A 72089-nucleotide genomic window follows, 5' to 3' on the forward strand; every position below is an offset into this window, starting at 1 on the left:
GTCCATTAATCCGAACACAGATAATCCAAAAATCCCAATAATCCGACTTGTTGAAGATGGCTGACAAAAACTCCAAAAGTAAAAATCAAAATTAAAAAATTCAAACTTGGCGGCAAATGCGCCAGTGCCGAGCGGTGCGGTCATGGAAGTTTCATGGAAGGAAGGTTCTGTATACTTTGATAAACTGGTGCATTTCGTTGAACAAAATTATCATTATAGTGGGGCTGAGGTGATCAATATCCATATCTTGTGAAATGAGTTCAAGAAACGTGCCCAGGCTGTCAGGTAGGCTAATATCCGTGACTGGATGAAGTGCATGAACAACCAGGCAGATATATCCACTAGTGACGATCCGAGACCAGCTACCCACACTCCAAAGAAGGCACCTCAAGGAATCCTACAAGAAGCAGGTAGTCCTGAGCTGATGCTTGAGGACAGTGAGTGAAAGTGACAAAGTGAAATATTTTGTACCCTACATTAAAGGAATTTTGCACTAATACATATTAAGTTTTTGTGCTTTTATAATAAGTGCATATTATTTTTAACCCCTTAGGGGCGGGCAACTTACCAGTTATACCACCGTGTGGAGTGGCATGTTTTCGGAAAAATAAAGTATCAAGAAATAAGCCTAAACATGCATAAATCGATGAAAATGGATGAAAAACGAAGGCAAGAGGTGTTACATGCGCGGTAATACGTCTCTGCTCGCTGTGGGAGGAGGAGGGTAGGTGAGGGAGGAGAGCAGGCAGGCAGCTTTTCAACAGGTGCCCCTGCGGCGAGGCTAGCAAACTATTCACTCATGTGCTTTTTCTTCACCACTGAACACTTTATTTATCATTTATGCTTTCTTTACACTATTCATTGTCCTCAGAATCTTATGCATGTGTTTTCTATTTTACTTGAACACTTATAACAATGTAACTTACATACGTATATATTATTTTGCTTGAACAAATATAGCACTACAACTTAAATATACATATATGTATTATATTTTACTTGTTTCAAGGCTTGGGAGAGTAGAGGGCAGGACAATAGGTGACAAGGATGCCTCATCACCCAATTTCACCAATAAATTAAGACCGAAAATGGCTGGCCGTTACGTAACGTCACCCGCCTCCTCACGCACGGACATTACGTAACGTCACCAGCCTGTTAAGGGTTAACCCTGGACTTACTCTCTCTAAGTGGATTTACCTGCCTACAATTGCTGTGTTCAACACTATGCATTACTGGTGAGTTAACAACCCATAACATCTCTTAATTAACCAGTTATAATGGTTGTCTTCAGTAATACATTATTAAGTAAAAAACAATTGTGTAATATATAAAGTACTGAGACAGCCCGATTATCCAGACTATATGGTGTGAAGGGTGCCCGAATAGTCTGAAAGCATGATTAATCTGGCAGAAACAAAACATAAGTACTGTTAGATTGATTTATTAACCAATAAATGTACAATTTAAGCAGCAGAAAGGGCTACCAATTCAGTTCATATTCCTAAAGCTTGTTTCTGTATTTTTCTATTTTCAGTTTATGAAAAAAATTCCTCCCTGTTATTATCACCACGTTCTTTAACCTGCTGCGTCCCGTTGACGTAGATATACGTCCACATGTTTTGTCACTGTTGGTCCTGTTGACATATATAAACGTGCATCAATTGCAAGATCCCTAATTTGCACAATTTTAAATTTTCGTGCATGATTTTTGGTTCATATACACAGGACACCTTCCTCTACAAGATGCCAGGCAGGGACAATGCCTTACCCTGCATGACCTCCCCCCCTCACATGCCATTGTCTCAGCAATTCACCTATTACCAGTGACCTAGCCAGTAAAGATATGTCGTTCCATAGTACGAAATTCAGGGCCAGAGTGATTCCCCAATCAATGACAATGTGGAGGACAAAGGAGTTAAGTAAACCATTATTTTTTATTTTCAAGAAATCCTTAAGTCAAGGTAAACTACCTGATATTTGGAAGAAAGCAAATATTGTCCCCTTATTCAAGAAAAGGAATAGACATAATCCACTCATCTACCGACCAGTATCACTGACCAGTGTTGTAAGCTAGGTATTAGAAAAGCTTATAAGAAAAGCTTGGGTAAATCAGCTTGAAGAACACAATATGATAACAGAAAGACAGTTTGGTTTCAGAAAAGGAAAATCATGTGGTACTAATCTGTTGAGCTACTATGACAGAGTAACAGACACAATACAGGAAAGAGAAGGATGAGTGGACAGTATCTGTTTAGATTTCAAGAAAGCATTTGACAGAGTACCACACCAAAGACTTTTATGGAAACTGTACCATCAAGGAGGATTTCGAGGCAAACTGTTTTCTTGGATGCAAGATTTTCTCATAAAAAGAGAAATGAGAACAGTACTAAGGGGAAACTACTCATCATGGAAAGAAGTGACTAGTGGAGTACCACAGGGCTCAGTGCTGGCACCGATCATGTTATTAGTGTATATAAATGATATAGACAGTAACACTGGAAATGAAAGCCATTTAAATATGTTTGCAGATGATGCAACAATACAAAGAAGAATTACTAACATAGACTTTTGTAAAGAGCTACAAGAAGAATTAAATAAACTTCATGAATGGAGTAATACAAGGCAAATGGAATTCAATGTGGACAAGTGTCATGTAATCAAGTTTGGTAAAAGTGGAAAAAGACCTGATTGGGATTATACGTTAGGAAATAAAACCCTACACACATCAGAAAGAGAGAAGGACCTAGGTGTGATTATCAATAACAGAGTATCTCCGGCTGACCACATCAGTGAGAAGGTACGGAACATGTATACACTGCTTGCAAATATGAGAATAGCATTCATATACATAAATGAAGACATGCTAAGAAGGATAATAACATCATTCATCAGACCAACCCTGGAGTATGCATTAGTAGTCTGGAGTCATCTCAAAAAACACATAGACAAGATTGAAAAAGTTCAAAGGGACGCTACAAGATGGATACCAAGCTTAAGGGATCTAAGCTACGATGAAAGACTAAATAAACTGAATCTACCAACACTACAGGAGAGAAGGAAAAGAGGTGACATGATAATGCTATATAAATGCATACCAGGGAAGGAGAAAATAGACATAAATGATTACTAAACATATGGGGAAGCATCAGCAAGAGGACACTGCAAAAAAATGCATAAGAAAGGTGGTATAGACGTGAGGAAATTCAGTTTCCCAAACAGAGCAATTGATCAGTGGAACGCACTATCGAATGAAATAGTGTGTGACAAAACAATTCACAAATTTAAGGATATGTACGATAAATATGGTTTAAGACACGGGACAGCACGAGCTTGACTCATTCCTGTAAAGATAGAATTAGGTAAGAAGAATTAGGTAGGTAAGAACACACACACGCACACACACACGAGAGAGAGAGAGAGAGAGAGAGAGGCGAGACATTACAACGCTCCGCATCTGGCCAATCGCAGCTACAAATGGCCATACCTAAAAAGTATCTGTATAAAAGTGAAGCTCTGTACTAAGTCCAACTAAATAGTGTTCTAATATAAAAGAGAAAGTTTAAGTAAAAGTGTTATTCCAATAACAGAATACAACAAAGTAGTGCAGATACGCCAGGCAAGGAAATCAGCTGTTTAGTGTTTACTGTTTGATCTGCGACGTACAGGAATGCAAAACTAAGTAAAATCTTTCTTTTAGTACCACAAGATGACCACCATCTTTAGCAAAGCAAATCTGGAAGGAGTTAAAAGGGATAAAGGTCGAAAGCAGGATGATGATTTCTACCAGGAACTGGTGGAAGTGGAGATGCATAATAAGCTGGTAGAACGAGTGTAGAGATTAGAGAAGGCATTTCAGAGTGATATAGATGAAATTAAGAAGCACTTGCGCATGCAGGAGGAAAATGAAAAGGTTCTTGTGTTAACAAGAAAGACACAACAATAGTTGAACTTTCAGCTGAGGTGGGTACACTTAGAAGGAAGGTTAGTGAAATGGGAAGCACAGTTGTAAACCATGAGAGTAATATGATAGAGTTCGGAAATGATATAGAGACAATAAGGCAGGCAAGCACTCTGACAGATCATAGGTGTGATACTGAGAAGATAACCCTGGTGAATGAAGCAATGCAAAGCTACAAATATGATGTGGAAACCACGTATGCTAAATTGGTGAAAGTAAAGAAAGACTTAGAAACAAGTGTCGAAGAATCTACCAATCTATCTATTGCCAGACGCCTCAATCCCGTACAGGGTGGCCACAAAAAATTTGCCTCCACGTCGCCCTGTCCCCCTCCATTTCACTGCCCTGTCCCCAACTCACACCCCCCCTCTCTCATATATCTCTCCACCCCATCCTTCCACCTCATCCTCGGCCTCCCCCTCCCTCTCCCAAATCCACCTCACTCACATACACTCTCCTCGTCAGTCTCTCACTCTCCATCCTCTCCACATGGCCAAACCACCTCAGTGTGTTCCTCCTAACGCTTCCTATCACATCCACATCCACACCACAAATGAGGATTTGTCAGCCTGTCTCTCCATGTGACTCCACAGGGTCGAAGAAAAGAGCATTAAAAAGGAAGTGAAGAAAATAATCCAAAACAATCCAAAATTGGTCAAAGATTCAGCAGACATCACCAAGTCTATAGGAATCACTGGTATAGAGGAGGAAGAATTAAAAAGAAAAAGCAACAAGATACCGGTACTAAGAGACAAAAAGGAGATGGCAAATGTACTGTAATGACCATATTAATCGAAGTAGTAGAGGAAATCTGTAGTAAAGACAGAGGAACACAAAAGGGTGTGGGAGTATGAGAGAAATAAATCAAGACCCCTGAAGGTAACCTGCCAGAGTGTAAACACTGTGGAGGAAATACTGAAAATTGCAAACAACCTTATAGAGAAAGAGGACTTAAAAAATGTATGGATAAAAAGATGCCTATCTCAAGAGGAACTGGGATTACTAAAAGAGACGAGGGAGGAGGCAAAAACAATGAATGAGGGAAAATCAGAGGAAGAGACGAACACATTTTTTTTACAAAGTAATTGGATTGCAGGTACGAAAGTGGTACATAAACAGGAGGGAATAAAAAGGAGGAAGGTAGGAGACCCATGTATGAGGAGTATGTAAACAAGATGACTAAGTTGATGTACTCTAATGTAGATGGAATGGTATCTAAATTACTCGAGGTGGATGATCATATGAAAGAATAGGAACCACATATTCTTTGCCTAACTGAAACAAAATTAATCATCAAGGATATCAAACGATACCCTAAACCTAAAGGAATACATTATATGGAGATGAGATAGAAGCTTAAAAAAAAAGAAAGAGGAATGATAATATTCACAAAGAAAAATCTGCAAGTCAAAGAAACAGAACTAGATATACCCTCAGGTAGAACTGATTGCAGCAGAGATTTGTACATCTGAAAGGAAAGTAATTGTGACAAATTTATACATGCCACCCAGATCAAACATTTGGGAAAAAGGTGAATATGAAGACCTGGCAGAGAGTACAATTCAAAGTTTAAGAGCATAACTATATAGAATGGAGGAGAAATCTGAAGGATTTATACTATCTGGAGGTTTCTATACAAATATAAATTGGAATACTGTAGATATAAAAAGCAAGGAAAGCTGTTGGGACCAAAAGCTCCTGGACTACGTGCAGGAGTTTTTCCTAACGCAAAATGTAAAACACCAGAAAAAGAGGACTTGATGTACCATTAGTAATTAATCTTATATTTACTAGGTAAGAAAATGATATAATATTATATATCACCCTCCATTCGGCAAAAGCGACCATGCAATATTAAAGTGCAACTTCAGGATTAATATGACTTAGTTACAATAATGAAAACTGCAAAAAGAGACTTAACTGCAAAAGGGGTAACTATCATGACCAAAAGAAATACTTCTTAGAAATAGATTGGGAAAAAGAGCTTAGAGGACAAGATATGAATGTTAGATACAGAAAATTCTGTGAACTTAATGAAATAGGAGTCCAAATTACATCCCTCGACACAAAGAAACAGAAATGAAAATTAAAAAAATAATTGATTTAATAATGAAAAATCAGAAGAAAAAAAAGAGACGTTGTGGAATAGATACTGAAGACACAATAGTGAGAGGGCATATAACAACTATAAACAGGCAAGAAACGAATACACAAAAATAAGGAGAGAAGCCCCAAAACAGTTTGAGGACATCGTAAACAAAAGTCGTGATCAACCGAAGCTATTTTACAGCTACATCCGAAGCAAAACTAAAGTAAAAGATAAAATACAATCCATTACGGATCATGGGATGCTTCCTACACGAGAGAGAGATATCTGTGAAGCACTAAATAAGAATTTCCAATCAGTTTTAACAGAAGAAAATAATTTTGAGAGGGATTATATGGAACATGCATGCCCAAGCGTATCAGATATACAAATATCAGAAAACGAAATACAGGAGGAGTTAAGTACATAAGACAAAGGAAAAGCAAGTGGTCCGGACGAAATTTCATGTTGGGTGCTAAATGAATGTGCAAAGAAGTTAAGTAGACTATAATCTTTAATATGCAAGGAATCCCTGGGTCAAGGTAAACTACCTGATATTTGGAAGAGAGCAAACATTGTTCCCTTATTCAAGATAGAGAATAGACATTATCCACTAAACTACTGACAAGTTTCACTAACCAGTGTTGTAAGATACTGGAAAGGCTGATTAAAAAAAAAAAAAAGCTTGGGTAAACCATCTAGAAGAACACAATATAACAGAAAGGCAATTTGGTTTTAGAAAGGGAAAATCATGTCTTACTAATCAATTAAGCTACTAGGACAGAGTTGCAGAAACATTATAGAAAAGGATGGGTGGACCGTATCTATCTAGATATCAAGAAAGCATTTGACAGAGTACCGCACCAAAGACTTCTATGGAAACTGTACCATCAAGGAGGAATCCAAGGCAAACTGTACTGTTGAAGGCAAGATTTTCTCAGAAAAGGGGAAATGAGAACAGTACTAAGGGGAAATTACTCATCATGGAGGGAAATGATTAGCGGAGTTCCACAGGGCTCAGTGCTGGCACCATTTATGTTTTTAGTGCATAATGACACAGATAGTAATTGTGGGAATGAAAGCTATTTCAGTATGTTTGCTGATGATGCAAAAATACAAATGAGAATAACTAACACAGACTTTTGTAAAGAGCTACAAGAAGAATTAAATAAACTTCATGAACGGAATAATACATGGCAAATGGAATTCAAGGTGGACAAGTGTCATGTAATCAAGTTTGGTAAAATTGGGAAATGACCTGATTGGGATTATAAGTTAGGAAGTAAAACCCTATACATATCAGGAAGAGAGAAAGATTTAAGTGTGACTATCACTAACAAACTATCTCCGACTGACCACATAAGAGAGATGGTACGGAATATGTACACCCTGCTTGCAAATATGAGAGTAGCATTCACATGCATAAATGAAGACATGCTGAGAAAGATAATAACATCTTTCATCAGACTAACCCTGGAGTATGCATCAGTAGTTTGGAATCCTTGTCTCAAGAAACACATAGATAAGATTGAAAAAGTTCAAAGGGCCACTATAAGATGGGTACCAAGCTTAAGGGATCTAAGTTATGAAGAAAGACTAGAAAAACTGAATCTTCCAACATTACAGGAGAGAAGTGAAAGAGGAGACATGATTATGCTAAATAAATGCATATCAGGGAAGGAGAAAATAAACATAAATGAATATATAACGGAAAGGGAAGCATCAGCTAGAGGACACTGCAAAAAAAAATATAAAAAGAGAGGTGATAAAGACGTAAGAAAATTCAGTTTCTCAAATAGAGCAACTGATCAATGGGATGCAGTACCGAATGAAACAGTGTGTTCCACAACAATTCATAAATTTAAGACGTATGATGAAAATAGTTTTAGACACAGGACAGTACGAGGATGACTTATCCCCCTAAAGATACAATTAGGTAAGAACACACACACTCACACACACACACACACACAGACACATATATATATATATATATATATATATATATATATATATATATATATATATATAGACACACACACACACACACACACATATATATATAGATAGATAGACAGATAGATAGATATACATACATACAGTAAAAGTCCATTAATCCGAACACAGATAATCCAAAAATCCCAATAATCCGACTTGTTGAAGATGGCTGACAAAAACTCCGAAAGTAAAAATCAAAATTAAAAAATTCAAACTTGGCGGCAAATGCGCCAGTGCCGAGCGGTGCGGTCATGGAAGTTTCATGGAAGGAAGCTTCTGTATACTTTGACAAACTGGTGCATTTCGTTGAACAAAATTATCATTATAGTGGGGCTGAGGTGATCAATATCCATATCTTGTGAAATGAGTTCAAGAAACGTGCCCAGGCTGTCAGGTAGGCTGATATCCGTGACTGGATGAAGTGCATGAACAACCAGGCAGATATATCCACTAGTGACGATCCGAGACCAGCTACCCACACTCCAAAGAAGGCACCTCAAGGAATCCTACAAGAAGCAGGTAGTCCTAAGCTGATGCTTGAGGACAGTGAGTGAAAGTGACAAAGTGAAATATTTTGTACCCTACATTAAAGGAATTTTGCACTAATACATATTAAGTTTTTGTGCTTTTATAAGTGCATATTATTTTTAACCCCTTAGGGGCGGGCAACTTACCAGTTATACCACCGTGTGGAGTGGCATGTTTTCGGAAAAATAAAGTATCAAGGAATAAGCCTAAACATGCATAAATCGATGAAAATGGATGAAAAACGAAGGCAAGAGGTGTTACATGCGCGGTAATACGTCTCTGCTCGCTGTGGGAGGAGGAGGGTAGGTGAGGGAGGAGAGCGGGCAGGCAGCTTTTCAACAGGTGCGCCTGCGGCGAGGCTAGCAAACTATTCACTCATTTGATTTTTGTTCACCACTGAACACTTTATTTATCATTTATGCTTTCTTTACACTATTCATTGTCCTCAGAATCTTATGCATGTGTTTTCTATTTTACCTGAACACTTATAACAATGTAACTTACATACGTATATATTATTTTGCTTGAACAAATATAGCACTACAACTTATATATACATATATGTATTATATTTTACTTGTTTCAAGGCTTGGGAGAGTAGAGGGCAGGACAATAGGTGACAAGGATGCCTCATCACCCAATTTCACCAATAAATTAAGACCGAAAATGGCTGGCCGTTACGTAACGTCACCCGCCTCCTCACGCACGGACATTACGTAACGTCACCAGCCTGTTAGGGGTTAACCCTGGACTTACTCTCTCTAAGTGGATTTACCTGCCTACAATTGCTGTGTTCAACACTATGCATTACTGGTGAGTTAACAACCCATAACATCTCTTAATTAACCAGTTATAATGGTTGTCTTCAGTAATACATTATTAAGTAAAAAAAAATTGTGTAATATATAAAGTACTGAGACAGCCCGATTATCCAGACTATATGGTGTGAAGGGTGCCCGAATAGTCTGAAAGCATGATTAATCTGGCAGAAACAAAACATAAGTACTGTTAGATTGATTTATTAACCAATAAATGTACAATTTAAGCAGCAGAAAGGGCTACCAATTCAGTTCATATTCCTAAAGCTTGTTTCTGTATTTTTCTATTTTTAGTTTATGAAAAAAATTCCTCCCTGTTATTATCACCACGTTCTTTAACCTGCTGCGTCCCGTTCACGTAGATATACGTCCACATGTTTTGTCACTGTTGGTCCTGTTGACATATATAAACGTGCATCAATTGCAAGATCCCTAATTTGCACAATTTTAAATTTTCGTGCATGATTTTTGGTTCATATACAGAGGACACCTTCCTCTACAAGATGCCAGGCAGGAACAATGCCTTACCCTGCATGACCTCCCCCCCCTCACATGCCATTGTCTCAGCAATTCACCTGTTACCAGTGACCTGGCCAGTAAAGATATGTCGTTCCATAGTACGAAATTCAGGGCCAGAGTGATTCCCCAATCAATGACAATGTGGAGGACAAAGTTTACCTAGCATTAGAGGAATAAATAGTCAGAAATGATGATCATGTAATGTCACCAAAAAAAGGTCAGGTATGTTGATATGTTTGGTGGGTGAAACAATGCTTATATTGCCTATATTACTGTGTGAAAACCAATATGCTTTTGTACATATAAATTCATACCAAATAAATAATAAATACTGTTTATGAGAGGTGTGGAATAGTTTCCCTCCAATAGAACTCGTTTTCTTTGGAGCCAGTCTTATAGAAAACCCATTAAGGTAAGGAGGACTTGTACCTGTATTGAGTATTTTAAACCTCAGGTGAGTGATTTCTCTATGAATTTTCGATGTTTCTCACCAAAAGCTGAAGTTTGAGCCAAAAAAAATTAATTTCAAAAATTGGTTGGGATTGGGGGGAGTTAGAGGTGGAAAATCAGTTGGGACGGGGAGGGTTAAGCCATACATACAATTGTTTTCAGCGCAATGGAAGAAACTCAACATACTCAAAGGTGGATTTCGTTTCCCAATTTCCCAACTGGCGGTTAGGGTAGGTTAAATTATTAGGTATAGTTAAGCTTGGTTAGGCCACTTTTAGTTAAACATTTAGGTTCAAACAGTCCCTTCTGCCATTACGTTAACGAATGAAACTAGTTGTCACAGCTGAACAGCTAAAAACAACAGGGAAACAGATTTAACATGAAATGTTTATTTACCTACCCAGAAATAAACAGAAAAATATAACACACCATCAGGAAGAACTGATTTGGCACGGTGCTTCTACTGTTTAAAGTAAAGCGTATGTTTACACCCTTCAATGGGTGAGCTCAGAAATTTGTGTGCCCTCGTCGCCAGCCTCGGGACAATTTTTTAAAAGTTCTAAATTCAATTTCTTTTTCTTACAGATGGGAAAAGACTCGTCTGGTGCACCTGGCTTCCCCCCCCCCAGCCCATCTTGTGATTTGCTATGATTCGTGAATTTAAAAATTAGGGCACATGTTACAAACATTTAAACATTTGGGCGAAAACTTCTGAGTTGAAGTGACTGCCTGACTGCGTGGGATGGTAGAGTAGGGTCGTGTAAACATACCAGTGACCTTTGTTCCCTTCCCATAATTGTTCGCAGTTTTCTATGGCTCGCCCTAACTCATTGTCGCTGACACCGGTTCAGTAAAGCATTGTTTAAGGCTGGCAGTTATGAAGGGGTTAATGAAATACATTATTGTTTGTATTAATACTCTCTCTTTCACACATACTCCTTTTATGGGCTTCACACATGAGATAACTGATACTGAGTACTCCCCATATCCGAATACCCTTTGGCCCATTTAGTTCGGATGTGGAAGAGATTTCTGTACTCTATATGGCATGGCCTTATTAATGCAGTTTTGCAAGTTTGGCGTAGAAATACTAAGTCTATTCCTCAATGTCATCTATCTTTCCAGCATGTAATCCGGGATATATAGATAAATCTATCTATACAGTATACATAATTATGTATTCATATATGTATATATTCATATTTTGGAATCTGCATCACATGCTTGGTGTCTCTTCTCAGTCGCAAGAAGAAGCAACATATATATGTTGATATGAGACCTACAGTATATAGCTCTGCTTGAGTGCTTATATAAAAGCAAACGTTTTAAAATACAGTAAGCCCCCGAGTTTGGCGATCCAATTAGTCTGGCGAAACTACCGCCAAATGCGAATTTCGCCAAACGCGAGTTCTTTTTACCATATAAATTGCCTATCAAGTGCCTCAATCAGTCTTTGGTCATTGCCAAAGTCCCCCTTTTGACCCCTAAAACACCATCTTTCGAGCTGAAATAAAATCTTTTGCCTTTACATATTAATACACATGTAGAAAACAGACCAATAAACAATAAATAAAGCTAATAAGACATGATATAAAGGTTGTAACTAACCATAAATAGAGTGAAGATAGGCTTGCTTGGCTGGGGACGTTGGAGTGGCAGTGGGGGCAGCTTAGTTGCTACCACCACTTTCCTCATCACTCTCCCCCTCCTCCCCCATAACCCCCTTAGCAACCATTTGTCTCGCTTGATCATCCACTTCATCGAAGCCAGAAAAGTCAGCATCCAGCTTAAAGAGGGCAGCGAAGCTTGGCTGGGGAGGTTGGGGTGGTTGGGGAGGTTGGGATGGCTGAGGAGGTTGCGGCTGTTCTTGTGGCTGTTCTTGTGGCTGCTTTTGGGGCTGTTCTTGTGGCACATCGAGTGGGGGGGGGGTTATCAATGATTTCACAGTTATCATCGTCTACAGGAATAGTGGCAATGACGTCTTGGATATTGCGTTGTCTGTCCAGATTCTCTAAGAAAAACTTTGTTATTTTTGCCTGCTTTGACATTTTCAATTTTTCTTGATATTGTTCTTGGAACACTTCAATCAGCTGGCCCAGAAAAACTTTGGTTTTGTTCTCTAAATCATCATCACCACGTACCAATGCACAGTGCTCCTCCCTCATTGTGTCACAAATGCCCAATGCTTGGGATAAGATACATGTGGTGATTTGTGGTGGCTGGCTAGGAGGAGTTTCAGTTGTTTCCTGTTCCATTTCTTCATCAGCTTCCATCATTTCCACAAGTGTTTGCTCCTTTTATCCTGACCCCTTTTCTACCATCTCACACACACCTTCCCTGTCCACTGTCTCCATACCTGGTACCTTCGTCCTTGCTGCCACCACCATTGTTCTTACTCCTCCCCCGTACCACCTGTTGCGCTGGTAGAGGCCATGTTGGCGGGAAATCGCCAGAATTCGTTCCCAGGAGCACAGAATAGACGCTAGCACAACCGCTCGCACTGCGTTCTGGTTGGTCTGACATCACCGGGCAGCCGTGTGGTTCAACGTGCGGCCGCCAGGGGACCGCCAAGTTTGAATTCAAATCGCCAAGCGCGCATTCGGTGGTCCGTGGCCACCCTACCGCCAAAAGTGAGTTTCGCCAAGTTGAAATTCGCCAAACGAGGGGGCTTACTGTACACTTTTCTTCGGAGATGATGGCTTGACAGTATTTGAGTCGATAACTGAAGCTGAAAATACCCTACAAGACTTGATAAACGTCAGCAGAGAGTGTTTTAATCATCAATTTAAGAGAAGCACCAGAAAACTTAAAGGGGATAGTGGAAATATCGGACAATATTGAGCGTTCGCACTACATGTAATATGTTCCTTTTTTATGATTGTTGGGCTATTTGTCCATGGTCGGGTTGGGTTGGGTTAGGTTGGGTTAGGTTAGGTTGGGTTGGGTTAGATTAGCTCCTAACAATTACTTTAGCAAATATTTTTTTTTATATTTTTCATTTGGTTTTCGTATAAAATTCATAAAGTTGAATTTCTCACTTATCTCTTATTTCCTGCTCCCCCCTCCCCTGCCAACTCTCTCTCTCTCTCTCTCTCTCTTTCTCCAACATTTTCACCTATTTTGCTCTTATGATACAATCACGTATTCACTCCTACTCATACTGTCTTTTTCAACCCACACTCCACTGGTGAGTGCTCGCTCGGGCCGCTCGCAAGTAAAACTCATGAACACAGATTTTGCGCTCGTTATTGGGAATGGTAGTATTAATATGGTGAACTCACTAACGCGGATTCTCGTAAATAGGTTGCTCGTAAATCAGGACCTGCCTGTATATAATACATACTGTGTCTCTTGAATGCTTTGCTATTTATTTGCTTGGTTATTCTTTGCCTGGCAATTTTTTCTTATGCATATCTCACATGATTCAGGTTTTTCACTATTTGTACCAAATCTTTGTGTGTTTCCATTTCTCAGAAATATAACTGACTAAAGTAAGGCTGGAGAAGATTAAATTACCAAAGACCATAGCATGTTTCATGATAGAAATTACTGTACTAGACATTGGTGGTAAATTAATTTGTCATACTTCCTTGGATTCCAGTTATGGAGGAAATAAAGAAGATAGTTCAGACAGTTCTGCCAATTATCACGCCAACACAATTAGAAGAAGTGATCAGCCATCTAGTAAATGAAGTAGGGGTTATTGCTGAGGATGATTTGAAATTTATTGAGGGTGATGACCTTCCGATGCTTAAGCCAATACAAAGGAGAAAATTACTGGAAGCTTTAAAGAGAGGTAGGTTATTAAGTATTTCAAGTATATATGACTGTGCATTGACTCAACCATTGTAATATGTCATTCTCACATGAAACCAGTTCTCCTCTAAATACTCTCCCTCTACCTAAGTACTTTCCCCTCTACCTCTTAACTCTCCCAGTTAATTGGGTGGTTGATGCAAATGCAGCTTCCACCCAGGAGCCAAACCTGCACAATTTTCCATCCACCTTGTTGTTGTGGGGTGCTGTCTGCCATTAGAGATGATTGCGTGCCTGTGGTAGATGTATCAGAACTCCATATTATAATTACAAATCATAATAGATAAATAGATAGATAGACAGCTCTATGCGAGCCTGGGAATAGGAAATGAGCTTGCAAATTACACTGAGGAAAGCTGACGACAGTGGCCAGTAAGGAGATGATGCAGTTAGTTGTCAGCAATCCACCCGTGAACAAAGCCCTAGTGACCATACACACACATACACACATACACACAGGCTTCTTAAACTTTCCATCCACAAGGAACACACGTGATACGTCTCCTGTTTCACCAGAATTTAGGAAAGAGAGCTCAGAAGGAGACAGGCCTTAGAAGAGACAGGTCGCAGGGAGAAGGGCTTGGCAACTTGAGAGAGACAGAGAGAGCGAGACAGAGAGATAGCTAGTGGGACTGGACTCTATACTTCGCTCGCTGTGAGAGACTTGTTAATATTTCCAAGACAAATAAAAATAGTCCCATACTATTCTTTACCTCTCCTGTCACTACATGACAAATGGGAAAGAAGATTATCTACTACAAGCTACTCCAGTATAATAACCGCTCGTCCACAAGTCTAATATATAGAAAACTCCACTACAAGTAACTACAAAGTCTTTTATGACATTTGGTAGCAGCGAATCAACAGACATCGTCTCCGAATTAAAAGCAAATTTCTACAAAAGCAGGCGAGACTCCACAAGATTAGCTTCAGTTCTACAGTGAATTCCTACAAAATACAGCCTACAAGTCTACAAAACAACTCTATAATCTTCACGTAACTTCAAGCAGCAACAAGAAGAATATAAAACAAAGCAAGGAAAGAAGAGGAAAGACCAAAGCAACAAGCACACAAACCCCCACCACTCTCTCCCGCCTACTTCCATCGCTGACGCAGAGGTCAAGACGACGAAGCAAACATTCATTCATTCATTCATTGCCAGATGCCATGTATCCCAACCGGGGTGGCCAAGGGCTTAGAGTTAATTGTTTTACAGGGAGGGGCACTAATCCTCCACCAACCCCACCTGACACGAAGCAAACACCAAGTCCATATTCACAACTCATCTTATTCGTCTTCACTCAAGTTACTCATCGCTACTCATTCACTCACCACAGCTACCAGTGTGGGAAGCCGACGTCACCATACATGTGCTGAGATGACATCACAACGCGAGTCTGCCATGCCAAGCAACGTGTGACTGACACCAGGCACTTCTCACCCACTACTCATTACTCATTATTCACATAGCTCCTACTCATACTCATTTATTTTCACAGTTAAGTTGGAAATTCGACGTTCTATGCTGAGGTTTGCCTGGGACAGCTGTTAACCACCACAAGCACCAGGCCATGGAATTTCCTGAGTAATATCGTCCATCAACACACCACTAGAATTATCAAGAGATCTTCAATCAAACCTGTATTTTTCTTCCGAGATCGACTTTTGTATCGACACACCTCTACGATCTGTATCAAGTGGGTAAAATTATACTTACTCATTTCTCCTCAGTGCTAAAATTAGCTATATTCAACTTATTTACTCATCTATTTTGCTAGGACATAAATAAACAAGAGGCGTATTTCATAACACCATATCTTAATGACGAATATTTTCGCCACCACCCACGTTAATACCAGATGACACACAATTTGCCACAACAACAGACTCACAATTATGAGAGCCCCAAGGCAACACACCAGATGACACACAATTTGCCACAACAACAGACTCACAATTAAGAGAGCCTCAAGGCAGCCCACCCCTTGTACAAACCTCACCACACACTAAATATCGAGAAACAAATACGGCAGTTTCAGATGATGAGTGGGAAACCACCTCTGACGTAGGAAGTGCGGACTTTGCCGCTGCCTTGCACACGTATGCCAATACACTTAACAGGGTTCACCGGTCCGGTCGTACCTATTCCACCATTCCCTCACACAACAATAAACACGTCCAAGTTGAATTAACAGAGCAAACAGTAACAATGAATCAAGAAACAAATACCGCTGATCTAACAACCACACCTCACGTGTTTGTGTATCACGAGGATAAAACTGCCCCAAAATTCTCTGGCACAGACAAAGATCGCATTGATGTCATTTCATTAGTCAGCCAGTGCGAACAAATGTTAATCAAGCGCCACATACTAGATGAACAAGAGAAAATTGCTATTTTTTCATCTTGCATAAGCCAGGAAAGATGCCCAGCGAACAACTTGCTTCGCTCCGACAAGCTCTATCGTGCTAGGACATATGATGAATTTAAAACTGAATTTCTGAAGAAATTTTCTGGAGGTATGAACTTCTTGCCAGGTACAATTCCAGAATTACATAAAATTGTAGATCTTGTAAGGGAGCACACTACAAACCATGTGCTCAGTGAAATAACTGCTGATGTCTCCACAATCAAGAGAACTTTATTAGCTACATTGGAGAATTCTGATTGGATAACAGATGATGGAAAGATGTCCCCAGACCTCGTCGTGGACATCATTGGTTATGTAGCTGCCTTATGTAAATTACCTGATAGGACCCTTAAGATCGCCAAGACGATCGCGTACACCCCAGGAATGTGCTTGCTAGACTTAATGAACGAGGTAGAGATGCAGTGCAGTAAAGCAGGTGTGGTCGACACACATGCACATTCTGGTAGAATCAGGTTACCTGAGACAGTATCAGCTGTGAAAACATCTACACCGTCCCCAAACAGAGAACAAAATCGATCGCGACCAGCAATCAGGCAGGCCAAACAAGCAAACGCGCCAAGGCCTCGTTCCCAGACACCTTCCTACAGGCAGTTTCATAAGTTTTCGCGTAGCCCGAGCAGATCTCGCGCCATAAACAACACTTCTTATGGGAAATCACCTCGTAGGTCACAGTCAAGGGATAGGTCCATTCTATGTCATTATTGTGCAAAACCAGGACACACAAGGTATGAATGCTTTATCAAGGCAAAAGAGGACAAACAAAAGACACAAGGATTTGGTCCTTACTGTAGGCATCATAGATACCAAGGGCACTGGACCAGTGATTGCAAAACAGTAGAAAAAATTGTGTCTGTGTTCAAATCGGGGGAAGACCAAGTCATGACAAAAAACGAACAAACGTAAGGAAGAACAAGGCTAAACTTCACATAGGAGGCATGTTGGGAAATGAGTGTATCTTGATACCAGCTCTATGTGAGGATCAAAACGTTTCCTAATTTTTAGATACAGGCTCTCCAGTGAACTTAATAACACATGAAGAACTAAATAGAATTCTTAAAAATAAAAAGAAAGTAACTTTTCTGGATGAAGCTGATTTAGATTTATACACAGTAGATGGACAAGAGATTACAGTGAAGGGTATGATAAGATTAAATCTCAGTTTCACAGAAACTACAAGACCATTCTCTGCATTTTTCTATATCGTTGAAATCTTAGCAATTAAAGCTCATATGTTGCTGGGCTTAAGATCCATGAGAGCTGAGAACATAACTATACTCCCACAAATGAATGGAATAGACTTTGATAATGAATTCATGGAGGAAATAACTTCAGAGCCCTCACCGATTGGTAGAAGAGAGCCAAAAAGAATTGGTAATATTAAAGGCTTAAACAAACATACACAAACAGATGAGTGTATAGATCCACTCCCACCACCAACCTCATCCTCCAGAATTAGTGACCCAGATAACAGTACTGATTTATCAATTTTTCCAGCCCATCTCACTAATGATTTAGTTATACCACCTAATTCATACATGAAGGTTACCATAGAGAGCAAATTACGGAATAGTACTGTTCTTGTCTTAGAAGAATTATGTAAAGTAAAGGGATTGTCAGTAGAAAACGCATTATGTCATACGAACGACGAAGGGCAAACTCAAATATTCATAATTAATCACATGAATGGGGAAGTTCAGTTGAAAAAGTGAACTTGCATAGTTAATATTGAAAAATGTCCCGCCCCTGTGAAGGAAATAGTTATAGCTGGAGTAACAAGTGAGATAAAATCTACGGATAGAGAAAGAATAAAAGAGAATTTAATTCACTCAGGTGAATTTGATGAAGAAAATGATTTGTTAACCCTGCTGGAAACACACAGGGACACCGTAGCATTGCCCGGAGAACAATTAGGGTGTACTAACTTGATTAATCACATGATTAATGTGCACTCAGAAACACCACCAATTTTCGTACCAGCTTACCACATACCACACACCCAACGTACACTTGCAAATCAGTATGTCGATGAAATGTTAAAACTTGGAATCATTGAGCCTTCAGTCTCCCCGTGGAATGCCCCCTTATTCTTCGTGCCCAAACGAAATGGAGAAATGCGTGCGGTAGTAGATTACCGTAAACTAAATAATCACACAATCCCAGACAGATTTCCCATGCCATTGCTAAGCGATGTTCTACAGAATATTGGTCCTGAGAATAATATATTCTCGACCATCGATCTCCTAAACGGCTACTATCAGATTCCGGTATCTAAGGAGTCACGTAAATACACTGCCTTTTCAACAAACAGAGGCCATTATCAATGTACAAGAATGCCAATGGGACTGAGGACAGCCCCGGGCACATTCCAGCGTCTTATGAATTACGTATTGTCCGGAATTTTAGGACAATGAATATTTGTTTATCTTGACGATAATAGCAATGAAGAATATTAAGGATCATCTCAGGAAATTAGACTTACTCTTACGAAAGCTTAGTGATGCTGGATTAAAAATTAAACTTTCTAAATGCAAATTTTGCTTTAAGGAAATAAATTTCTTAGGCCACAAATTAAGTTCTGATGGTATTCACACCACTGATGACAAAATACAGGCAGTGAGAGATTTTCCTGAACCCACTACGACTGACGAAGTTAGACAATTTTTAGGTCTGGCTGGGTACTATAGGTCATTCGTACCACAGTTCTCTCATATAGCCTTTCCTCTATTCCAACTGCTCAAAAAAGATGCTGTATTCCAATGGGAAGAAGAACAAAGAAGGGCATTTAACTATCTAAAAATTAAACTTAACAAATGCACCTTGTTTAGCATATCCAGATTACACAAAATCATTTCTTATTTGTACAGACGCATCAGTTAAAGGATTAGGGGCTGTACTGATGCAGGAAGATAAAAGAGGAAAGAATCAACCAATTGCATTTGCCAGCAGACAAACAAGAGGTGTGGAGAAAAATTATTGCACTACAGACTTAGAGGCACTTGCAGTGGTTTTTGCATTACAAAAGTTTCGAGATTTGGTATATGGTTACGAAATCCACTTATTCACCGACCATAAACCACTGGTGGGTATGTTTAAAGAAAAACTCCTTTCTGGGAGGAGAGCAAGATGGAAATGTACAGTTGAAAACTACAATGTACAAATTCATTATATACAAGGTAAAATGAACATAGCAGCTGACGCATTGTCTAGGAACCCGAACACAATTCAGGTCGCGGCGTTAGATCTCAAAGGAAATATCCCAAACCACGAGGATATCGCAAAGGCACAAAGACTTGACCCAATCTGGTCTAAAGTAATATACAAGTTAGAAAGTGGAGATGACATACAATTACCCAAACTGCATGTCCCACTTGAACAATTCACAATGGTCAATAATACATTATACAAAATTAACTCTAAGCAACCAAAACGCCAAAGAAATACTAACCAGTTGGTAGTACCTAATGACATGATACCCCAAGTATTACGATTGATACACGACAGCCCACATGCAGGACATCCTGGAAAGGATAAGACATTCAACCAAGCCCAGCTATTATATTACTGGCCTTCATTACGAAAAGATATAAACAATCATATAGAGAGATGCGAATCATGTGCGAAAAACAAAGGATACTCAATCACACTTGCACCGATGGGTAATTACCCTGTACCACATCAACCATGGGACGTTGTCGCTGTTGATTTACTCAAGATGCCATTATCATACAATAATAACCTATACTTATTCGTAGCAACGGATCATTTTTCTCGTTATGTCATTTTAGCTCCAATTAAAGATAAGACAGCAGAGACAGTAGCAAAGGCAATAACAGATAATGTAATATGTCGCTTTACTACCCCAAAGGTACTAATAAGTGATAATGGAGGAGAATTTAATTCTGAGATCTTACAAGAAATATGTAAACAATACAACATCAAAAAGGTTAACATTTTGGCCTATCACCCAGCATCGAATGGGTTGGTAGAGAGACAAAATAAAAAGGTATTAGATGTGCTACGACACATTCTCAGTGAAAATTATGCAAGCTGGGATGATTGGATTCCCAGAATAGAAGCCTCAATTAATGGGTCTATAAATAAATCCATCGGTGACACACCACATTTCATTATATATGGCACAGATAAAAAATTACCATATGAGCTCCTAGAAGGTGACAGCATGCCTATATACAATTACGATGATTACTCTAAACTCCGTTTACGTGAATTCCAGGACATTCACAAAAGAGTCAAAAAACAATTAACGATGTCCAAGGAAGAAATGACGGAGGCATTTAACAAGAAGGCAAAAGATTCACCTATCAGCTTAGGAGACATTGTTTACGGTGTCATTCATACGAGAGACAATAAATTATCCCCAAAATTTGAGGGCCCATACAGAGTAATTAACATAAAAGCAAACCAAGTTTTAATTAAGTCACTTTCAAGTGGCGAGGAGAAACAAGTTCATATTGACCATTTAAAACGAGTTTCAAGGGAATTATCACATAATTATTCAGCCTCGGATACAACCGAACAGGCGAACGTACCTCAAGAAACCAAGCAAGAACACAACAATGATTACAAAAAGAAATTAAGGTCATATACCAAACAATCGAACATAGGTGCAACTGTTCCAATCAAATCTACAGTACATCATTTACAAGAATTAAATATCGATTTAAACTCCTTCTATAAATGAAATAACAATCAACCGTAACGCACATCATCACTATCATCGACCGCAGCATTATAGGAAATTAATAGATTTTTTTTTCTCGGTAGGTTACGATGAAGGGACTTATGCTATGGATTCTCCTCCACATAGCAAGAGGATATGCGCACTTAGACCCCAAACATATAGTACGACAAGGATGCCTCATAGCTCCAATGGCCACGACTACAATCGTTAAGGACGTCATGAGTACTGAAATAAGTCTAGATTACTTGTATGACTTACCTAATTATCTAGACAGACTTGCGACGCCGATGCGAACTCTGGACTTCATGATAGGAAATTATGTTTCACAAGCACATAACACCAAGGAAATGAATGAAATGGTAAAGTTAGCGAAATGGAAACTAGAACAGGCGAAGTCAACCATGCTCGTCATGATCCAAGATCTCCCATCTTATGGAACGGAGGTACTGAGCGACAGGAACAACATCACACGTACTCGCCAAAAGCGCGGTTTGTTCGACCTGGGTGGCGCAGTTCTTGGGAACATCTTTGGATTGGCTACAGAGGATGACCTTAAAGAAATAAACAACAGATTTAATAAGATAGCTCAGGTACTAACATACCAAGATAAATTCATCACAGGACAGAACTCAGCAATGAAGACAATTGTGAAAAATCTGAAACAAGCAGAAAACATAGCTCTCGAGAGTGTAGATAAAATAAATGAATTGGAGGGAAACGTTACACTTTTCCAACACTTCTCCATCATCACAGAACATATTGACACGATTCTACTACAATTAGAGAACACTAGAGATCGTTTCAGGGCACTTATGCAAGGAATTTCGAATGCTGGTGATGGCAAGATCACAATTGACTTACTCCCAGTTCATGAGCTACGTCAGATAGTTAGTCAAGGCATACATAAAAATAAATTGAAGCCGTTGTTCTGCAGTAGGGAATTTATGCAATATTACCCGTATTTAGAAGCGACACTAACACCAACATCAGTGGTAGTTCATGTACCATTCATCACTGAAGACCTGTTCACAGTATACCAAATACACCCCTTCCCCTATAAAAATAACAACACTTTGGTCATCATCAACATCAACACAGACACCGAACTCATCATGGTCTCCAAGAGACGGGACACTGTCACTTTCGCAAGTGAATCAACGATTGAACAAAAGTGCCGCACATCCTTACATGCTGTACATCTTTGTCCTGCGTACATTCTCACGTTTCAGCCTACTGATACAGTCCCTTGTGAAATGGCTATCATCAGAAATGACAATATTCATCATCATTGCAACTTCACTTTTGCTCCAGATAAACTTGTACACCATCAACGCATTGGACACTCACAGTTTTTTTATTTCCCTCATAACACATCAGTTTACATAGTCTGTCTAGATATACCACCATCTCATACATCAGCATCAGGATTATACATAGCACCAGACTACTGTGCGGTATTTACACCAGCCATGTCTACTTTATCCACCATCAATCACTACGCCATTCTCAATCATACACACAAACATTTCCACCCACTGCCTGATATGAACTTAAACATGAGCACAAGTATTAAGCTGACTTCACCTAAGTTTGAAACTATGCAGTTGATCAATGAAGCCCTGGGAAGATCTGAGTTTGAGTATGTTCAACCCATATTATGTGTATAGCCCAGCACCTACTGTCTTTATAATCGTCTGCATTGTAGTTGCAGTACTGCTGTTCGCAGTGCACAGAATGCATGCAAGAATTGCTAATTTGGAGTCATTATTTAGTGGGGGGAGAGTTAACATCAAAGTTAACCACCCTGAATGAAGTGTATATATTTTGTATATAGTATTAATTATATATATAAAAAAAAAAATACAAAGAAGAATGACCCATGTATGGCAGACCAGTACCATTATCTTTAAATGAAATATTAATAACTCTTACCATAATCTTAATTTTAAACTATTTTTTTTTCTTGCATGTATGCATTTCACTACAATAACCCAAGTACATACTGTATTACAGTTAAATAATTTACTTTAATGCATTTATTCAAATATGTATACAACTTGTTTAAAATGTAATATTACTGAATAATCACTATTTACTATGAATATTATATGTATACAATATTCATACACTTATGTTACTTTTACAATATTATGTATTTCACTTAATTAGCTTATAAGTTCATTATAATGTGTATATAATGTGTATTAATATATTAGGACTATTGACTGTCGATGGTACGCCATTTTCGCATGACCGAGCAGATATCAGAACTCCATATTATAATTACAAATCATAATAGATAGATAGATAAATAGATAGATGGACAGCTCTATGCGTGCCTGGGAATAGGAAATGAGCTTGCAAATTACACTGAGGAAAGCTGACGACAGTGGCCAGTAAGGAGATGATGCAGTTAGTTGTCAGCAATCCACCCGTGAACAAAGCCCTAGTGACCATACACACACATACACACATACTCACACACAGGCTTCTTAAACTTTCCATCCACAAGGAACACACGTGATACGTCTCCTGTTTCACCAGAATTTAGGAAAGAGAGCTCAGAAGGAGACAGGCCTTAGAAGAGACAGGTCGCAGGGAGAAGGGCTTGGCAACTTGAGAGAGAGACAGAGAGAGCGAGACAGAGAGATAGCTAGCGGGACTGGACTCTATACTTCACGCTGTGTGAGAGACTTGTTAATATTTCCAAGACAAATAAAAATAGTCCCATACTATTCTTTACCTCTCCTGTCACTACATGACAAATGGGAAAGAAGATTATCTACTACAAGCTACTCCAGTATAATAACCGCTCGTCCACAAGTCTAATATATAGAAAACTCCACTACAAGTAACTACAAAGTCTTTTATGACAGATGGGTCAGTTGGTCAAACTGACTGGGGTAATTGAACCACAGAACAACATGCACGGTGATGACGATGTTGCAAATTGATTAAATCTTTAAGTTGCCTTTATTGCTTTATCCACTAACAATATGGTAGATTGTTCACTTTTCTGAAGCAGGGGCAGAATCTGAAAGGGTTTATGTGCATGCATTGGAAGGTGCTAGACATTTCACACACTGGTCCAATATGAAACTTTTCATTTCCAGATAAAGCTGAATGTCAGACATCTTCTAATGTTCCAAATAGAGTTGAAGAACAGGTGGCCCACACATCTAAAGCATCACCTCAAGAGAAATTTGTCAAGAAAGCAAATATCAGCCCTACATGGTTTGAAGACTAAGAAGTGCCTTGGGACAAATTCTGTCAGAGTTATTTAATGGTGTGTCTACGGTAGAAAAGGGCTTGCGACCCGAACCATCTGCAAGGAGGGAAATGACCCGACTAATTGCTAGTGATATAGCAAACATAACATTAAAACCAGGGAAAAAAGCTCTTAGTTGTGTTGCCCAAAAGATAGTAACAAAGTATCCCAAAAGTTTTCGGGATGAAATAGAGGGAAATATTGTAGGAACTGCCTTTGATAGCCTTCTAAAGCAATTGATTTATCGCTTTGATTATCTAAACAGAAACTCCAATGAGGCATCACTCAGGTCTAAGCATAAAAAGGATGATGAAAGTGATGATTCTCTTGAAAATGATGAAACAAATTCAGGGAAAGTGTATGATGCTTATGGCTGCATAAACTACCTACCATCTGCCTACCCGTCTGGAGAATCAGAAGAAACACAACAAGAGAAGAAAAATATGTTGAAAGAAAAATACCTCTACAATATAAATGAAGATGTGTTAGAGCTTATGAAAGCAACATACATGTTCCAAAGGAAAGACATATTGCAAAACAGTTTAAGTATGAATGCAATTATGCATGAATGGCCTTATTTGTTTGAGCCAAATGGCATGTTCACCCACTTAGAAAAATTAACTGCCATAAAAATTCATGAGAAAATGGAGGAAAATTATTCCAAGAATGATGAACAAATACTTAAGTGGCTGAAACAGGTGGGAAACAAAAAAGTTAGGCAAATATATTATGAACTTATTGAGGCCAAAATTATATTGAAAAAAAGGACAACAGAAGTACCAGCTATCATTGCTGCTGTGATCTCTCACTTCAAGGAAAATGAGAAATTTGTATATCAGGTAGTGGAGGTATGTTTTTGACTTTCATGTGTCTATTCCTTTAACCTTCAAGACAACCATAGGTAGTAAAGAACATAAGATCAAAGCATGCAATTGTCTGTTTTGCCAGTATATCTGTGTTAAATCTGACCTTGATACTATAGCACTTATATACCGGTATATATATATATAGATAGATAGATAGATAGATATAGATATAGATAGATAGATAATATGCATGTGTATGTGTGTGTTAAAGTAACACTTAAGTGCTTTCTGTACTTGTAGGTTGACGGTTTGGCTGCTGTCCATGTCTCTTTGCCTATTCTGAACTTCATGTGGCTTTTGATGTACCTGTGAGCTGTCCAGCATTTGTACAGTATATTGTTTTCTGTTACTAACTACAGTAATAGCATACCAGTATCTCTCTCCAACTAATGATTAATTATCAGATGTAGATAGGTGTCAAAATACTGCATATGCATATATGAAAATATAATACTGTATGTATCTCAAAAGCAGCACCGATAATTTTATTTTTTAGCGTATGGATGGTGCACAAAAATAATTATCTTTATGCTTATTTACTATTTCCAGGCAACATTGGCAGATTCTGAGTTAGAGAATGAACTCCAAAAGACTCCTTGCTTGATTGCTGTTGGTAAGTGATAGTGCTAAATAGTTTGTTTCATGCACTGTATGTGATGAGTAAGGCCAGATGAGAAAGAGAGAGAGAATTTACAAATTTGTAGTACCTAGTATACAATAATTGAGCCAAGCTTGTGTTGTCATGTCTCTATAACTACTTTTATCCAGTCTAGTTTGAAATGCGGGTATGTTTCTTGCTGCAGTGTTGCATCTTTGTCTCTCTTCTGTCGTTACTTCAGTGGCCACTGTCCTTCTGAACTATCAGCCTGCATGCCTCCTCCTCTTCAACGGACGCATCACACCCGTCAAGCAGTACATTCTCATCCCTATGCTGTCCAACTCCCTAATGCAAGAACTGACCGATATTCACAGTCTTTAATGTATGCTACTGGTCAACTCTGGAGCTGTCTTCCTCTTTCTGTATTTCCTCCTACCTATGACCTCCAATCATTTAAGTGCAACGTATCCAGGCATCTTGGAACGAAGGGATCTTGAATTCGGCTCTTTTAGTGTCTTTTCTCAGAAGGAACAAATATTGTGGGCTCTTTAGCCTCTGGTTCCTTCTGATTTGCATCTAAAAAAAAATAAATCTCCACCTCCTTCTATCCTTCATTCCAGGTGCTTATGCTTATGTTTAGAAAACTAAATCTGTTGAGATCATTTAAATATCTTTCTATAAATATTTATACTGTACATGTATGAGGTGTAGCAGATCCAGTGATAAATATTCACTAGAATATTTGTGAAGAATGTCTTTAAAGTTAAGAGTAATAAACTGACTTGAAATTCTAAAGCTCTGAAACAAGTCTCTAAAATTTTTAACTCTCTATTGAGGTAAATAAAATCATCTGGCATTGGCCAGAGTAAAATAGTTGTGTATGAGGTGTCCCTGGTTTGAAAGGGTTAATTGAGATAATTTTTAAGCATTTAGTGCATATGAAAATTGATTGATCTAATTCCTACTAATAATTTCAGGTGATTCATTGCTAAAGGCAGGAAGATTTATGCTTGCCATAGGTGGAATTATAGTCAACAACCACATAGGCACCTTTTCAATTGTCTTAGGTATGCTCTTTTCTTCATACTACATAATCAACATGAAATACCCTCCTGAAGCAGATACCACACTCGAGTTTATTCAGAGGTATGTTTTAAGTAAATATAGAGTTGAAGCAATTGTATATCTATTATGCATTTTAAAAGGGCCTAATTTACCAGTAAAATATTTAATTGAAACTGCCTTGGCTGCTTTTAAGTCTCAATCATTTTTAACAAGCATACCAAACCAATAATACTGATATGTTTTCAATGGTTACTTCTTGGTTTACTATATCATCTGTATTCCTATGCCCTAATAATAGCTTCCCATCAAATACTGTAATTCACTTTGTAACTATTATCGTCTAGCGATTTCTAAAATTCTATGTATATAGCCCGACACCTTAATCCCGCAAGGGGTGATCCCAAACAAATTGCCTCCAAGTCACCCTATCTCCTGTCATCCTGCTGCCCTCTCCCACCTCACACCCCCATCCCTTCATCTCAACCTTTGCCTGCCCCTTCCCCTCTCCCTTTCCACTTCACTCGCTTACACCCTTCTGGTCAAACCTGTTTTCTCTTCTTCATTCTCTCCACATGTCCAAACCACCTTCAAAGATTCCTCTTCACCTTTCCAATCACATCTCCATCAACATCACAACACTCTTTCACTTCCTCATTTGTAATTCAGTCTGTCCAAGTAACACCACAAGCTCATCTCAAATTACTCATTTCCACCACTCTCACCCTAGATTCTAACCCTCCTGCATCATCCAAGCTTGACTACCATGTGTTAGGGTTGGACTTACGATACTATCATGGATACTCATCACACTGCCCAAGTACTTGAAGGTCCTCACATTTTTTGTTTACACCATCCAGCCTCACTACATTTATTAGTATCATTCCTTTCAAACACCGTAACTTTAATCTTGTTCACATTTAGCTTAAGATTCTGTTTCTTACACATTCTCTCAAACTCAGTCACCAAACCTTGCAGCTTCTATTCATCTTCACTCAACAGCACATTATCATCTGCAAACAATTGCACCGGAAGTTTCCACACCCTACCATCTTTCATCAGAGCCACTCTGACATCTACTGCCCTTCCTTGTATTTCTTTTACCACTCCATCCATGTACAGATTAAACAGCCATGGTGACATCACACACCCCTTTTTCAATCCAACATTCAAACTAAAGAACACGGTTTATTCAATATCCACTCATGGCAGCCCTCGCAGCCTCTTACTCTTCACAGGACAATACTCACCATCCACTTCATGTATCCATAGTACTCTCCACATTCCTGGTTGCAATAGTACATAGTTTGTAAAAAAAACTGTCAATAGAATGTGTGTGAATCCTAAAGTTTGTATTACAGATGCTTGGTGGGTATCAACCCTGACAGAGGAAACAAGGCAAAGAAGAAAAATCGTACACCCAACACGCCAGTTCATCACAAGATTCTTTCATTTATTAACACTATGGCAGATTTGCAGATTTACAATGGTGGGAATGATTAAGTAGACAGCAGTCAGTGCCACTGCTACTATTTCTGTGATCTAAAGATATACAGTATGTGTGTGTGTGTGTGTGTGTGTGTGTGTGTGTGTGTGTGTGCGTGCGTGCGTGCGTATGTTACGCTAGCTGAATTTATTTTACAAATGTAATCATGCCGTGCAGTCCCAGTTTAGTCCCCAGCATTCCACAATTTAAGTTTAAATGTGTGTATGTGTGTGTTTTACACTAGTTATGATTTCTTTGTGTTAATACTGATATAATCCACCACTGTGGTGGCGTTTGTGTGTGTGTGTTTGTGTGTTACACTAGTTCTTTATTATTTTTTTACGTACTGCTATAGAACACTGAAGTGAGGTAACACTTTTGTTTTGGAAAGTACAATTTCAGGAGGGGGATTCCAGCCCCCTGCTCCTGCCCCATTCTGACGCCTTTCATGACTCACAGGGTATACAGAAGTGGTATTCTATCTCTATATATTACTCTATTTAAGTTGGAGTTTCTTTTGAAATGTAAACATATTATATCTGTGATCGTAGTTTATTGCCAAGCATTCCACAGTTTAAATTGAAATATGATGTAATGTATATATGAAGAGTTATCAGATAATTTGGTGTTTAATTTTTGCCATAAACATTATGCTGTCCTTGATCCCAATTTACTCCCCATCATTCCACAGTTTAAGTTTAAATGTATATGTGTTATACGAGTTATAAATTTATTATGTAAGTTGGAGATTCTTTTGACATCTAAAAATATACTGCCTATGATCCTAGGTCAGTGCCAAGCATTCCTTACTTTTAGTAATGCATTCCTGCAATTATTTTTCACCACAATAATTATTTTCAGTAGATTTGTGTACACTGATGGCAAGATGCATGACAATACTTAAATAAAACTATAAGTAAAGATTCTTCTAGAAACTAGGTTGTACTGATAGGGTACAGGATTTTAATTTTTAGTACAGAATTAGCCAACAATACTTGTTTCTTGCCACCACCCTGAGAAGCCAGTGGTCATTGTTAATACCAGAGTCAATTATAGTGTATGTTATCATTATGTATCATTGTAGACCACAGTATGATAGTTCAGTATAGAAACTTTGGTATGGTACTTTATTGGTAACCTTGACACTCAGCCTACATTTATCATACTCATACCGCATAGAGGAATACCTGGTACAGTTAAGGATTATAGTTCAATATCTTCACTGTTATAATGTTTTGGATGAGACATCCTTGCTATTCTCATGGTTTACAATCAAATGCAAGACAATCACGTTTACTTCATGACAATGTTATTCTCTAAGTTTTTCATCATACCAGAGGGTCAACACAATTTTATAAAATGAATGTTTATTCACACACCAAATATAACCCTTAGAACTTTCATAAGGTATATATTATGCACTTCATAAATACTTGTACATACAGTAGTTTAATACAAAGCAAACATAGGAAAGTACTACCTGTACAGTCGACTGTAATCATTTTCATAGACCTTGTATGTTTTGCAGTCATTAAACAAATTACATTTGCCTTTGTTTCCATTTAACCCTCACAAGTGGCACTGGGGTCATGAATACTCTAAATACATTAACTACTGTATTGTAAATACTCTAACTGATACAAATTGTTTGTTGAAAATATCAGCAATCGTGTTTAATATTCAATAATTTATATGTATGAAAGCAAAAATAATCTATTTTATGTGGGAGGTATACTAATAAACCATAATTGAAAAAAAATGGAAGAAAATTCTGTGCAATATGTATTAAAGATGGAGGTTGTTTGTATGACACAGAAAAAAATTCCATTTTTATAATGGGAATTTCAAATAGAACTTTTTACAGGCATCAGTTAAATTTACATAAAATGATAATGTAACACATTTTACGGGGATCAGTAAGATTTTTGGAAATTTTCAGTATAACTACGGACATTGGTAAATTTTACGGAAAACACCATGTAAAACATTTTACGGGTATCGAACATATTTACAGGAAAATTTAATGTATAATGTTTTATGGACATCAGTAAATTATACAGTGAAGTTCGTGTAAAACATAAGTATGGGTGTCCGTAAATTTTACTGAAAAATGTTGGCAGCCTTGCTGCCAGTTAATTCTCCATAATTTGACGGGAATTTTTTAAACAGTGTATTTATGTAAAGTCAAATGCAAATTTGTGATGTTACGATTAATGAAAACTATAGCAGCACACATAGGGAAAGAAAACTTAAATCCCCACTGCAAGGCCCATTAATGAACAGAATCAAGAGATTCTAGAATCTGCCCAGCCAAAAATTGTGCTGTACAGGTTGAGTACTATATTACACAATCATCAGTGTAGATTGAGCATTTAAGATTCCTAGGGATTGGGGCTGATGACAGAATATCATTAATCATAATACCAAACAAAGTGGAACTAAGCACACTTCCCTGAGGCACCCCGTTTTCTTGGATAAATATATCCGATGTTAGGGTACAGGGCAGTTTGACAGAGAAAGTTCTGTTCCTTAAAGAAGTTGAAAATAAAGATCTGCAAATTACGTCTTAAACTATAAGTTACAGCTTCATTAGTGTATCGTGTCTCCATGTCATGTGGAACATCCTTATCATGAATTCTTTATTGGCAGATACCTCAAAAATGCAATGCTTCAAATTCAGTAAATGATCTAGTGAACTTCTGTATTTAGAGACGCCACATTGTTGATCATTTAACACATTTTTTTACTGTAAAAATGAAATAAGCTTATTATTAACCATTCATTCCATGACCTTACCCGGAAAAGAAGTCAGCACAATACGACAAAATGAAGTGGGATTTGAAAGACGACCAGCCTCTTCCACGGGTATAAGTATGACGTGCACAAAGTGCCATGAGTTTGGGAAAGTTTAAGATGCTCAAAGCTCACTGTACAGTACTAACTGCTTCATCAGCTTGTCCTGATTAACCCGTCACATCCCGAGCACTTTCACACCTCCGACACCCCCCGGCCCCGACCATTTTTGGAAAAACATTTTTTTGGCTAAAACCTCCGCTTTTGGTGAGAAACATCGAAAATTCATAGAGAAATCGCTCATCTGAGGTTTAAAATACTCGATACAGGTAGGAGTACCTCGTTACCTTACAGGGTTTTCTATCAGGCTGGCTGCAAAGAAAACGAGTTCTATGGGAGGATAACTATTCCATACCACTCATAAATGGTATTTATTAATTTATTTGGTACGAATTTATATGTAGTACGAGAGTATATTGGTTTTCATACAATAATATAGGCATTATAAGCATTGTTTCACTCACTAACTCATCACCATTCCTGACCTTCTTTTGCCACATTACCTGATCATCATTTCTGACTGTTTCTTCCTCTGATGGTATGTAAACTTTGTCCACATTGTCATCGATTAGGGAATCACTCTGGCCCTCAATGTCTTTATTGGCCAGGTCACTGATAACAGGTGAGTTGCTGAGATAATGGGGGGGGGGAGGTTATATTGTGTAAGGCATTGTTCCTGCTTGGCATTTTGTAGAGGAATAGAGGAAGGTGTCCCGTGTATACGTACGAAAAATCATGCGCGAATATTGAAAATTGTGCAAATTAGGGACCTTGCAATTGCACAATGTACCAGTACTTTGTCGGGACTGGCAAATGCAAAATGTTGCAACGTACCCTTACGTTGATGGGACGTCTCGGGTTAAGATGCTGGAACTGTATGTGATTGTATCTGGTCCAGGACCAGTGTCTTTACAGGATTTAAGGACAAGAGGCAATTCATCTACCACAAACACTTGGTTGTATGGGAAGTCTACATCTTCTGTGGGAAAGTCTACTTTTTGTTGCCCAGCCATGCTTTTATGGTGTTGACAATGCTGGTCATAATTGGCTGAGCTACTTATATGAGAAAAACTTCTGGCAAGAATGTTAGCTACGTCCACAGGATCGTCATTGATGTTCTTCCCATGTGTATACCATGTTGCCCCACGGGCTTTTGATGTGGTTCGTATCACAACCCCGACTTGTCAATTCCAGTAGTTCCAAGCTGAGATGTTCGTCAAACCATCTCTGGGAGATGTGGGGTGTGTGCACAGGGCATTTGTCATGGGCAAACAATATCTGCCCAGGAAAAGGATATTCCTGCTCAAGAAGAGAAGGCAGACATTCTTGTCAAGAATTTCAAGATGCTTTGTTGTTGTAAAGGATCCGCCAGTGGGGAAGAGACAACCACCCCATGGAGATATACCATCCCCACACGTTACACGAGACATGCCCACCATTTTTTTTTAAGATGTCTTGACTGTTGTATCTATTATTGGGAAAATAGGGCAAATGTTATTTGGTGTGTTGTTACACCCATGCGTATTATGCAAGGGGGTATGTGCTTCGTAAATTTTGGGTCGCCTGTCAGTCCTTCCATTTGTGGCAATGTCATGGATATCCTTCGGAGCAAAATATCACAAATTATTGAATTATGGCTGAACAAGGTCATATCTCAGGTGTATGGTCAATTAACTTTTTTAAAACCAGATATAGACCAAATGTGCTAATAAAGTCAAGGATGAGCACAGAATGAAGTGAATAATATTAATATCTCAGAACCATTGGACAGAGATAATGACTATGATTCGGTGTTTTGTCTCAGCTTGCTACTCATTTTGGACAGAGCCTGAAAGGGGCTAAGATCAGACAAGGATGAAGTGATTGTATTTCGAGGACAACAGTAAAAGTCAGTTTGATAAATAAAGTCAGCCTAGATATCTCTAATCAAATTCGTACTAATATTTGTCGAATGGCTGAGGATCCATACATACAGTAATTGGATTTTACGATACTCAGTCGAAGGTAAAGGTTACAGGATAAGTTCAGAGGGTACGACCATAGACAAATTGTGTGTCGCAGATGTTGCACTCTGAGCTCTCCTTATTGTTTACTTTGAAACCAACTTTGCATGCATATGGAATATGTTCTAATGTACATAACAGGCTTAGATATGTCATATAAAATACCTGAGTGGAATATACTCACTATACGTATATAAACAAGCATGTGTGATGTCTTTTGCAATATTAAACCTGCTTTTATTCTCTTCCAGCAATGTATCTTCCAGCATGTTCTTCAGAAGAATGTTTTTGTTGGTGGAAAATTACACGAGCTCAGTAAATAAGATCTTCTTGAACATGGTTCTCTGCAAATCTACATCTGCCCTCATAGCGCCTAGGTGTTAGTTGCTGTTTGTTTGGCCGGTGTCCTGTGGTGAATACCATCGACAACTCGCACAGTATGAGCAGTAACATCCAGCTGTAGTGGTTCTCATCTTGCCTCTGCGATGGGAAAACGATTATTTCTTCAGCGTCTCGTATCTGTAGTTCATTTTTGGCAGTGGTCTTCCGTGATGGTCATTCCCTTTGATATTCATAGGGTGTTGCCAATCTCTCATATATACTTTCCACTTTCTCCTCTTTTTTATGCGAGGAAGATACAACCAAAGGCTGAGCCCGCAAAACAGTTTCTTCCAAGAAAAAGCAAAAACAATACAAAAGTGAGCCAAACTCAAGATCCACTCATTTCGAGATGCCTGGACACACTGCGTTTCAAAGACTGGAGATCATAGGAAGTAGGAAATACAGACAGAGGGAGACAGTTCCAGAGCTGACCCATTGCACAAAAGAAGGACTGGGAGTAACGGTTAACTCGTGCATTAGAAAGTTGGACAGAAAAGCCATGAGAGTTTGTTGCTAGACTGGTGCTATGCACTCGTCGCAGAGGTGGAGGGATAGAAGCAGACAGTTCACAGAAGCAGTGACCACTGAAGTTGCGACAGAAAAGAGATGAAGAGGCAACAGTGCAGCCAAGAGACAGAAGTTGAAGGGAGCCAGTGAGGGGAGAAAAGTTGATGAGACCAAAAGCCTTTGACTCCACCCTATTGAGAAGAGCTGTATGTGGGGAGCCTCCCCACACATGATAGTAGTACTCTAAACAGGGGCGAATAAAACTCGTGTATAAAGTCAACAACTGTGCAGGGGTAAAGAAGGCACGGAGTCGGCTTAGCACACCTAATCTCTTGAAAGCAGATTTTACAAGAGATGCAATATGATCTTTCCGAGATAAGTCCCGAGTGAATGAAACCCCAAGCACATTCAAGGATGAAGCAGGATTGAGCTGGATATTATTAAACATAATTGGGTAATCCTATGGAGGATTTTGACAGGTGATAGGTGTAAAAACTGAGTCTTTGATGCATTAAAAACAAGAAGATTATTTTTACCCCAGTCAGAGATACCAGCCAAGTCAGACATTAGGTGTGCCATAGCCTCATCCTATGTTTGTTGCAGTAACTGTTGAGATGGACGTTGTGGAAACCGAATGGAAAGGTGAAGGGTGGAATCATCAGTGTATGAGTGGATAGGATTAGATGTACAGCTTAGAAGATCATTGATGAATAAAAGGAAGAGAGTTGGTGATAGGACAGAGCCCTGAGGAACACCGCTGATGAGAGATCTAGGAGAAGAACGATGGCCGTCTACAACAGCAGCTATAGAATGACCGGAAAGGAAGCTATAAATGAAGGTACAGATAGAAGGATATAAACCTTTAGAGGGCAGTTTGGAAACTAAAGATTTATGCCAGACTCGATCGAAAGCCTTTGAGATGTCAAGTGCAATGGCGAAGCTTTCGCCATAGTCTCAAAAGGAGGATGACCAGGAGTCTGAAAGGTAGGTGAGAAGATCGCCAGTGGAGCATCCCTGACAGAACCCATACTGATGATCAGAAAGAAGTTTGTGATAGGAAGGATTCTTTAAAGTTTTGCTGTTAAGACTAGACTTGAAAACTTTTGAGACATAGGATGTTAAAGCAATTGGACGATAGTTAGAGGGTTGGGAATGGTCACCCCTCTTTGGGACTGGCTGAATGGGAGCAAACTTCCAGTAAGAAGGAAAGGTACAAGTTCATAGACAAAGGTGAAAGAGTTTACCTAGGCAGGATGTAAGCACAGAAGCACAGTTCTTGAGGACAACAGGAGGGACTCCATCAGGCCCATATGCCTTGTTAGTATTGAGGCCAGTGTTGGCAGATAATACATCAGCTGAAGAAATTTTCATGTCAGCCATGAGGAAGTCAGAGGGGGGAAGTGATGGAGGAACAGCACCGGAATCGTCCGAGGTGGAATTGGAGAAACAAGTCTGAGTGAAGGGATCTGCTTTATTTGTAGAAGGAATAGCTACAGAGCCATCAGAGTAGAAAAGAGAAGGGAAGGATGATGAGGTAAAGTTGTTAGAAATTGTTTTTGTCAAGGTGCCAGAAGAAGCAGGAAGAATTCAAGTTGGAGAGTTGAGAGCATTTAGTACAGATGGAATTATTTTTATCAGAGCGAAGAACAGACTTAGCAGGATTTCGGGCAGAAACATAAAAAAGATGTGATTAAGGGTGGGTTGGCTCTAGTACCTTTTATAGGCCCTCTCCTTGTTGCGGACAGCATTAGAACAAGTGTGATTAAACCAAGGCTTTCCTGCATTAGTCAAAGGATATGAGAAAGTAATGTATGATTCCATGCCTGAGAGAATAATCTCCGTAATGCGCAAGGCACACTCACATGGCTCCCAGCCATGGAAGCAATAATCATTCCAGGGAAAATCACATAAGTACTGCCTGAGGGCCTCCCGATCTGCAGCTCCAAAGTGCCACAGATGACGTTTCTTTGGAGGATCCACAGGCCATACTGGAGCGATAGGACAAGTTTAGGTAATAAGGTTATGCTTGGAGGAGCCCAACGGAAAGAAAAGATTAACAGTGTAAGCAGAAGGATTAGTTGTAAAGAAGAGGTCAAGTACTGTATGTTGGAGCTCTCTCCAAGGCAGTCAGGGATATGGGTAGGATGCTGTACAAGCTGCTCTAGGTCACTAAGGACAGAAAAGATATAAGCTTGTTCACCAGGTGGATCTGTGAAAGGAGAGGAGAGCCAAAGGTGGTGGTGAACATTGAAATCTCCTAGAACAGAGATTTCAGAGAAAGGAGAAATGGATAGAATGTGTTCCACTGTAGAAGTAAGATAGTCAAAGAATTTTTGATAGTCAGTAGAATTAGGAGATAAGTAAACACCGCAGTTATATTTAGTCAGAGAAAAACAGGAGAGCCGGAGCCAGAGAATAGAGAATTCAGAAGAATCAAATTCAGGAACATGAGAGCAAGATAAGTCATTGCGTACATATACACAACATCCACCTTTGGCTTTGAAATGAGTATAGAGAAAGTAGGAGGATACAGAAAAGAGTTTGCTGTCAGTTGCCTCAGGCAGCTGAGTCTCTTTTACGAATAGAAAGTGAAGTTTAGAGGAGGCGAGGTGGTGTTCAACAGAGAGAAAGTTAGAGGAAAGGCTGCGAATGTTGCAGAAATGAAGAAGTGAGTCAGTGGTTCTAGGCACGCACAACGATCACCAGGAGAGGGGGGGCGGATGGTGGGGGCATTTATGGTCCCCCCCCCGGGAACTCCGAGGCATAATTACTGTTTGCCATTGTTCTTTAATTTTGAAAAGGTAGTGTAGTGTGTACAATGCATGTAGATTAATGTTGACAGTTAGAGAAACTTGTATTGGAGAGCATGCTGGACTACTCTCTGTGTAACTGAAGCACTGAAAACGTTCAGCAAAGGGAGGTGATCAGGAACTAATTCCGAGGGCTGATGAAACGGGAGCTCCAGCTCTCCCTGTTATCATCATTCCATCCACCTTGGGAGTACTGCCCTGCTTGACTGGTGCTACAGTCTACTCAGCAGGACGAAAGTATCTTCCTCCCGGTTCATGATTTATATTTCTGCTCTGTGCAAGGTTTGTAATAAATACTGGCAACATCCTAAAATTGTAATACAAACAACTCCAAAAGATTAGTATCCATAAAAGAATACCCATCAAAGAGACAGAGACTTAGAAGTCAGTGGCTTCCCCATTATCCCCGCAACCCCTTGGAGCGCCCTGTGGCACTATCAAATGGTGACACACAGCTTGGGTAAGATCTGGGGTGAATTGGCCTGAGTGACGGGGAGAGAGAGAGAGAGAGAGAGAGACTGTCAATAGGAATGGCTTAATGACAGCTGTGGGGCTATTAACGCAGATAACCACTATGAGTTTAACCCCTCTGTGACCGTGGGTTTGCAATTTTACTTGCACCCCTGGCCGAGGCCAGGGCCATTCGCTGAAGCTTCGATAATGGATTTTTTTCTTCTAGCTATATTATTGAAAAGTAGGTTCCATCGCACCTGACAGTGCAAATTTCAGCTTCCTAGACCCATCCTGCGGCGTGCAATCGAATGCGGAAGTTGTGTAAATTTAGGAAGCTGATACTATCACATGTAGGTATTGCAGCGACACAACACTGCACTTTTTTTTAAATTAAAAAAAACAAACATTGCCAATGATGTTGAAAAGGTGTGAAGTAAATATATATGTGTCTTTTGAAGTTTTTCAGTACATAATATAAGGAGCTGGGATGTAAAAAACTTATGAATTTATTTTGCATTTTTTGGTGTTTATTGTGCTTATGATAGTATCAGCTTATTTTTGTAGTCTGGGTGGTGGAGTTTGTTGGTAAAGGGAGGAGAGAGTGTCTGTTTTCAGACCCAAATGAGATAAACATCATCCCTTGAGTGCACAGGCTGGACAGTGAGGGTTGAAATGCAAGATGACCTGCCATTAGCACCTCACACAAACTGATTAGCAGGAAGGGAAAGGAGGCTTTTCCACCACGAAAGCATCAGATGAACACAGAAATCTTTCTTATTATGGTTGTAAAAGGCAGAGAATATGTAAAAAGATTCAAAACTGTGCAACGAACCTGAGCAAATAGGTAAAGATACCAAACAAAAATGATTTTTTCTGTTATTTTCATGTCTTTTTTGTTTATGCCTGTGATTATTTATAATCGTAAATAGGGTGGTTGTGGGGTTTGCAAAGGAGGAGAAAGATAATATTTTCTGTCTAGGTCGAGGTAGTGGATGTAATTGTGTGTGTGTGTAGGCGTGGCCACGAGCGAAAAAATCGTACATCCGCTTGTTACGGCAGCAGGTGGTGAACTGACAAATGAGGTGTGAGAGCATGAAATGAAGGTCAGTCTCATGTCTCAGATGTTCGTTCACTTCCCGAAGTTTTCACAGTTTTCTATAAGTCGCACTGCATCTAGTGATCCAAACCAGTACAACAAACCGGAGCAAAGAAGTAAAGATACCAAGACAAAAATGTATTTTTCTCTTCTTATCATGTCTTTTTTGTTTGTGCCCGTATTTATTGATAATCGTAAACAGGGTAGTTGTGTTCGTTTCACAAGAGAGGACAAAGATGGTATTTTCTGTCTGGGTCGAGATAATGGGTGTAGCTTTGCTTGTTTTTGCATGGCCATGAGCGAAAAAATCGAAAATCCACTTATAACAGCAGCAGGCTGTAAACTGCTTGATAGGGTGTATGGAAGTGTAGTGAAGGTCAGTCTGAAGACATTCAGAACGTTCATCCACTTCCCCAATATTCTCGCCGTTTTATATAGGCCACATTCAAGCGACGCCTGCAGCCGTTTATCGGCTAAACGTCATTCGATGCCTGCGGCCACAGAGGGGTTAAGATACAAGGTGAGTAGATTCTGCGACCTTACTCTCTGAGCCAGGTGGTGGGGGGGTAGAGGAACTGGCTGTTTAGAGGGGGAAGGGGAGAGTGAGAGAGGTAGGGGGTTCAAGGGGAGGGAGTGGAGGAAGGAGAAAATAGGAAGAGAGGATTATGTTTTATGACGACAGTTCAGTAGCAGCCAGCAACAACATCTTCGTATGATTAATTAATTTTACAAATAGAAAATGCCATTATACAGTTTATGGATACAATTTGATATTTGTATAAAATAAATCATTGATGAAAAGTATGCTCTACCATCTTGCAAGGCAAGGCAGGAGTAATTTTAAGGTGTGTGAGAACCGGTTAGATCAGTCTATGATACGGAAATCTCTTTTTATTATTTGGTTATCATTGCAGTTGAAGTTTATCTTTCAACAGAATGAGCTATGAAAATAATGAAAAATGCTCGTACCTATGGTTGTATTTACTAGAGTCTTCTAATATATGATTCGTAGGTACATATCAGTTTTAAACAGTGATTGGTAACCCATTCATTCATTCATCCTCCTAGACACGACAAATGTGTGAATACCAACTGCCTCGTACCAATTGCCTGACCCAAGCCACATTCTTACACTGTACCAGGTATGCCAGTAGTACATCTATGGTCTCCCCACATATATCTAAGTCGGTGCTCCATGAAAAGGATCCCCAATCTCCTGTCTTGTAGTTAAATTTTGCAGGTGGAGGGTCGAAACAATGTCGCGTGTTTAAGGGCAGAGGGGTAAATGATCACCTCCCAAGGAGTCGTCATAAGGGACCCATGGGAAATCTTGATGTATACGTGGGGAAACAAGAGATAAGTCAGTGGCTGAAAAGTTATTCCACATGAGTCCCTCTACCATCGTTCAGAAGAAAAAGGTTGGACTGTAGTATAAGGTCAGCTATATGCTCCCTATGACTATCGATCCTCAGGCCACTCACTTGATAATGATGGGTGCAGTTGCCCAGCACTAACTTGTTCCCAGGATGATGTTCAAATAGTGAATTCAAAGTATCCCTATCAATGGGGCCACGTAGTGGACAGTGGAGAAAGCAATTTGACAGTTATGTGTTATTAAATTTTTCTTCCCACACAACAGCTTCCAGAGTAGAATTTAGAACCACTTCCATTTGTGGGTGTGATTTTTGTGTGTATATGGCAGCTCCGTGGCGATCATACTTCCTATATGAGTGACAGTGTTTGAACCGTGGAGAGTCAGTGTGATCCACCTAGCACATCTCTAGTAAACAAATTGTGTAATGTCTGGCGTGTGCATTGATAGCAAGATTGCTGTAGTATGTAATTCATTCTGAATAGCCTAGTCCTACATTTCCACTGTAACACAGTGAATGCAACAGTTTAAGATTTATGAAGGTGGCCAGCGTGCATTGATTTTTTTTATGCCGCCCACTGCCAGGCGAGTGGCCACCGGGGAACCTATCCTGGTGCTTGGTAACGGAAACCTCCAAAGAATCATCAATAACAAGGTCCTAGATCCCCCTGGGACAGCTAACTCGTCTCTCCTCCGTGAGATGAGGAGCAGGAAGAACATGAGGAACTTTGAAAGGGTGGTCAAGTTAATCTTTTCAGACTTGTCAGACTTCTGTTTAGGCTGCATTGACTGAGAAGCAGCAGCAGCCTGAGAATATGAAGTTGCGACTGGAATATCAGAAATAGAGTTGGAACGTTCAGGAGGAGTAGATGAGTGGGCAGAGCGAGTGACAAGAGTACTGGAGACAGGGGCAGTCTGATCTTCTAGCAATGAATGAATCGGCTAACTGAGAAAACTACAGAATATAATAAACCACTGTGCTAAGGTTTTGTTGATTACATGAAGCTTCTGACTCAGTGGAGCACATAATACTATAAATTAATTGTGGGAACAAGGAGTAAATGAGACTATTGTAAAACTGCTCGAAAACATAAATAAAGAGGAAACTTCTACAGCTGAATAACCTAGACTCTGAAAACATTAAGGTTGAGAAGGACGTGCATCACCAAGATACAATTTAACCAAAATTATTTACAGCATGTCTAGAAGTTATTTTCAGAAAAATAGATTAGGAGAATAAAGGAGTAAACATAGATGGAGAAAACCTAAACCATTTAAGATTTGAAGATGACATTGTCCTAATCCCAGAAACAGGTGACACATTGCAAGAAATGTTAAATGACCTATAAAGAGAAACTCTCAAAGTAAGGCTAAAGACGAACTGGAGCAAAGCTTATGTTTAATCCAAATACACCAAACAGCATCAACAGAATAAACGAAAAAATTCTTGAAGGAACAGAGGAGTACAGTTACTTGTGGCAAATTCTAAAAGTAACAAAAGACCATAATACTGAAATAAAAAGATGCATTACAACTGCATGGAAAGCTTTCGGTAAACATAGAAACATCATTAAAAGCAGCTTGTCAGTATGTATGAAGAGAAAAGCATGTAATGAATGTATGATCCCAGATGTGATGTAAGGTTGTGAGACCTGAAAACTGACAAAATCCATTAAAAATCAACTACCTGGTAATCTGTTCTCAGAGCAATGGAAAGGTCGATTTAGGGAGTAACTTTAAGAAACGGGAAAATATCAGCTTGGGTGAGAGAGCACACTGAATTCAAAGATCTTATAAAAGTTATAAATGAACAGAAATGGAGGTGGGCAGGTCATGTAGCAAGAGTACGGCATAACCAACGGCCCAAGTGGTTGACTGACGATTCCAGGAGATTGTAAGCACAGCAGAAAAAAGGTTGGACAGAAGGTGGAGAGACGAGATAGGGAAGTTTACTGGCAAAACATGGCAGAGGTTGGTTCAGCTAAGGAACTCGTGGAAAAGGTTGGAGGAGGCCTTTGTTAATCAGTGTTTCAGTGTAAATGCAGATAAAGCAAAAGCCATGATATCTAGGACTGATGTCAGTACTGTCAAAGCAGAAACTGACCATGCACAAATTGCCACTTGGGTGTGGGAAGTTACTCCATCTTGTGCAGCATTTGTGATAATTTGGTGTATAAGAGATGCAGTGGTATTAGAGGCAAACTGGAAGATAGCATTGATATTGTGTGTGTGGTATGTCGAGAGAGCATGTAGAGACTGTTAGGCATGAAGGGATTGATTATAGTGGTGATTCTTTTGAGTGTATGGAAGAGTTTTGTTATAAGAGGGGATTCCATGTGCTGGAGGTAGGGCTGGAGCTACCTCTGTGAATAGGGTAAGGAGTGGTTGGAGGAAGTTCAGGGAACTGTTGCCTTTCATGAGACTGAGAGGGCTCTCCCTGCTTGCTATGGGATCTTTGTATGCTGCATATGTTAGTAGTGAAATGCTGTGTGCAAGACCTGGGCAGTAACGTAAGATGATATTATTTGGCTCAAATGTACAGAAATGACACTGATTGGATGAACGTGTTTTGTGTGTTATTGATTGAGAGTCCTTGGGGGGTTACTATGGAACAGTTGAGAAGAGTGTATTGCTGTTGTGATGAGGAGGGGCAGATTGAGATGGAAGCATGTATTGAATTTTTCAGGTTTCAGATTCCAAATAAGATGGGTGCTAAAAAGTTACAACGTGACTTGGGAATTTTAAAGATAATTTTCTTATTTAACAGAATTTAGTTTTGCTTGGTAAAAAGGTGCATAAAAATAGTGATTATTTTTCTTATTTGTAGAATTTCCGATAATTCTGAATTTGCCTTAATAAATACTTCTTACAGAAACATGTGTATAAAATTGCCTGAAAATCATGAAACATGATTCCCAAGTACTTGTTTATATATATATATATATATATATATATATATATATATATATATGCACTTCTGCTTTTTCTTATTTCACACGTTGAAACATCATCAGTGTGTTAAGTCTACTTATCCGTTAGTGCTACCTTCCTAGTCAGTAGGAAATGACCGATAGTGGCTTCCAAAAAGACAACAAGACAAAGGATATTCACGCTTACGAGCAAACTAATTGGAACTGGCAGAGAGTTGTTGCCCTCTGAACTCCCAATTCTGTTATACGTCCTGAGATTTGGGCTACTGCTAAGAGAAAAAAGTGGCAAGGATGTGATAAACTACCATGCAGCAAGTTTTGCGAAGGAAAATTTACCTTAAAGTTCTCGAAAAGTGCGAACGAACAAGTAGTTCTTTTGAATTCCCGTTGAAAATTCACGAGTCACAATCTTAAACAAGATCCAAGAGAGTTGGGAGCAGGCCCAAAACATATCTCTTGGGAAAGGAAAGTGAGATGTCAAAGAGGCGCTCCTTGCAAAACATGACAAGCTTTTTGACATCCACAGTTGCAATTGTAAAATTCTCTGCTCTGAATTTGGCTGCTTTGCTGGTTACAAAAAGCTCATATTGACTGAACATGGCCTAAGTAGATGAAGAACCCTGTGAAGGAAGTTGTTTTCATTAAAGGTCAGAGAGACAAGACTGGTTCTATTAGACCACACTGGATTGCTTGCCAAATCCGCCTGAGCACAACAAACAAGTCTGAAAACAGACGTGGCAAGAAGACTAGAGAAGAAGACTTGCTGAATATATGCACACAAGTAAGCAGCATGTTTCAGTACCATCAAATAAAATAATCTGCTCTGATAATGAAAATCAAGAAGAAATAGCTGATGGTCAAGATCGAAATGATGAAAGTTGTGAAGTGACAGATGCCAACACCTCTTCCACTTTGAATAAAAAGCCATACTACAGCACATTACAAATACCTAATGTTGGTATGCAGAGCATCACACATGGTGTTGGTCTGGATGTCACAGCTGCCATCATCACTGCTACCTTTTTGGATGCTGGCTTCATCACTGAAGAAGACAAGAGACTTGTAGTTAATGACGAGAGTCACGAGGGCCCAAGAAAAAGTCATGAAATCCCTGGATCATGAATTTCATGATTTTTATAAGAAGGATGAAGTTCACTGCATTTTCTTTAATGGCTGTCAAGATACAACTAAAGTTATGCTGAAAGCAGACAGTTCAAACCCTCAGTTCCCCTGCATCAATGAAAAGCATTATTATGTGTGCAGTGAGCCAAATGGAAGTTGTCTTTACCACTTCACTCCTGAGAAAGTCTCCAAGAGAAAAAAAAAAATTGCTGAAGTTATTGCTGTTAATCATGTTAGATTTCATGAAGAAGGACATTCATGAAAAGCCTGCGGGCCATTGGAGTGATTTATAAATTCTAACATTGGCTGGGAGGGTGGTTCCATGCACTAGACAGAGATCAAACTTTGTGTAAGCTGATCTGGTTGATTTGTGACCTCCACACTAACAAGACACCCTTGCGACACTTGATCTGAGTGCTGGATGGGAAGACCTTGTCTAACAAAAAGTGGACAGGTAACATTGTCAAGATGCAGGACACTGCGACAGAACTTGAAACTGATCCTTCATTCACTGAGTGACGGTGTCATAAAAGATCTCTCTATTGATCATGCGTATAGGTATAGGATCATACAGGCTGTAAGGACAGGAGAATTTCCCACAGATCTTGCACCTCTTGGAACTAGTTCAGTGAGCCATTCAGGGTGGTTGACAACAGCAAACAGGCTTTGTTCCATATGGGTTTCAAAACATGGCCTTAAAGGCAAACCCTCAACAACTTAAGACTGATACTGGAATACATCTGTGGCATGTACTACCCCTGCTGGTTCAACATCAAAGTAAAACGCTCTTGGGTGGAAGGCCCATGCCACGTCTTCTTTCAGCTGCTGGTAGTTAGGCTGCAAAATAAGGCTGTTGTGGATGCTGTGTTGCCAACCATCCAGCGCTCAGCATTGTGTGCATTGAGCGAAATGATAATCCAGACACTCTTTTGCTCAGACGACAGTGAGGAGAGAAGAGATGGTGTCCAAAAGATCATTGACTTGAAGGGTGGAGATGATGACATGCTGATAGATCTTTCTGTACGTCCCAGAAAAACACCTTCCATCACCCCCCAGTGCTTCTTCCCTGTAGGAGCTAGTCTGACAGTGTATGTGAATCTCCTTTGACATGTAAACTGATTTCATCGTAAGTAAAGAAGTTCACTGATGAGCCCATGCAACTTCCATGGTGTACTTGTCATGCCCAGTCTATAGAGAGGTGTGTGAAACAAGTCACAGAGGCAGCAGGTAGGGTGAAGCCTACACATGAGAAACGTGAGGACTATATCAAAGGCCAAAAAGCAAGTCAGCAGCTGATGTCCAAGAACGAATCAAAGCAAGACTTAATGAAATTAATTTTTTTTAAACTGATGTCATTACTTTCTAATGTTGTTTTATGATTACAAGGATATATATTTTTTGCTCTCTAGAATATGTTTTCTGTGCAGAAAAACTAAATTTTTATAGTATTACTTTACATTTTGAGAACCTAAATTTATGTTGTTTTCCGACAGCAGTTTATTTGGGTTTTAATCAAACGTAGGTTTACCAAGATAAATGTTGTGCAGTCACAAATATAATGGCATATTTGAATTCGTCACATCCAAACCATATTATTAAAACCCATTGCTGAAGAAATTTGCAAAAATTAAGTTCCACCTAACCAAACAAGCGAATAAAGCGCCGCGGACCAGGATGGACCATACGTTGACGACTACGGAACAGACAAAGGACATTCTGAGGGTGGGAACTTGGAACGTGAGAGGAGTGAATGATGAAGTGAAAGAGAGAGATTGTTCGGGTGCTTGAGGATGCGAAAGTGGATATATATGGATTGACTGAAACTGAATGGTAAGGTGAAAGGGTGAGAGAATGGGAATATGGTTTAGGTATATATGCAGGAGTCAATGAGAATGAGAGGGCAAGAGAGGGAGTATGTCTGACGATAAGTAAGAAGTGGAAGAAGAATATAAGAGAGCATGGAACAGTGGGTGCAAGGATTGTATGGGTGAGGATGAAAGTAGGTATACAAGCGTGGGCGGTTGTATGTGTGTATGCTCCGACAGAGGACCAAGTGGCAAGAGTGAAAGATGAGTTTTGGGCGAGAGTAGAAGCATGTATGGACAAATTTGAGAGGAGCGAGAGAGTGCTTTTGATTGGAGACATGAATGGCAAAGTTGGGAATGTAAGAGTGGATGGGGTGGTTGGTCAGTGGGGTGTGCCTGCTGAAGTAGATGGGAATGGTAGTGTGCTGGTGGACATCTGTGCTGGTATGGGGGTTGGCAATAGCCAACACCTACTTTCGGCATAAGATGATCCACTGGTATACATGGCGAGTAATGAGAAGGATGGATGGTGAACTTGTTGAACGGAAGAGATAGGCGCAGCGTGTGAGGTGGTCTGTGAAGTGAGGAGGAGATGCAAGGGTGTGCAAGGGACAGCATGGTGGAATGATGAGGTGAAACGAGCTGTAGAACAAAAAAAGAAGGCATATAGTGAATGGTTGGCTAGTAGAGGTAGGGGAGAAGATGAGAGAGAGAAGAGAGAGGTATATGTGAGCAGGAGAAGGGAGGTGAAGAGACTGGTGAAGAAGAGTAAGAAGAAAGTGGATGAAGAGTTTGGGAGGAATCTGAATGTGAAATGGAGGGAGAGTAAGAAATTGTTTTGGAAGGAGGTAAAGAAAGTAAGGCAGTGTGAAAGGGGAAATAGTAGGGGAGTGAAAGATAGGAATAATAGATTGTTGGTGGAGAAGAGAGAGAAATTGAGGAATTGGAAGGAGCACTTTGAGGATTTGTTGAATGTAGAGAGTGAGAGCAGTGCGAATATAAGTGGTTGGGGAATGGCTGGGAGAAGAAGAGATGAGAGGAGGGAGGAAGAGATCAGTGGAGCAGAAGTAGTGGAAGCAATGAAGAAGATCAAATTGGGAAAGGCCCCAGGAATTGATGGAGTGTGTGGTGAAATGCTGAGGTATGGGGGTGAGATTGTTGTGGAGTGGATATGGAAGTTGTGCAGATTGGCTTGGGAAGAGGGAAGGGTTCCAGAGGAAATCAGGTGTAATTGTTCCTTTATACAAAGGAAATGGGGAGAGAGAAGTATGTGGTAACCATAGGGGAATTTGTCTTCTTAGCGTGACTGGTAAAATCTATGGTAGAATACTAATTGACAGAGTTAGGCATATGACAGAGGAGCTAGTTGGAGAAAAACAAGGGGGATTTAGGAAGGGAAAAGGGTGTGTAGATCAGATATTTGTTCTAAGATGCTTAGTGGAGAAGTATCTGGGGAAGGGAAAGAAAGTGTATGCTGCCTTCATGGACTTGGAGAAAGCTTATGACAGAATAGATAGGCAACGTATGTGGAAGGTATTAAGAATATATGAAGTGGAGGGGAAATTGTTGAGTGCTCTGAAGAGTATGTACGAAGGAGCTAGGGCTACGGTGCGAGTGGATGGTGAGCTGAGTGAGTTTTTTTTATCTCAGTGTAGGACTGAAACAGGGTTGTGCGATGTCTCCATGGCTGTTTAATATATACATGGATGGGGTTGTAAAGGAAGTGCAAGGTAGGGCAGTGGATGTGGGGGTGGCTCTGATGAATGAGGGTGAGATTTGGAAGATTCCGGTGTTGCTGTTTGCTAATGATACAGTATTGTTGAGTGAAGATGAATGGGAGTTGCAAGGTTTGGTGAATGAATCTGGAACAGTGTGTAGGAGGAGGAAGCTGAAAGTTAATGTAAATGAAAGTAAAGTTATGGTGTTTGAAAGGAATGAATTCACAGAATGTACAGTAAGGTTGGATGGTGAGGATATGGAGAATGTGAGTGTATTCAAGCACTTGGGTAGTGTGATGAGTCAGGATGGAACTTTGGGGGATGAAGTGCGTGAAAGGGTACAGCAGGGAAGGAAGGTTGTTGGTTCACTGAAAGCAGTGATGAGGAATAGGGAGGTGAGTATGGAAGTTAAGAAGTCACTGCATGATAGTATTGTGATCCCTCCCCTGACGTATGGAAGCGAGGCGTGGACCCTACAAGAGGGGAACAAGTCAAGAGTGAGAGCAGTAGAAATGAGTTACTTGAGAGGAGCATGTGGAGTGACATGGAGGGACAGATTGACGAATGAAGAAGTGATGGAACGTTGTGGGGTGGATGTGGATGTGGTTGAGAAGATTAGGAGAAATACACTGAGGTGGTTCAGACATGTGGAGAGAATGGAGAATGAAAGACTGACTAAAAGGGTGTATGTAGGTGAGGTGGAGGAAGGGAGAGGGAGGGGTAGACCGAGGATGAGGTGGAGGGATGGAGTTGAGAGGTATATGAGGGAGGGGGGGGTGAGTTGGGGGGAGGGTAGTCAAATGGTGGGTGACAGAGCGACCTGGAGGCGTTTTGTCTACAGCCACCCTTTGCAGGATTAGGGCGTCGGGCTATAGATAGATAGATAGCAGTTCCACCTCCCAAATTGACGCACCCTAGGTTTGGGTATGTGGAGAGGATGGAGTGTTGCTGTTGCCTGCAGAAAGTGAGAAGTGTGTGTGTAGGGAATAGGGTTGAAAAAGTCAGACAGATAGAAATCTGGGATGAGGTCATAGTGCATCACCTCAGGGATAAATGACTGAATAGGGAGGCTGCCAGAGATCAAGCAGCATGGAAAGCGGCCATTAGGTGACTAAGGCTGATGCATGCATGTTGGAACCTTTATAAATATGATAAATGATATGAAATTGTATCTCCCTGGTGCATGCCTTTTTCAACTTGAGTTTTTATGTAATGTAACTATTGCAGTTCCCTCTTCCCATATGCTTCTGAGCAGTTTTACAGTATTCTCATTTACTCCTTTTCCCTCACTGAATTTACAAATAGTATGGGCTCCACAGATTCGAAAGCTTTTTCATTACTGACAAAGCCTAAACTCAATGGTTTATTAGTCTTTAGTTTTCTCAGGAAACTGATTGCTTATGCTTAACCCACCACATGCCAACAGACTTTGGACCCTCATAGAGCCGTGGTGCTGGACAATTTTTGATCTTTTTTTTCTAGAAAGGTTAGAAATGATGAGAAAACATGGAAAACAACCATAAAAGTACTCACAGAAGCCATTTAGGTCGATTTTGAGGTCGATTCTCCCTGAGCAGGTGGCTGAACACTTTGGAGTAACACCCATAGACTTTATCGGTCTAAGTTGAGATCCAGCAAGTTGAAGGAGATCTTCGTTTCTTCATTGGTAACTATGCTATTCCAGCCAAGGACACTTATATAGCACTTATATACCGGTATATATATATATAGATAGATAGATAGATAGATATAGATATAGATAGATAGATAATATGCATGTGTATGTGTGTGTTAAAGTAACACTTAAGTGCTTTCTGTACTTGTAGGTTGACGGTTTGGCTGCTGTCCATGTCTCTTTGCCTATTCTGAACTTCGTGTGGCTTTTGATGTACCTGTGAGCTGTCCAGCATTTGTACAGTATATTGTTTTCTGTTACTAACTACAGTAATAGCATACCAGTATCTCTCTCCAACTAATGATTAATTATCAGATGTAGATAGGTGTCAAAATACTGCATATGCATATATGAAAATATAATACTGTATGTATCTCAAAAGCAGCACCGATAATTTTATTTTTTAGCGTATGGATGGTGCACAAAAATAATTATCTTTATGCTTATTTACTATTTCCAGGCAACATTGGCAGATTCTGAGTTAGAGAATGAACTCCAAAAGACTCCTTGCTTGATTGCTGTTGGTAAGTGATAGTGCTAAATAGTTTGTTTCATGCACTGTATGTGATGAGTAAGGCCAGATGAGAAAGAGAGAGAGAATTTACAAATTTGTAGTACCTAGTATACAATAATTGAGCCAAGCTTGTGTTGTCATGTCTCTATAACTACTTTTATCCAGTCTAGTTTGAAATGCGGGTATGTTTCTTGCTGCAGTGTTGCATCTTTGTCTCTCTTCTGTCGTTACTTCAGTGGCCACTGTCCTTCTGAACTATCAGCCTGCATGCCTCCTCCTCTTCAACGGACGCATCACACCCGTCAAGCAGTACATTCTCATCCCTATGCTGTCCAACTCCCTAATGCAAGAACTGACCGATATTCACAGTCTTTAATGTATGCTACTGGTCAACTCTGGAGCTGTCTTCCTCTTTCTGTATTTCCTCCTACCTATGACCTCCAATCATTTAAGTGCAACGTATCCAGGCATCTTGGAACGAAGGGATCTTGAATTCGGCTCTTTTAGTGTCTTTTCTCAGAAGGAACAAATATTGTGGGCTCTTTAGCCTCTGGTTCCTTCTGATTTGCATCTAAAAAAATAAATCTCCACCTCCTTCTATCCTTCATTCCAGGTGCTTATGCTTATGTTTAGAAAACTAAATCTGTTGAGATCATTTAAATATCTTTCTATAAATATTTATACTGTACATGTATGAGGTGTAGCAGATCCAGTGATAAATATTCACTAGAATATTTGTGAAGAATGTCTTTAAAGTTAAGAGTAATAAACTGACTTGAAATTCTAAAGCTCTGAAACAAGTCTCTAAAATTTTTAACTCTCTATTGAGGTAAATAAAATCATCTGGCATTGGCCAGAGTAAAATAGTTGTGTATGAGGTGTCCCTGGTTTGAAAGGGTTAATTGAGATAATTTTTAAGCATTTAGTGCATATGAAAATTGATTGATCTAATTCCTACTAATAATTTCAGGTGATTCATTGCTAAAGGCAGGAAGATTTATGCTTGCCATAGGTGGAATTATAGTCAACAACCACATAGGCACCTTTTCAATTGTCTTAGGTATGCTCTTTTCTTCATACTACATAATCAACATGAAATACCCTCCTGAAGCAGATACCACACTCGAGTTTATTCAGAGGTATGTTTTAAGTAAATATAGAGTTGAAGCAATTGTATATCTATTATGCATTTTAAAAGGGCCTAATTTACCAGTAAAATATTTAATTGAAACTGCCTTGGCTGCTTTTAAGTCTCAATCATTTTTAACAAGCATACCAAACCAATAATACTGATATGTTTTCAATGGTTACTTCTTGGTTTACTATATCATCTGTATTCCTATGCCCTAATAATAGCTTCCCATCAAATACTGTAATTCACTTTGTAACTATTATCGTCTAGCGATTTCTAAAATTCTATGTATATAGCCCGACACCTTAATCCCGCAAGGGGTGATCCCAAACAAATTGCCTCCAAGTCACCCTATCTCCTGTCATCCTGCTGCCCTCTCCCACCTCACACCCCCATCCCTTCATCTCAACCTTTGCCTGCCCCTTCCCCTCTCCCTTTCCACTTCACTCGCTTACACCCTTCTGGTCAAACCTGTTTTCTCTTCTTCATTCTCTCCACATGTCCAAACCACCTTCAAAGATTCCTCTTCACCTTTCCAATCACATCTCCATCAACATCACAACACTCTTTCACTTCCTCATTTGTAATTCAGTCTGTCCAAGTAACACCACAAGCTCATCTCAAATTACTCATTTCCACCACTCTCACCCTAGATTCTAACCCTCCTGCATCATCCAAGCTTGACTACCATGTGTTAGGGTTGGACTTACGATACTATCATGGATACTCATCACACTGCCCAAGTACTTGAAGGTCCTCACATTTTTTGTTTACACCATCCAGCCTCACTACATTTATTAGTATCATTCCTTTCAAACACCGTAACTTTAATCTTGTTCACATTTAGCTTAAGATTCTGTTTCTTACACATTCTCTCAAACTCAGTCACCAAACCTTGCAGCTTCTATTCATCTTCACTCAACAGCACATTATCATCTGCAAACAATTGCACCGGAAGTTTCCACACCCTACCATCTTTCATCAGAGCCACTCTGACATCTACTGCCCTTCCTTGTATTTCTTTTACCACTCCATCCATGTACAGATTAAACAGCCATTGTGACATCACACACCCCTTTTTCAATCCAACATTCAAACTAAAGAACACGGTTTATTCAATATCCACTCATGGCAGCCCTCGCAGCCTCTTACTCTTCACAGGACAATACTCACCATCCACTTCATGTATCCATAGTACTCTCCACATTCCTGGTTGCAATAGTACATAGTTTGTAAAAAAAACTGTCAATAGAATGTGTGTGAATCCTAAAGTTTGTATTACAGATGCTTGGTGGGTATCAACCCTGACAGAGGAAACAAGGCAAAGAAGAAAAATCGTACACCCAACAAGCCAGTTCATCACAAGATTCTTTCATTTATTAACACTATGGCAGATTTACAATGGTGGGAATGATTAAGTAGACAGCAGTCAGTGCCACTGCTACTATTTCTGTGATCTAAAGATATACAGTATGTGTGTGTGTGTGTGTGTGTGTGTATGTGTGTGTGTGTGTGTGTGTGTGTATGTGTGTGTGTGCGTGCGTGCGTGCGTATGTTACGCTAGCTGAATTTTTTTTACAAATGTAATCATGCTGTGCAGTCCCAGTTTAGTTCCCAGCATTCCACAATTTAAGTTTAAATGTGTGTATGTGTGTGTTTTATACTAGTTATGATTTCTTTGTGTTAATACTGATATAATCCACCACTGTGGTGGCGTTTGTGTGTGTGTGTTTGTGTGTTACACTAGTTCTTTATTATTTTTTTACATACTGCTATAGAACACTGAAGTGAGGTAACACTTTTGTTTTGGAAAGTACAATTTCAGGAGGGGGATTCCAGCCCCCTGCTCCTGCCCCATTCTGACGCCTTTCATGACTCACAGGGTATACAGAAGTGGTATTCTATCTCTATATATTACTCTATTTAAGTTGGAGTTTCTTTTGAAATGTAAACATATTATATCTGTGACCGTAGTTTATTGCCAAGCATTCCACAGTTTAAATTGAAATATGATGTAATGTATATATGAAGAGTTATCAGATAATTTGGTGTTTAATTTTTGCCATAAACATTATGCTGTCCTTGATCCCAATTTACTCCCCATCATTCCACAGTTTAAGTTTAAATGTATATGTGTTATACGAGTTATAAATTTATTATGTAAGTTGGAGATTCTTTTGACATCTAAAAATATACTGCCTATGATCCTAGGTCAGTGCCAAGCATTCCTTACTTTTAGTAATGCATTCCTGCAATTATTTTTCACCACAATAATTATTTTCAGTAGATTTGTGTACACTGATGGCAAGATGCATGACAATACTTAAATAAAACTATAAGTAAAGATTCTTCTAGAAACTAGGTTGTACTGATAGGGTACAGGATTTTAATTTTTAGTACAGAATTAGCCAACAATACTTGTTTCTTGCCACCACCCTGAGAAGCCAGTGGTCATTGTTAATACCAGAGTCAATTATAGTGTATGTTATCATTATGTATCATTGTAGACCACAGTATGATAGTTCAGTATAGAAACTTTGGTATGGTACTTTATTGGTAACCTTGACACTCAGCCTACATTTATCATACTCATACCGCATAGAGGAATACCTGGTACAGTTAAGGATTATAGTTCAATATCTTCACTGTTATAATGTTTTGGATGAGACATCCTTGCTATTCTCATGGTTTACAATCAAATGCAAGACAATCACGTTTACTTCATGACAATGTTATTCTCTAAGTTTTTCATCATACCAGAGGGTCAACACAATTTTATAAAATGAATGTTTATTCACACACCAAATATAACCCTTAGAACTTTCATAAGGTATATATTATGCACTTCATAAATACTTGTACATACAATAGTTTAATACAAAGCAAACATAGGAAAGTACTACCTGTACAGTCGACTGTAATCATTTTCATAGACCTTGTATGTTTTGCAGTCATTAAACAAATTACATTTGCCTTTGTTTCCATTTAACCCTCACAAGTGGCACTGGGGTCATGAGTACTCTAAATACATTAACTACTGTATTGTAAATAACTGATACAAATTGTTTGTTGAAAATATCAGCAATCGTGTTTAATATTCAATAATTTATATGTATGAAAGCAAAAATAATCTATTTTATGTGGGAGGTATACTAATAAACCATAATTGAAAAAAAATGGAAGAAAATACTGTGCAATATGTATTAAAGATGGAGGTTGTTTGTATGACACAGAAAAAAATTCCATTTTTATAATGGGAATTTCAAATAGAACTTTTTACAGGCATCAGTTAAATTTACATAAAATGATAATGTAACACATTTTACGGGGATCAGTAAGATTTTTGGAAATTTTCATTATAACTACGGACATTGGTAAATTTTACGGAAAACACCATGTAAAACATTTTACGGGTATCGAACATATTTACAGGAAAATTTAATGTATAATGTTTTATGGACATCAGTAAATTATACAGTGAAGTTCGTGTAAAACATAAGTATGGGTGTCCGTAAATTTTACTGAAAAATGTTGGCAGCCTTGCTGCCAGTTAATTCTCCGTAATTTGACGGGAATTTTTTAAACAGTGTAATTATGTAAAGTCAAACGCAAATTTGTGATGTTACGATTAATGAAAACTATAGCAGCACACATAGGGAAAGAAAACTTAAATCCCCACTGCAAGGCCCATTAATGAACAGAATCAAGAGATTCTAGAATCTGCCCAGCCAAAAATTGTGCTGTACAGGTTGAGTACTATATTACACAATCATCAGTGTAGATTGAGCATTTAAGATTCCTAGGGATTGGGGCTGATGACAGAATATCATTAATCATAATACTAAACAAAGTGGGACTAAGCACACTTCCCTGAGGCACCCCGTTTTCTTGGATAAATATATCCGATGTTAGGGTACAGGGCAGTTTGACAGAGAAAGTTCTGTTCCTTAAAGAAGTTGAAAATAAAGATCTGCAAATTACGTCTTAAACTATAAGCATACAGCTTCATTAGTGTATCGTGTCTCCATGTCATGTGGAACATCCTTATCATGAATTCTTTATTGGCAGATACCTCAAAAATGCAATGCTTCAAATTCAGTAAATGATCTAGTGAACTTCTGTATTTAGAGATGCCACATTGTTGATCATTTAACACATTTTTTTACTGTAAAAATGAAATAAGCTTATTATTAACCATTCATTCCATGACCTTACCCGGACAAGAAGTCAGCACAATACGACAAAATGAAGTGGGATTTGAAAGACGACCAGCCTCTTCCACAGGTAAAAGTATGACGTGCACAAAGTGCCATGAGTTTGGGAAAGTTTAAGATGCTCAAAGCTCACTGTACAGTACTAACTGCTTCATCAGCTTGTCCTGATTAACCCGTCACATCCCGAGCACTTTCACACCTCCGACACCCCCCAGCCCCGACCATTTTTGGAAAAACATTTTTTTGGCTAAAACCTCCGCTTTTGGTAAGAAACATCGAAAATTCATAGAGAAATCGCTCATCTGAGGTTTAAAATACTCGATACAGGTAGGAATACCTCGTTACCTTACAGGGTTTTCTATCAGGCTGGCTGCAAAGAAAACGAGTTCTATGGGAGGATAACTATTCCACACCACTCATAAATGGTATTTATTAATTTATTTGGTACGAATTTATATGTAGTACGAGAGTATATTGGTTTTCATACAATAATATAGGCATTATAAGCATTGTTTCACTCACTAACTCATCACCATTCCTGACCTTTTGCCACATTACCTGATCATCATTTCTGACTGTTTCTTCCTCTGATGGTATGTAAACTTTGTCCTCCACATTGTCATCGATTAGGGAATCACTCTGGCCCTCAATGTCTTTATTGGCCAGGTCACTGATAATAGGTGAATTGCTGAGATAATGGGGGGGGGGAGGTTATATTGTGTAAGGCATTGTCCCTGCTTGGCATTTTGTAGAGGAATAGAGGAAGGTGTCCCGTGTATACGTACGAAAAATCATGCGCGAATATTGAAAATTGTGCAAATTAGGGACCTTGCAATTGCACAACGTACCAGTACTTTGTCGGGACTGGCAAATGCAAAATGTTGCAACGTACCCTTACGTTGATGGGACGTCTCGGGTTAAGATGCTGGAACTGTATGTGATTGTATCTGGTCCAGGACCAGTGTCTTTACAGGATTTAAGGACAAGAGGCAATTCATCTACCACAAACACTTGGTTGTATGGGAAGTCTACATCTTCTGTGGGAAAGTCTACTTTTTGTTGCCCAGCCATGCTTTTATGGTGTTGACAATGCTGGTCATAATTGGCTGAGCTACTTATATGAGAAAAACTTCTGGCAAGAATGTTAGCTACGTCCACAGGATCGTCATTGATGTTCTTCCCATGTGTATACCATGTTGCCCCACGGGCTTTTGATGTGGTTCGTATCACAACCCCGACTTGTCAATTCCAGTAGTTCCAAGCTGAGATGTTCGTCAAACCATCTCTGGGAGATGTGGGGTGTGTGCACAGGGCATTTGTCATGGGCAAACAATATCTGCCCAGGAAAAGGATATTCCTGCTCAAGAAGAGAAGGCAGACATTCTTGTCAAGAATTTCAAGATGCTTTGTTGTTGTAAAGGATCCGCCAGTGGGGAAGAGACAACCACCCCATGGAGATATACCATCCCCACACGTTACACGAGACATGCCCACCATTTTTTTTTAAGATGTCTTGACTGTTGTATCTATTATTGGGAAAATAGGGCAAATGTTATTTGGTGTGTTGTTACACCCATGCGTATTATGCAAGGGGGTATGTGCTTCGTAAATTTTGGGTCGCCTGTCAGTCCTTCCATTTGTGGCAATGTCATGGATATCCTTCGGAGCAAAATATCACAAATTATTGAATTATGGCTGAACAAGGTCATATCTCAGGTGTATGGTCAATTAACTTTTTTAAAACCAGATATAGACCAAATGTGCTAATAAAGTCAAGGATGAGCACAGAATGAAGTGAATAATATTAATATCTCAGAACCATTGGACAGAGATAATGACTATGATTCGGTGTTTTGTCTCAGCTTGCTACTCATTTTGGACAGAGCCTGAAAGGGGCTAAGATCAGACAAGGATGAAGTGATTGTATTTCGAGGACAACAGTAAAAGTCAGTTTGATAAATAAAGTCAGCCTAGATATCTCTAATCAAATTCGTACTAATATTTGTCGAATGGCTGAGGATCCATACATACAGTAATTGGATTTTACGATACTCAGTCGAAGGTAAAGGTTACAGGATAAGTTCAGAGGGTACGACCATAGACAAATTGTGTGTCGCAGATGTTGCACTCTGAGCTCTCCTTATTGTTTACTTTGAAACCAACTTTGCATGCATATGGAATATGTTCTAATGTACATAACAGGCTTAGATATGTCATATAAAATACCTGAGTGGAATATACTCACTATACGTATATAAACAAGCATGTGTGATGTCTTTTGCAATATTAAACCTGCTTTTATTCTCTTCCAGCAATGTATCTTCCAGCATGTTCTTCAGAAGAATGTTTTTTGTTGGTGAAAATTACACGAGCTCAGTAAATAAGATCTTCTTGAACATGGTTCTCTGCAAATCTACATCTGCCCTCATAGCGCCTAGGTGTTAGTTGCTGTTTGTTTGGCCGGTGTCCTGTGGTGAATACCATCGACAACTCGCACAGTATGAGCAGTAACATCCAGCTGTAGTGGTTCTCATCTTGCCTCTGCGATGGGAAAACGATTATTTCTTCAGCGTCTCGTATCTGTAGTTCATTTTTGGCAGTGGTCTTCCGTGATGGTCATTCCCTTTGATATTCATAGGGTGTTGCCAATCTCTCATATATACTTTCCACTTTCTCCTCTTTTTTATGCGAGGAAGATACAACCAAAGGCTGAGCCCGCAAAACAGTTTCTTCCAAGAAAAAGCAAAAACAATACAAAAGTGAGCCAAACTCAAGATCCACTCATTTCGAGATGCCTGGACACACTGCGTTTCAAAGACTGGAGATCATAGGAAGTAGGAAATACAGACAGAGGGAGACAGTTCCAGAGCTGACCCATTGCACAAAAGAAGGACTGGGAGTAACGGTTAACTCGTGCATTAGAAAGTTGGACAGAAAAGCCATGAGAGTTTGTTGCTAGACTGGTGCTATGCACTCGTCGCAGAGGTGGAGGGATAGAAGCAGACAGTTCACAGAAGCAGTGACCACTGAAGTTGCGACAGAAAAGAGATGAAGAGGCAACAGTGCAGCCAAGAGACAGAAGTTGAAGGGAGCCAGTGAGGGGAGAAAAGTTGATGAGACCAAAAGCCTTTGACTCCACCCTATTGAGAAGAGCTGTATGTGGGGAGCCTCCCCACACATGATAGTAGTACTCTAAACAGGGGCGAATAAAACTCGTGTATAAAGTCAACAACTGTGCAGGGGTAAAGAAGGCACGGAGTCGGCTTAGCACACCTAATCTCTTGAAAGCAGATTTTACAAGAGATGCAATATGATCTTTCCGAGATAAGTCCCGAGTGAATGAAACCCCAAGCACATTCAAGGATGAAGCAGGATTGAGCTGGATATTATTAAACATAATTGGGTAATCCTATGGAGGATTTTGACAGGTGATAGGTGTAAAAACTGAGTCTTTGATGCATTAAAAACAAGAAGATTATTTTTACCCCAGTCAGAGATACCAGCCAAGTCAGACATTAGGTGTGCCATAGCCTCATCCTATGTTTGTTGCAGTAACTGTTGAGATGGACGTTGTGGAAACCGAATGGAAAGGTGAAGGGTGGAATCATCAGTGTATGAGTGGATAGGATTAGATGTACAGCTTAGAAGATCATTGATGAATAAAAGGAAGAGAGTTGGTGATAGGACAGAGCCCTGAGGAACACCGCTGATGAGAGATCTAGGAGAAGAACGATGGCCGTCTACAACAGCAGCTATAGAATGACCGGAAAGGAAGCTATAAATGAAGGTACAGATAGAAGGATATAAACCTTTAGAGGGCAGTTTGGAAACTAAAGATTTATGCCAGACTCGATCGAAAGCCTTTGAGATGTCAAGTGCAATGGCGAAGCTTTCGCCATAGTCTCAAAAGGAGGATGACCAGGAGTCTGAAAGGTAGGTGAGAAGATCGCCAGTGGAGCATCCCTGACAGAACCCATACTGATGATCAGAAAGAAGTTTGTGATAGGAAGGATTCTTTAAAGTTTTGCTGTTAAGACTAGACTTGAAAACTTTTGAGACATAGGATGTTAAAGCAATTGGACGATAGTTAGAGGGTTGGGAATGGTCACCCCTCTTTGGGACTGGCTGAATGGGAGCAAACTTCCAGTAAGAAGGAAAGGTACAAGTTCATAGACAAAGGTGAAAGAGTTTACCTAGGCAGGATGTAAGCACAGAAGCACAGTTCTTGAGGACAACAGGAGGGACTCCATCAGGCCCATATGCCTTGTTAGTATTGAGGCCAGTGTTGGCAGATAATACATCAGCTGAAGAAATTTTCATGTCAGCCATGAGGAAGTCAGAGGGGGGAAGTGATGGAGGAACAGCACCGGAATCGTCCGAGGTGGAATTGGAGAAACAAGTCTGAGTGAAGGGATCTGCTTTATTTGTAGAAGGAATAGCTACAGAGCCATCAGAGTAGAAAAGAGAAGGGAAGGATGATGAGGTAAAGTTGTTAGAAATTGTTTTTGTCAAGGTGCCAGAAGAAGCAGGAAGAATTCAAGTTGGAGAGTTGAGAGCATTTAGTACAGATGGAATTATTTTTATCAGAGCGAAGAACAGACTTAGCAGGATTTCGGGCAGAAACATAAAAAAGATGTGATTAAGGGTGGGTTGGCTCTAGTACCTTTTATAGGCCCTCTCCTTGTTGCGGACAGCATTAGAACAAGTGTGATTAAACCAAGGCTTTCCTGCATTAGTCAAAGGATATGAGAAAGTAATGTATGATTCCATGCCTGAGAGAATAATCTCCGTAATGCGCAAGGCACACTCACATGGCTCCCAGCCATGGAAGCAATAATCATTCCAGGGAAAATCACATAAGTACTGCCTGAGGGCCTCCCGATCTGCAGCTCCAAAGTGCCACAGATGACGTTTCTTTGGAGGATCCACAGGCCATACTGGAGCGATAGGACAAGTTTAGGTAATAAGGTTATGCTTGGAGGAGCCCAACGGAAAGAAAAGATTAACAGTGTAAGCAGAAGGATTAGTTGTAAAGAAGAGGTCAAGTACTGTATGTTGGAGCTCTCTCCAAGGCAGTCAGGGATATGGGTAGGATGCTGTACAAGCTGCTCTAGGTCACTAAGGACAGAAAAGATATAAGCTTGTTCACCAGGTGGATCTGTGAAAGGAGAGGAGAGCCAAAGGTGGTGGTGAACATTGAAATCTCCTAGAACAGAGATTTCAGAGAAAGGAGAAATGGATAGAATGTGTTCCACTGTAGAAGTAAGATAGTCAAAGAATTTTTGATAGTCAGTAGAATTAGGAGATAAGTAAACACCGCAGTTATATTTAGTCAGAGAAAAACAGGAGAGCCGGAGCCAGAGAATAGAGAATTCAGAAGAATCAAATTCAGGAACATGAGAGCAAGATAAGTCATTGCGTACATATACACAACATCCACCTTTGGCTTTGAAATGAGTATAGAGAAAGTAGGAGGATACAGAAAAGAGTTTGCTGTCAGTTGCCTCAGGCAGCTGAGTCTCTTTTACGAATAGAAAGTGAAGTTTAGAGGAGGCGAGGTGGTGTTCAACAGAGAGAAAGTTAGAGGAAAGGCTGCGAATGTTGCAGAAATGAAGAAGTGAGTCAGTGGTTCTAGGCACGCACAACGATCACCAGGAGAGGGGGGGCGGATGGTGGGGGCATTTATGGTCCCCCCCCCGGGAACTCCGAGGCATAATTACTGTTTGCCATTGTTCTTTAATTTTGAAAAGGTAGTGTAGTGTGTACAATGCATGTAGATTAATGTTGACAGTTAGAGAAACTTGTATTGGAGAGCATGCTGGACTACTCTGTGTAACTGAAGCACTGAAAACGTTCAGCAAAGGGAGGTGATCAGGAACTAATTCCGAGGGCTGATGAAACGGGAGCTCCAGCTCTCCCTGTTATCATCATTCCATCCACCTTGGGAGTACTGCCCTGCTTGACTGGTGCTACAGTCTACTCAGCAGGACGAAAGTATCTTCCTCCCGGTTCATGATTTATATTTCTGCTCTGTGCAAGGTTTGTAATAAATACTGGCAACATCCTAAAATTGTAATACAAACAACTCCAAAAGATTAGTATCCATAAAAGAATACCCATCAAAGAGACAGAGACTTAGAAGTCAGTGGCTTCCCCATTATCCCCGCAACCCCTTGGAGCGCCCTGTGGCACTATCGAATGGTGACACACAGCTTGGGTAAGATCTGGGGTGAATTGGCCTGAGTGACGGGGAGGGAGAGAGAGAGAGAGAGAGAGAGAGAGAGAGAGAGAGAGAGAGAGAGAGACTGTCAATAGGAATGGCTTAATGACAGCTGTGGGGCTATTAACGCAGATAACCACTATGAGTTTAACCCCTCTGTGACCGTGGGTTTGCAATTTTACTTGCACCCCTGGCCGAGGCCAGGGCCATTCGCTGAAGCTTCGATAATGGATTTTTTTCTTCTTGCTATATTATTGAAAAGTAGGTTCCATCGCACCTGACAGTGCAAATTTCAGCTTCCTAGACCCATCCTGCGGCGTGCAATCGAATGCGGAAGTTGTGTAAATTTAGGAAGCTGATACTATCACATGTAGGTATTGCAGCGACACAACACTGCACTTTTTTTTAAATAAAAAAAACAAACATTGCCAATGATGTTGAAAAGGTGTGAAGTAAATATATATGTGTCTTTTGAAGTTTTTCAGTACATAATATAAGGAGCTGGGATGTAAAAAACTTATGAATTTATTTTGCATTTTTTGGTGTTTATTGTGCTTATGATAGTATCAGCTTATTTTTGTAGTCTGGGTGGTGGAGTTTGTTGGTAAAGGGAGGAGAGAGTGTCTGTTTTCAGACCCAAATGAGATAAACATCATCCCTTGAGTGCACAGGCTGGACAGTGAGGGTTGAAATGCAAGATGACCTGCCATTAGCACCTCACACAAACTGATTAGCAGGAAGGGAAAGGAGGCTTTTCCACCACGAAAGCATCAGATGAACACAGAAATCTTTCTTATTATGGTTGTAAAAGGCAGAGAATATGTAAAAAGATTCAAAACTGTGCAACGAACCTGAGCAAATAGGTAAAGATACCAAACAAAAATGATTTTTTCTGTTATTTTCATGTCTTTTTTGTTTATGCCTGTGATTATTTATAATCGTAAATAGGGTGGTTGTGGGGTTTGCAAAGGAGGAGAAAGATGATATTTTCTGTCTAGGTCGAGGTAGTGGATGTAATTGTGTGTGTGTGTGTGTAGGCGTGGCCACGAGCGAAAAAATCGTACATCCGCTCGTTACGGCAGCAGGTGGTGAACTGACAAATGAGGTGTGAGAGCATGAAATGAAGGTCAGTCTCATGTCTCAGATGTTCGTTCACTTCCCGAAGTTTTCACAGTTTTCTATAAGTCGCACTGCATCTAGTGATCCAAACCAGTACAACAAACCGGAGCAAATAAGTAAAGATACCAAGACAAAAATGTATTTTTCTCTTCTTATCATGTATTTTTTGTTTGTGCCCGTATTTATTGATAATCGTAAACAGGGTGGTTGTGTTCGTTTCACAAGAGAGGACAAAGATGGTATTTTCTGTCTGGGTCGAGATAATGGGTGTAGCTTTGCTTGTTTTTGCATGGCCATGAGCGAAAAAATCGAAAATCCACTTATAACAGCAGCAGGCTGTAAACTGCTTGATAGGGTGTATGGAAGTGTAGTGAAGGTCAGTCTGAAGACATTCAGAACGTTCATCCACTTCCCCAATATTCTCGCCGTTTTATATAGGCCACATTCAAGCGACGCCTGCAGCCGTTTATCGGCTAAACGTCATTCGATGCCTGCGGCCACAGACGGGTTAAGATACAAGGTGAGTAGATTCTGCGACCTTACTCTCTGAGCCAGGTGGTGGGGGGGTAGAGGAACTGGCTGTTTAGAGGGGGAAGGGGAGAGTGAGAGAGGTAGGGGGTTCAAGGGGAGGGAGTGGAGGAAGGAGAAAATAGGAAGAGAGGATTATGTTTTATGAAGACAGTTCAGTAGCAGCCAGCAACAACATCTTCGTATGATTAATTAATTTTACAAATAGAAAATGCCATTACACAGTTTATGGATACAATTTGATATTTGTATAAAATAAATCATTGATGAAGAGTATGCTCTACCATCTTGCAAGGTAAGACAGGAGTAATTTTAAGGTGTGTGAGAACCGGTTAGATCAGTCTATGATACGGAAATCTCTTTTTATTATTTGGTTATCATTGCAGTTGAAGTTTATCTTTCAACAGAATGAGCTATGAAAATAATGAAAAATGCTCGTACCTATGGTTGTATTTACTAGAGTCTTCTAATATATGATTCGTAGGTACATATCAGTTTTAAACAGTGATTGGTAACCCATTCATTCATTCATCCTCCTAGACACGACAAATGTGTGAATACCAACTGCCTCGTACCAATTGCCTGACCCAAGCCACATTCTTACACTGTACCAGGTATGCCAGTAGTACATCTATGGTCTCCCCACATATATCTAAGTCGGTGCTCCATGAAAAGGATCCCCAATCTCCTGTCTTGTAGTTAAATTTTGCAGGTGGAGGGTCGAAACAATGTCGCGTGTTTAAGGGCAGAGGGGTAAATGATCACCTCCCAAGGAGTCGTCATAAGGGACCCATGGGAAATCTTGATGTATACGTGGGGAAACAAGAGATAAGTCAGTGGCTGAAAAGTTATTCCACATGAGTCCCTCTACCATCGTTCAGAAGAAAAAGGTTGGACTGTAGTATAAGGTCAGCTATATGCTCCCTATGACTATCGATCCTCAGGCCACTCACTTGATAATGATGGGTGCAGTTGCCCAGCACTAACTTGTTCCCAGGATGATGTTCAAATAGTGAATTCAAAGTATCCCTATCAATGGGGCCACGTAGTGGACAGTGGAGAAAGCAATTTGACAGTTATGTGTTATTAAATTTTTCTTCCCACACAACAGCTTCCAGAGTAGAATTTAGAACCAATTCCATTTGTGGGTGTGATTTTTGTGTGTATATGGCAGCTCCGTGGCGATCATACATCCTATATGAGTGACAGTGTTTGAACCGTGGAGAGTCAGTGTGATCCACCTAGCACATCTCTTGTAAACAAATTGTGTAATGTCTGGCGTGTGCATTGATAGCAAGATTGCTGTAGTATGTAATTCATTCTGAATAGCCTAGTCCTACATTTCCACTGTAACACAGTGAATGCAACAGTTTAAGATTTATGAAGGTGGCCAGCGTGCATTGATTTTTTTATGCCGCCCACTGCCAGGCGAGTGGCCACCGGGGAACCTATCCTGGTGCTTGGTAACGGAAACCTCCAAAGAATCATCAATAACAAGGCTCCTAGATCCCCCTGGGACAGCTAACTCGTCTCTCCTCCGTGAGATGAGGAGCAGGAAGAACATGAGGAACTTTGAAAGGGTGGTCAAGTTAATCTTTTCAGACTTGTCAGACTTCTGTTTAGGCTGCATTGACTGAGAAGCAGCAGCAGCCTGAGAATATGAAGTTGCGACTGGAATATCAGAAATAGAGTTGGAACGTTCAGGAGGAGTAGATGAGTGGGCAGAGCGAGTGACAAGAGTACTGGAGACAGGGGCAGTCTGATCTTCTAACAATGAATGAATCGGCTAACTGAGAAAACTACAGAATATAATAAACCACTGTGCTAAGGTTTTGTTGATTACATGAAGCTTCTGACTCAGTGGAGCACATAATACTATAAATTAATTGTGGGAACAAGGAGTAAATGAGACTATTGTAAAACTGCTCGAAAACATAAATAAAGAGGAAACTTCTACAGCTGAATAACCTAGACTCTGAAAACATTAAGGTTGAGAAGGACGTGCATCACCAAGATACAATTTAACCAAAATTATTTACAGCATGTCTAGAAGTTATTTTCAGAAAAATAGATTAGGAGAATAAAGGAGTAAACATAGATGGAGAAAACCTAAACCATTTAAGATTTGAAGATGACATTGTCCTAATCCCAGAAACAGGTGACACATTGCAAGAAATGTTAAATGACCTATAAAGAGAAACTCTCAAAGTAAGGCTAAAGACGAACTGGAGCAAAGCTTATGTTTAATCCAAATACACCAAACAGCATCAACAGAATAAACGAAAAAATTCTTGAAGGAACAGAGGAGTACAGTTACTTGTGGCAAATTCTAAAAGTAACAAAAGACCATAATACTGAAATAAAAAGATGCATTACAACTGCATGGAAAGCTTTCGGTAAACATAGAAACATCATTAAAAGCAGCTTGTCAGTATGTATGAAGAGAAAAGCATGTAATGAATGTATGATCCCAGATGTGATGTAAGGTTGTGAGACCTGAAAACTGACAAAATCCATTAAAAATCAACTACCTGGTAATCTGTTCTCAGAGCAATGGAAAGGTCGATTTAGGGAGTAACTTTAAGAAACGGGAAAATATCAGCTTGGGTGAGAGAGCACACTGAATTCAAAGATCTTATAAAAGTTATAAATGAACAGAAATGGAGGTGGGCAGGTCATGTAGCAAGAGTACGGCATAACCAACGGCCCAAGTGGTTGACTGACGATTCCAGGAGATTGTAAGCACAGCAGAAAAAAGGTTGGACAGAAGGTGGAGAGACGAGATAGGGAAGTTTACTGGCAAAACATGGCAGAGGTTGGTTCAGCTAAGGAACTCGTGGAAAAGGTTGGAGGAGGCCTTTGTTAATCAGTGTTTCAGTGTAAATGCAGATAAAACAAAAGCCATGATATCTAGGACTGATGTCAGTACTGTCAAAGCAGAAACTGACCATGCACAAATTGCCACTTAGGTGTGGGAAGTTACTCCATCTTGTGCAGCATTTGTGATAATTTGGTGTATAAGAGATGCAGTGGTATTAGAGGCAGACTGGAAGATAGCATTGATATTGTGTGTGTGGTATGTCGAGAGAGCATGTAGAGACTGTTAGGCATGAAGGGATTGATTATAGTGGTGATTCTTTTGAGTGTATGGAAGAGCTTTGTTATAAGAGGGGATTCCATGTGCTGGAGGTAAGGCTGGAGCTACCTCTGTGAATAGGGTAAGGAGTGGTTGGAGGAAGTTCAGGGAACTGTTGCCTTTCATGAGACTGAGAGGGCTCTCCCTGCTTGCTATGGGATCTTTGTATGCTGCATATGTTAGTAGTGAAATGCTGTGTGCAAGTAAGACCTGGGCAGTAACGTAAGATGATATTATTTGGCTCAAATGTACAGAAATGACACTGATTGGATGAACGTGTTTTGTGTGTTATTGATTGAGAGTCCTTGGGGGGTTACTATGGAACAGTTGAGAAGAGTGTATTGCTGTTGTGATGAGGAGGGGCAGATTGAGATGGAAGCATGTATTGAATTTTTCAGGTTTCAGATTCCAAATAAGATGGGTGCTAAAAAGTTACAACGTGACTTGGGAATTTTAAAGATAATTTTCTTATTTAACAGAATTTAGTTTTGCTTGGTAAAAAGGTGCATAAAAATAGTGATTATTTTTCTTATTTGTAGAATTTCCGATAATTCTGAATTTGCCTTAATAAATACTTCTTACAGAAACATGTGTATAAAATTGCCTGAAAATCATGAAACATGATTCCCAAGTACTTGTTTATATATATATATATATATATATATATATATATATATATATATATATATATATATATATATATGCACTTCTGCTTTTTCTTATTTCACACGTTGAAACATCATCAGTGTGTTAAGTCTACTTATCCGTTAGTGCTACCTTCCTAGTCAGTAGGAAATGACCGATAGTGGCTTCCAAAAAGACAACAAGACAAAGGATATTCACGCTTACGAGCAAACTAATTGGAACTGGCAGAGAGTTGTTGCCCTCTGAACTCCCAATTCTGTTATACGTCCTGAGATTTGGGCTACTGCTAAGAGAAAAAAGTGGCAAGGATGTGATAAACTACCATGCAGCAAGTTTTGCGAAGGAAAATTTACCTTAAAGTTCTCGAAAAGTGCGAACGAACAAGTAGTTCTTTTGAATTCCCGTTGAAAATTCACGAGTCACAATCTTAAACAAGATCCAAGAGAGTTGGGAGCAGGCCCAAAACATATCTCTTGGGAAAGGAAAGTGAGATGTCAAAGAGGCGCTCCTTGCAAAACATGACAAGCTTTTTGACATCCACAGTTGCAATTGTAAAATTCTCTGCTCTGAATTTGGCTGCTTTGCTGGTTACAAAAAAGCTCATATTGACTGAACATGGCCTAAGTAGATGAAGAACCCTGTGAAGGAAGTTGTTTTCATTAAAGGTCAGAGAGACAAGACTGGTTCTATTAGACCACACTGGATTGCTTGCCAAATCCGCCTGAGCACAACAAACAAGTCTGAAAACAGACGTGGCAAGAAGACTAGAGAAGAAGACTTGCTGAATATATGCACACAAGTAAGCAGCATGTTTCAGTACCATCAAATAAAATAATCTGCTCTGATAATGAAAATCAAGAAGAAATAGCTGATGGTCAAGATCGAAATGATGAAAGTTGTGAAGTGACAGATACCAACACCTCTTCCACTTTGAATAAAAAGCCATACTACAGCACATTACAAATACCTAATGTTGGTATGCAGAGCATCACACATGGTGTTGGTCTGGATGTCACAGCTGCCATCATCACTGCTACCTTTTTGGATGCTGGCTTCATCACTGAAGAAGACAAGAGACTTGTAGTTAATGACGAGAGTCACGAGGGCCCAAGAAAAAGTCATGAAATCCCTGGATCATGAATTTCATGATTTTTATAAGAAGGATGAAGTTCACTGCATTTTCTTTAATGGCTGTCAAGATACAACTAAAGTTATGCTGAAAGCAGACAGTTCAAACCCTCAGTTCCCCTGCATCAATGAAAAGCATTATTATGTGTGCAGTGAGCCAAATGGAAGTTGTCTTTACCACTTCACTCCTGAGAAAGTCTCCAAGAGAAAAAAAAAAATTGCTGAAGTTATTGCTGTTAATCATGTTAGATTTCATGAAGAAGGACATTCATGAAAAGCCTGCAGGCCATTGGAGTGATTTATAAATTCTAACATTGGCTGGGAGGGTGGTTCCATGCACTAGACAGAGATCAAACTTTGTGTAAGCTGATCTGGTTGATTTGTGACCTCCACACTAACAAGACACCCTTGCGACACTTGATCTGAGTGCTGGATGGGAAGACCTTGTCTAACAAAAAGTGGACAGGTAACATTGTCAAGATGCAGGACACTGCGACAGAACTTGAAACTGATCCTTCATTCACTGAGTGATGGTGTCATAAAAGATCTCTCTATTGATCATGCGTATAGGTATAGGATCATACAGGCTGTAAGGACAGGAGAATTTCCCACAGATCTTGCACCTCTTGGAACTAGTTCAGTGAGCCATTCAGGGTGGTTGACAACAGCAAACAGGCTTTGTTCCATATGGGTTTCAAAACATGGCCTTAAAGGCAAACCCTCAACAACTTAAGACTGATACTGGAATACATCTGTGGCATGTACTACCCCTGCTGGTTCAACATCAAAGTAAAACGCTCTTGGGTGGAAGGCCCATGCCACGTCTTCTTTCAGCTGCTGGTAGTTAGGCTGCAAAATAAGGCTGTTGTGGATGCTGTGTTGCCAACCATCCAGCGCTCAGCATTGTATGCACTGAGCGAAATGATAATCCAGACACTCTTTTGCTCAGACGACAGTGAGGAGAGAAGAGATGGTGTCCAAAAGATCATTGACTTGAAGGGTGGAGATGATGACATGCTGATAGATCTTTCTGTACGTCCCAGAAAAACACCTTCCATCACCCCCCAGTGCTTCTTCCCTGTAGGAGCTAGTCTGACAGTGTATGTGAATCTCCTTTGACATGTAAACTGATTTCATCGTAAGTAAAGAAGTTCACTGATGAGCCCATGCAACTTCCAAGGTGTACTTGTCATGCCCAGTCTATAGAGAGGTGTGTGAAACAAGTCACAGAGGCAGCAGGTAGGGTGAAGACTACACATGAGAAACGTGAGGACTATATCAAAGGCCAAAAAGCAAGTCAGCAGCTGATGTCCAAGAACGAATCAAAGCAAGACTTAATGAAATTAATTTTTTTTAAACTGATGTCATTACTTTCTAATGTTGTTTTATGATTACAAGGATATATATTTTTTTGCTCTCTAGAATATGTTTTCTGTGCAGAAAAACTAATTTTTTATAGTATTACTTTACATTTTGAGAACCTAAATTTATGTTGTTTTCCGAGAGCAGTTTATTTGGTTTTTAATCAAACGTAGGTTTGCCAAGATAAATGTTGTGCAGTCACAAATATAATGGCATATTTGAATTCGTCACATCCAAACCATATTATTAAAACCCATTGCTGAAGAAATTTGCAAAAATTAAGTTCCACCTAACCAAACAAGCGAATAAAGCGCCGCGGACCAGGATGGACCATACGTTGACAACTACGGAACAGACAAAGGACATTCTGAGGGTGGGAACTTGGAACGTGAGAGGAGTGAATGATGAAGTGAAAGAGAGAGATTGTTCGGGTGCTTGAGGATGCGAAAGTGGATATATATGGATTGATTGAAACTGAATGGTAAGGTGAAAGGGTGAGAGAATGGGAATATGGTTTAGGTATATATGCAGGAGTCAATGAGAATGAGAGGGCAAGAGAGGGAGTATGTCTGACGATAAGTAAGAAGTGGAAGAAGAATATAAGAGAGCATGGAACAGTGGGTGCAAGGATTGTATGGGTGAGGGTGAAAGTAGGTATACAAGCGTGGGCGATTGTATGTGTGTATGCTCCGACAGAGGACCAAGTGGCAAGAGTGAAAGATGAGTTTTGGGCGAGAGTAGAAGCATGTATGGACAAATTTGAGAGGAGCGAGAGAGTGCTTTTGATTGGAGACATGAATGGCAAAGTTGGGAATGTACGAGTAAGAGTGGATGGGGTGGTTGGTCAGTGGGGTGTGCCAGCTGAAGTAGATGGGAATGGTAGTGTGCTGGTGGACATCTGTGCTGGTATGGGGGTTGGCAATAGCCAACACCTACTTTCGGCATAAGATGATCCACTGATATACATGGAGAGTAATGAGAAGGATGGATGGTGAACTTGTTGAACGGAAGAGATAGGCGCAGCGTGTGAGGTGGTCTGTGAAGTGAGGAGGAGATGCAAGGGTGTGCAAGGGACAGGATGGTGGAATGATGAGGTGAAACGAGCTGTAGAACAAAAAAAGAAGGCATATAGTGAATGGTTGGCTAGTAGAGGTAGGGGAGAAGATGAGAGAGAGAAGAGAGAGGTATATGTGAGCAGGAGAAGGGAGGTGAAGAGACTGGTGAAGAAGAGTAAGAAGAAAGTGGATGAAGAGTTTGGGAGGAATCTGAATGTGAAATGGAGGGAGAGTAAGAAATTGTTTTGGAAGGAGGTAAAGAAAGTAAGGCAGTGTGAAAGGGGAAATAGTAGGGGAGTGAAAGATAGGAATAATAGATTGTTGGTGGAGAAGAGAGAGAAATTGAGGAATTGGAAGGAGCACTTTGAGGATTTGTTGAATGTAGAGAGTGAGAGCAGTGCGAATATAAGTGGTTGGGGAATGGCTGGGAGAAGAAGAGATGAGAGGAGGGAGGAAGAGATCAGTGGAGCAGAAGTAGTGGAAGCAATGAAGAAGATCAAATTGGGAAAGGCCCCAGGAATTGATGGAGTGTGTGGTGAAATGCTGAGGTATGGGGGTGAGATTGTTGTGGAGTGGATATGGAAGTTGTGCAGATTGGCTTGGGAAGAGGGAAGGGTTCCAGAGGAAATCAGGTGTAATTGTTCCTTTATACAAAGGAAAGGGGGAGAGAGAAGTATGTGGTAACCATAGGGGAATTTGTCTTCTTAGCGTGACTGGTAAAATCTATGGTAGAATACTAATTGACAGAGTTAGGCATATGACAGAGGAGCTAGTTGGAGAAAAACAAGGGGGATTTAGGAAGGGAAAAGGGTGTGTAGATCAGATATTTGTTCTAAGATGCTTAGTGGAGAAGTATCTGGGGAAGGGAAAGAAAGTGTATGCTGCCTTCATGGACTTGGAGAAAGCTTATGACAGAATAGATAGGCAACGTATGTGGAAGGTATTAAGAATATATGAAGTGGAGGGGAAATTGTTGAGTGCTCTGAAGAGTATGTACGAAGGAGCTAGGGCTACAGTGCGAGTGGATGGTGAGCTGAGTGAGTTTTTTTTATCTCAGTGTAGGACTGAAACAGGGTTGTGTGATGTCTCCATGGCTGTTTAATATATACATGGATGGGGTTGTAAAGGAAGTGCAAGGTAGGGCAGTGGATGTGGGGGTGGCTCTGATGAATGAGGGTGAGATTTGGAAGATTCCGGTGTTGCTGTTTGCTAATGATACAGTATTGTTGAGTGAAGATGAATGGGAGTTGCAAGGTTTGGTGAATGAATCTGGAACAGTGTGTAGGAGGAGGAAGCTGAAAGTTAATGTAAATGAAAGTAAAGTTATGGTGTTTGAGAGGAATGAATTCACAGAATGTACAGTAAGGTTGGATGGTGAGGATATGGAGAATGTGAGTGTATTCAAGCACTTGGGTAGTGTGACGAGTCAGGATGGAACTTTGGGGGATGAAGTGCGTGAAAGGGTACAGCAGGGAAGGAAGGTTGTTGGTTCACTGAAAGCAGTGATGAGGAATAGGGAGGTGAGTATGGAAGTTAAGAAGTCACTGCATGATAGTATTGTGATCCCTCCCCTGATGTATGGAAGCGAGGCGTGGACCCTACAAGAGGGGAACAAGTCAAGAGTGAGAGCAGTAGAAATGAGTTACTTGAGAGGAGCATGTGGAGTGACATGGAGGGACAGATTGACGAATGAAGAAATGATGGAACGTTGTGGGGTGGATGTGG

This window comes from Coenobita brevimanus, chromosome 29, assembly GCF_032717465.1.
Source record: "Coenobita brevimanus isolate Jiangsu-jjx chromosome 29, ASM3271746v2, whole genome shotgun sequence".
In the NCBI taxonomy this organism is placed as follows: domain Eukaryota; kingdom Metazoa; phylum Arthropoda; class Malacostraca; order Decapoda; family Coenobitidae; genus Coenobita; species Coenobita brevimanus.